At 40.6% G+C, this 72,089-nt stretch overlaps 2 protein-coding genes across 2 annotated transcripts in view; both read left to right on the plus strand.

Annotated features, from left to right (window-relative positions):
* The window catches only part of LOC134220008 (neutral alpha-glucosidase C-like), a 65,535-nt gene extending 62,327 nt beyond the window's left edge, over positions 1-3,208 (plus strand). Inside the window, exons 3-4 of the mRNA XM_062698929.1 lie at positions 1,229-2,850; positions 2,906-3,208. Coding sequence (XP_062554913.1) covers positions 1,229-2,850; positions 2,906-3,130 — 1,847 coding nt within the window. The 3' untranslated portion in view covers positions 3,131-3,208. The remainder of the gene's footprint in view (positions 1-1,228; positions 2,851-2,905) is intronic.
* A 16,368-nt stretch (positions 3,209-19,576) lies between these two features.
* On the plus strand, positions 19,577-60,421 carry LOC134223644 (histone-lysine N-methyltransferase ash1-like). Its single transcript, XM_062702831.1, is given in 16 exon segments — positions 19,577-19,977; positions 37,919-38,274; positions 51,047-51,467; positions 51,524-52,576; positions 52,578-52,634; positions 52,636-52,683; positions 52,685-52,961; positions 52,964-53,034; positions 53,036-56,546; positions 56,549-57,715; positions 57,718-57,822; positions 57,892-59,018; positions 59,087-59,245; positions 60,236-60,253; positions 60,255-60,309; positions 60,312-60,421. Coding segments are annotated over 15 exon segments (8,394 nt in total). The 5' UTR covers positions 19,577-19,977; positions 37,919-38,044; the 3' UTR covers positions 60,407-60,421.
* Positions 60,422-72,089: the final 11,668 nt, after the last annotated feature.

Genomic DNA, 72,089 nt, shown 5'->3' on the forward strand with positions numbered 1-72,089 from the left:
CCTTTCGGCCAAATGGCCCTTTTGGTCAAACGATCCTTTCGGCCTAATGATCCTTTCGGCCAAACGACCCTTTCGGCTGAATGACCCTTTTCGACCAAACGACCTTTCCGGCTAAATGAGCCTTTTGGCCAAATGACCCCTTTCGGCTAAATGATCCTTTAGGCCAAACGATCCTTTCGGCCAAACAACCCTTTTAGCCAAACGGCCCTTTCGGCCAAACAACCATTTCGGCCAAACAACCCTTTCGGCCAAACGACCCTTTCGCCCAAATGACAAAGTTCAATATCTGTGACCTGTGAGAGTTTTCGAAAAGTATACATCAAAATAGACTGCTCTATAATAAAAAGCCAAAATTCACAAAAACTAACATGGGACAATTATGCGTAGAAGGGCAGCGCAGCAAACGGTTATATTTTATAACATTCAAATACGAGACGAGTCAGCCTCGGGCTGAAAGTCTCGGTAATTAAGAATAAAATTAAAAAGCATTCAAGGGAAAATTCACATTTTCCACAATGGAAAATCTGGATTTGTGTTCGTTTTCTCCAGTTACAATGTTAATTCTTCTTCTTATTGGCATTACATCCCCACACCGGGACAGAGCCGCCTCGCAGCTTAGTGTTCATTCAGCACTTCCACAGTTATTAACTGCGAGGTTTCTAGGCAAGTTAACATTTTTGCATTCGTATATCATGAGGCCAACACGATGATACATACTTTTATGCCCAGGGAAATCGAGGCGATTCTAAAACCGAAAATTGCCTAGACCGGCACCGGGAATCAAACCCGTCTTACCGCACGGCTAAGGAGGGCCCCTACAATGTTAATACACAGGATTCTGCTTTTACACGATTTACATTTGCTCAATTTTCCAGTCAACCTAAATGTTCAACGCATATTAATTACCATGTGATTTTTCTTTGATTTATTCTAGATTTTTTAAAACATGTCGCGAAGATTTTGGAAGCAAATTGAAGTCACACGATCAAAAATACGAGCGAAAAAAAATCGTGTAAAAACAAAATCCTGTGTACATTTGTTAATTAGTTATCTTCATTGATTTCGAGGATGATTTATATGTTTACTTGACTTATCAAATTGTAATGTAAATAGGTAAAAAGTTGTATATATTCCAACGCTCGACTTCTTGAGTCATATTATTGTTTTATGTAATTTAACTTGATCTTGCAAATTTTAAAAATATATAATTTGTTACTTTCTTTCTCAGACATGAAAACCAATCAATTCAACGGTGTCGTTTTCAACACTCCCGGGCTCACCGAGGTGGAAATCGTACGTTCGCGCCTCATCGTTATTCGTGCCCAATTCCTCGGTCGCTTCGAACTAGAACTTCTACCCGGTCCCACCCCCACCGACCTGCATCGCCAACTCAAAACTCTCACTCAAAACCACTACCAGCCACCGTTCTGGTCCTACGGAGTTCACGTTTGCGATGAATCGCGTAACACCACTCTCGCCAGCGTTCGATCCAGCATCGAAACGATGCTCTCCGGTGGCATCATCTTCGATTCGCATTGCCTCAACGACGACCTGTTTTGGCTGTCAAGTTCGATGTCTATCACTTCGGAGCTTGAAGAAACGATGCAACTGTTATCTCGCAATAGCAAACGATTCGTACCGTCGGTTGTCATGGTGCTGGAGCCTACGGGTAGCTCCGCCTCTTCTACCGCCCGAATCAATGGACTACTGCTTCGAAGCGCTTATAACATCGCGTCCTATCGAGGAATCGTGCGAAACCGGACCACTGTCTACTTGGATTGGCGCACGGAGCGTCACGAATTGACTCTGTGGCTTAAACAGGTGTGGTCCAGCATTCAGAACTTGAATGCTTCGGGATACAGCTTGAAGGAGGGATCATTGCGGGACGATGGTAACAAGACCTACCCTAGTAGAAGCCAGCTAACGTATCTTCCGGAAGGGTTGAACAATTCTATACCCGATCTGATTCGGTGGGATACGAAGCTATCGGATAGTATGGAAACGGTGGTAAAGAGTCAGAACCAGATGGGACCGATGATGACACGAAGAGTTGAAGAAGTAGTCGAGGAGGGGAGGCTTTTGATTACGGGGGCGTATGACTTGAGAACTAAGGCAGCAATTGTGGCCCAGAATGTATCCGGGACGTGGATTTCATTAAGGAATGAGGTGAATCGTGCGATTGGGTTGTCAGTAGCTGGATTGAGTTTCATTGGGACTCCTATTTGCGGAAATGCAAGAGACAACGTTACGGAAGAGTTATGCATCAGGTGGTACCAATTTGGGTCACTGCTACCATTGTTCAAAGTGTCGGACGATAGGCTGCCGCATCGATTCAGCAAATTTGCTCAACGAATTATGATGTCTGCCATACGGAAGCGGTATGCTTTGATGGAGTATATGAATACGTTGATCGTGTTGAATGCCGCTTTTCTAAGGCCTATGTTCTATCACTACGAAGAGGCTAGAAACTACACGGCAGAGTTGTGGGAGCAGTTCATGTTGGGGGATGCTCTACTGGTAGCTCCCGTACTGTTGCCACAAATGACGCAGATCGATATTTATTTCCCAGAAACGTTTTATGAGCTATGGGCCGGAGACGAGCTACCTACGAACGATGTGCTTCAGTATGCCGTAGTGGAGTCCGATTTGCCGATGTTCGTTCGACCTGGGTACATAGTTGGATTACGGCTGATCTCGGACGAAATTTTGGGGGTCGACGAGGCTCGACTTCAACCGCTTTTCCTTATTGGAGCACTTGGGTGTAACGTTCGGAAGACGAAATGTGATGCTTCAGGAATGCTGATGTTCGAAGAAGGATTCAGCTTGGAATTCCGCGTTGCACTAGAACAAGTTAGTAATTTGTCTTAATTTTTTGATACCAAAACTTCAAACACCTTTCTTCCAGGAGCTCACTGTTCGGATTAGACTAATTGTGGAAACTGAATCGCTTAAAGACTTGGCTTGCTCATCTGAACAAAGGTCTTTTTCCGGAGAAGTATTATTTATTCAACTTTACGGGCATCCGAACCGAACTATACCCATATCTGAAAATCTTAATTTTGATCTATGTCAATTAACAGAAATAACACCCGAAACTGTGTACATCTTTCCAAATAATAATATAATATAAGGTATATCATAATAAACTTCCTACGAATTTGTTGCACAGCCGAAATTCAAAAAAATCAGTCGTTATTAAAACATCTATTCTCCGAAATCAACCCAAAACGCATTTCATTTCACGTTTCCTTTCAAAGAATCTGAACCCAGTGCCTCCATAATTCCTCCGAAATACGTTTGAAATGTATTGTATAATATGAGATATTATATCTCATCATTTTCGCCCGCTGTTGCATGAAACGGCATTCACTTTGGATATCTTCACTCATTCTTAAGATTTACATCCTCTCAATAAAGAAGATAGGTTAAGCATGTGTGTTAGTTGTTTGATAGACTGGTGCATTTAACTGAATGGCAGCACAATCAAAACCATTTTTATGCGGTCGAAATGGGATTGCACTAGGAAAATTTTTGTTAACTAGAATCGAAATAAACTTTCAAATTTGACTTTCAAAATTGATCGAAATGATAGTTATTCTGCATGAAGTCACAGATAAGTCATCCAGTTATCCAAGAAATGGCTTGAACTCAAGAACAAAGATTTGCAGTTCAGTTTTAAGTATGGTACATGCTCCTTGTGGTACAGAGAAAGGATACGTAGATGATCAATTTTCCGATTTCAAATATGGAACATGCGTTCACAGCATATGTTCTTGGTCATCCAATAAATCTCTGGAGTAAGGCCTTTCGATCTACACGCGTAACTGAAGATCAGTTTTCCGGTTTCAAATATCCCTAGTAGCACACTTGTCACATATGAGTCACTGTGACTGATATGCGACCAAATCCAGTCACATTGGAGTTGCTGCAACCAAATCGATCTGAACTGTGTTACTAGGGATGGTACATGCTCTCTGTAGTACAAAGAACAGAATGTGTTCTTAGCATATGTTCTTGGTCATCCAAGAAATCCCTGGAGTAAGGCCTTTTGATCTACAGGCGTAACTGGATATAAATTTTCCGGTTTCAAATATGGTACATGCTCTCTGTAGTGCAAAGAACAGAAAGCGTTCACAGCAGATGTTCTTGGTCATCCAAGAAATCCTTGGAGTAAGGCCTTTTGATCTACGCGCGTAACTGAAGATTAGTTTTTCGGTTTCGAATATTGTACATGCTCTCTGTAGTACAAAGAACAGAATGCGTTCATAGCATATGCTCTTGGTCATCCAAGAAATCCCTGGAGTAAGGCCTTTCGATCTACATGCGTAACTGAAGATCAGTTTTCCGGTTTCAAATATGGTACATGCTCTCTGTACACACTTAGTTTTTATTTCTGCAGCTCGGCAAAAATCCGCACAGCCGTGGCACATAGAATAGAATGCGTCCATTGCATAGGTTCATGGTCATCCAAGAAAACCCCGGAAAAGGCCTTAAGATCTACACGCGTAACCAGAGAACTTTCGGATTGCTCAACAAGTGGTACAAGCCCTTTGTGGTACGAAGAATAGAATGCGTCTATTGCATAGGTTCACGGTCATCCAAGAAAACTCTGGAATAGGCTTTAAAATCTACATACGTAACCAGAGATCTTCCGACTTGTCTGAAAAGTGGTACCACCCCTTCGAGGTACATAGAATAGAATGCGTCCATTGCATAGGTGCACGGTCATCCAAGAAAACTCTGAAATATGTTTTAAGATCTACACACGTAACCAGAAACCTTTCGACTTGTTTCAAAAGTGGTACAACCCCTTTATGGTACATATAATAGAATGGGTCCATTACATAGGTTCACGGTGATCCCAGAAAACTCTGGAATAGGCCTTAAGATCTACACGCGTAACCAGAATTCTTTCAGCTTGCTTCAAAAGTGGTACAATCCCTTTGTGGCACATAGAATAGAACATAAAATAAAATAGAATAGGATCCCCCGTCAGGAAATACGTCTATTGTTCGGTTTATTTACCACATGATGAACCATCCCCTACGGATGCTTTCAAACAAGTGGTCAGTTATTGCACGTCAAAAGGCCTTCCGCTAATTGTCGGTAGTGATGCTAATGCTCATCACATCATCTGGGGTAGCTCGGATATCAATCTGAGAGGCTCCAGCTTGATGGAATACTTAAGTAGTACCGAACTTGGTTTACTTAACATAGGCAATCGCCCAACCTTTATGGTATCTAATAGAGCAGAAGTATTAGACATAACTCTCTGCTCCAATAGAATCAGTCACGAGTTGACGAATTGGCATGTGTCAGATGAGGAATCCATATCTGACCATCGCTACATCTATTTTGATCAGTTGAATGTTTCTTCGCAGACCTTGCGTTTTAGAAATCCCCGTTCAACCAACTGGGATCTCTATACAGAGTTGCTCTCGACAAAATTTCATGGATATCTACCATCCATTGAAACTCCTACCGACTTGGATGATGCCGTTGATACTACAACGTTGCATATCGTGGAAGCTTTTGAAGAAGCTTGCCCTTGCGTTATGTGAAAACCTCAAGAGGAACCCCGTGGTGGAATTCCGATTTGGCTAAGCTCAGGAAGCAGTGTAGAAGGAGTTGGAACAGACGCCATTCAGCAGGGATGGATTCTTTCAAGTTGGCTCGCAAAGCTAACAAAAAGGCCCTACGATCTGCTGAACGATTCGGCTGGAAAACCTTTGTGCAAATGTTTCAAATTTGAGTGAAGCCACTCGATTGAACAAAATTCTTGCGAGATCCAAGGATTTCCAAGTTGGCGAAATTCGCAAGCCAAATGAGTGACTACACTTCTTCTGACGAAGAAGCGTTAGAGCACTTATTTGATACACACTTCCCTGGATGTGTAGATATTGCATCTTCGGATGTTCCTGATGTCTTTTCATGTAGTTATGGGTCTTGGGCTCAGGCTCGTAGAATCATAACTACTGAATCGATTCAATGGGCTCTTAATAGTTTTGCTCCTTACAAATCTCCAGGGGAAGATGGGATCTATCCTGTTCTTCTTCAGAAGGGTTTTGAGCATATCAAACATGTTTTGAAAAAACTTTTAGTATGCAGTTTTGCTACTGGGTATATTCCCATATCCTGGCGGGATGTCACTGTAAAGTTTATCCCAAAAGGAGGACGTGCTTCCTATGAAGAAGCAAAGAGTTTTAGACCCATCAGTCTGACCTCATTTCTTTTGAAATGCTTAGAACGCATTATCGATCATCACATTCGTGATGACTGTTTGGCAAACATGCCTCTTCATGTTAATCAACATGCTTACCAATCTGGAAAGTACACCGTGACTCTTCTACACAAGGTTGTCTACGACATCGAAAAAGCATTTGCTCAAAAGCAATCATGCTTGGGTGCGTTCTTAGATATTGAGGGTGCTTTTGACAACGTGTCTTTCGATGCAATATTGGAAGCCGCACGTTGTCATGGGCTACCTAATATTATTACCAAATGGATTCACCAGATGCTTAAAACTGACATCTCTACTCGACATTACGTCAAGCAGCGATTAGGAAATTAAGTGTCTGTGGCTGCCCTCAAGGGGGAGTATTATCTCCACTTTTGTGGAACCTCGTTGCAGATACGCTATTAAGATTACTCAATAATGGCGGTTTTCCTACCTATGGATTTGCCGACGACTATCTAATATTAATAGCCGGTTTGTGTATTACTACTTTATTCGACCTGATGCAAAATGCTCTTCAGGCAGTCGAAAGTTGGTGTCGCCAATATGGCCTTTCGGTTAATCCGAATAAAACATCTATTGTAATTTTCACGGAAAAACGTAACCGTAATGGTATTCGCCCATTACATCTTTTTGACTCTGAAATCAATGTAACGGATCAGGTAAAGTATGTGGGACTAATTCTTGATTCCAAGCTCTCCTGGACTCCTAACATTGAGTTCAGAGTCAAAAAGGCGTGTATGGCTTTCGGCCAATGCCGACGAACTTTTGGTAAAACTTGGGGTCTTAAACCTAAATATATCAAATGGATTTACACAACAGTTGTACGACCAATTTTGGCTTATGGATATCTTGTGTGGTGGCAAAAGGGTGAAGTGAGGACAATTCAGTCTAAATTAGGCCATCTTCAAAGGATGTGCCTAATGGCAATGACTGGTGCGTTCTCTTCGACTCCCACGGCTGCTCTCGAGGTTCTTCTCGACGTTGTCCCACTACACATACATCTCAAAACAAGAAGCACTTTCTTGTACTTACTGATTATGGGTTCTCGGTTTCATGGAAGAGAACCTGTAAACCGCAGTTCTATACACACTTCGTTGTTACAACTCATGGTTGATTGGGACAGAACAGTCCTTGCTCCAAGTGATCTCACACTGCTAGTAGTTTCCCTTATAGGACATTTTCAACACAATTCCCCTCGCGGGATGAGTGGACATCTGGCTATTTGGAGAGAAGTATGTCGGACAGCATTGTTTGTTATACTGACGGCTCCCTCTTCGAAGGTAGAGCGGGTGCAGGTGTCTACTCGCGTGAGCTAAGATTGGAACAGTCCCACTCACTGGGTAGACACTGCACTGTCTTTCAAGCGGAAATATTTGCCATTATGTGTGGAGTGCAATCCGCACTGCAGAAACACATAATGGGCAAAGTAATATACTTCTGTTCAGATAGTCAAGCAGCTATCAAAGTCCTCGCTTCGGCGAACTCAAGGTCGAAGTTAGTAATCGCATGTCGAACTCAAATAGAGGAACTGAATTCAGTTAATACATTGCACCTTATATGGGTACCTGGCCATTCTTCCATAGCTGGAAACGAATTGGCTGATGAGTTAGCTCGCACTGGAGCATCACAAGACTTTTTTGGTCCTGAGCCAGCTATTCCAATATCTAAGTGTTGGGTGAAGCGTTTGATTAGCTCTTGGGCTTCCACTCAGCACAAACAGTATTGGAGTAGTTTGGATTCATGTCGACAAACAAAATTGTATATCCGAGAGCCATCTCCGGTAGTAGCTAACTACTTAGCTAATCTGTCTAAACAGAATTGCAGTGTCTTAGTCAAGGCCTTGACAGGTCACTGCCGACTCAACTATCACATGGCAAATATTCAACGTGTTGAATCCTTTGTCTGTGATGGTTGTGAATCCGATTATGGAACTTCTTATCATCTGATATGTAACTGCCCAGTTTATGCGCAACTGCGTTTCCAAATATTTGGTAAACACTTACTAAGTGAAATTGACTACAGAAACCTGAACCTTCAAAGTATTCTGTTGTTCATAACCCGTTGTGGTAAGGAGCTATGAGCTTTTGTACGTGTTGTATACGTTGTATGCCCTCTTCAAGGGTACCTTCTTCCAAACTTCCCATTTTTCTCCCATCCATATTCCTTTCCTTTGTTCACTTCCTTTTCCGTCAGGTGCGTGATGAGAAAGGCTGTGAAGGCGATGGCACAAATCTCCCGAATTGAGGTGAACGTGCCCCTGGAGCCGACGTTCTGATACCTGATACCTGATGCGTCCATTGCATAGGTTCATGCTCATCCAAGAAAACCTTGAAAATGGCCTTAAGATCTACACGAGAGATCTTTCGAATTATTTCAAAACCTTAGCAGCACACATGTTCCACTTAGGTTACTGCAACTCGTAGGTGACCAGATTTAGTCACAAACAAGTTGCTGCAACCTATTTTGCTTGACTTGTGCTGTTTGGGAAGTGGCATATGCCCTTTGTGGTACACGGAATGGAACGCCTTCAATGCATATGTATATGATCATCCAAGAAAATCATGGAAAAGTCGATTTAGATCTACACGCGTAATCAGAGATCTTTTGGCTTTTTCAAAAACGGCTAATGCTCTTTGTGGTATATATAATAAACAGCGTCCATTGCCTAGATTGATGGTCATCCAAGAAAACCCTGGAAAAGGCCTGCACGCTTAACTAGAGATCGTGTGGCCTGTTTGAAAAATTAAACATGCCCTCTATAGTACGTAGAATGGAATGCGTTATTTCAAATTTTTATGGTCATCCAAGAAAACCCGGAAGTAAGACGTTAGGATCTACCTGCTTAACCAGAGATATATCAACCTGTTTTAAATTTGGTACTTGTCCTTTGTGGTCAATCGAATAAGATGCGTTCATGGCATATGCTAATGGCCATCCTAGAAATTTTTAGAGAAAAGCTTCTAGGCTTACATGATTAACTATAATAACATAATACCGTCGTGCGGGGCTTCTTTTGACTCCGGGGGCTACTTTGGATTTTTGATTTTTTGAAAAAATTAAACGGAAAAAATCCAAATTTGAAAGAAAGTTGCCATCCAACTATCAACAAGTCACCCGATTGATGATAATGGCAATTTTATAGTAATTTACTTAATAATTCTTGTTTTAAAATGTCCAAAGTACCCCCTGATTTGTCAAAAGAAGCCCCGCACGACGGTACATGATCTTCGCAATATTAGCCCGTTTTTTCCTTACGTTTTTGGCGTAAAGTAATCTCGTTCCAATTTATTCACGTTTTGCATTTCCAAGGAATAAACAGTTTCGTACGTGATATGAATGAAGTTTGTATACTTCCTGGAACCCATGACAACAAGAACTACTTGGAATGCGAATATATCAAAACGAGATTGCACACCTTGTCAATAGCTGCATAGCGCTAATGACAACAACTTGAACTACTTGGAATTCAAACATATACCAATAGCCTCCCGTTCGAGGGTTGATCTTCAGATCATAACTGTATCGAGTTCATACATAGTTCCTAGTACCATGGAAACAACTAAAGCTACTTGGAATGCATACATTCACTCAGATGAGGTTGCACAACTTGTTATTTTTTCGATTAATGGCTCCATCACGGAGGTTAATCAGCAGGCTCTGACTCTACAAAGTTCGTAGAGTACTTCGAACCAGTGGATTAAAATGTACTGTCTTGAACTGTAAATCTGTTGATGGTCACGTGTTGCATGTGTGATGGTCATGTAACACAAATTATTGTAGCATGACAGAAAAAAAAGTCATGAGCTACCGTGACATTTTTCTATGCGACATAATATGTGTTACAAATGAAACTAATGGAATATAATTTTGAAGGTGATGAATGCATCACCAATGGAGCTAAATATTTGAAAATACTACAGTTAATATAGATGAGCTCGCTTTTCGTGCTTTCTTTTCGCGGATTTTGGGATTTATAAGTTTAATTTCCTATTTTCCGGCCACCCGAAATGAACAATAATTACAATATTATGAAAACACGATTTGCATATACACAGCAAGTGAAAGATTTAAGAAAGATGAACGGTTTACGCAAAATTTATACAAAATGTTTTTTTCTTTCACGCGAGTAAAAACCACTAGAAATCGATTTCGTTGAACCGTTTCTTAAGTTTATTTTAAAATTCACGTTCACGGATTATCGATATTGATTTATTAGCTTTTTTCGGCGTGCGTCTTTTTCAAAATCAATTAGGACCATTTGAAAAAAATTCCAAGCAATATGACCATAACATGTGTCCTTGTGTTTATGCTGATATTTTTTCAAGAAGTATGCTGTTTGTGCTGACGACGTTCGTTCTCCCATTAAAAATTCTAAGCTAACATCTAGCGTTGACTACGACTTCAGTATATGTGCAATGAACTGAACTGCAATCAGGTTACGAATTATGCTTCTATCAATCATTCCGTGACCACGATCTATAGTGCCGTGATCCGGGGGAACATTGATAATTTTTTAATTGTTTTGTACATATTTCCTCCGTATATATATTTTTAAAACGAGTACTGCTACATGTACATATAACGTATTAGGCAATTGTTCTTGATTATTTGATAATTTTAAACTGGTTTTAAATTTTTTTATGGAGTTTTTTGACTCTTCAATTTGGGGTAACTTTGATCATCAAACGTTTCAATCATTTGTCTATGTATAAAGCAAGCGTCGGTAAACGCCTTAAGGTAGGCAATTATAGTTGGAATACATCGATTGTTTGGCCAAAGGCATCATCACCGCTAGTGGCATTAGGGGTAACTGGGGTAATATGCACCCCCAGTGCAAAACGACTTTTTGGCATATTCCGCTATATTCCAGGAATATTTTCAATAATGTTTACTACTGGATCGCTAGTTCGAGATCCGAACTACATGCGCTGTTGTAAATACTCTGGAAAAACTGCTGAAAATGTATTAGAAATGGCAAATGAGTCGTTTTGCCCCGAGGGTGCATATTACCCCAGTTTCCCCAACCTGGGTTTTCAACAATAAAAATCAAAATTTTGAAATAAAAAATGTGGTTCAACCTAGAAATTAAAATTACTTATCACACAATTATACGTACGAGCCTATTTTTTTGTTATTATATTGATTTTTAGTGCTTTTTTTTAATATGGGGGAAAAGACGGCTTTGGCAGGTTTTGTTTCAAATTTAGCCACAATATTGCCAAATTTGAGCATAATCAGTCATACCCCCCCCCCCACCCCTGCCAATAAAAGAACAAAACCTGCCAAAGCCGTCATTCCCCCTATCTAGAAATATCATTTTTTACTTAGATTAGATAATCAAAAACAGGTTAAAAATAAATCTGGCTCGAATAGTTGAAATATTAAATTATTTAAATGATTTTTAAGTCTGTAAACACGTTCTTTTTTCAGAGCAGAAATAGCTTAGAAATATATAAAAAGTGTCTCATCGTTTGACGATTTATTGTTTTGAGAAATCTTACTCGGGATATAAAATGAAGATACACTCAGTACGAAAGCGAATTCTCCGGGCTTTGAACCCCCTCCCCTATGAAAAATTGTTTCATTATAAATTATTTTTGTTCTTACCCCACCCGCCATAACCATTTACATTCCCAAATCCTTAGCCCTGTCCATCCTTAAACATTGTAAACTAACCTCGAGTCACCACGAGTACGCTGGCTTCTACCCCTCTCTTACTAACTGAAAAATTAAATGATATTGATTGTATATATCACAAAGAACCATGGCTCCGTAAAGTGTTATACACGCCTGAGCCTACCAAATAAACGAACTTGGAAAAAATAACCATTTACATAATAAGTGTGCAGCCAATGCAGTCAAACGAAACAAATTGTTTATTAATTTACTTTTTCTATAAGCATCATAGCTTTTATGACTGCTCAGAACATTCATTTTGCACTACCATCATAATAGATAGCGATACATTCACAGGCGGCACGAATATTGTCACATGATACGAACGACTTGCGGGTAATACATTCATTGCCATGAATGGCATGTGTCTACAACACTATAATTGTCACAAGAGAATATTGTGCAACATTCTGTCCGGTACAAACAATGTGACATGATAATAGCAGCAAAAATGTACTGTACGAATCACTGCTTCGAACCTATTATAATAACAAGCACAACACATGGAATACGAACAAATCGACCCGATTTTGTCATTCTCTGACTTTGTCTACCCTGATTTTGTCGACCCTCATTTTACCACGTTCTCAACCCGATTTTATCACCACAAGATTTTTTTTGTCGTTTCTATTGTTTTCAAATACAGTAATATCCCGATTTTGTCACCCCCCTGGTGAATTTTGTGGTGATAAAACAGGGTATGTGACAAAATTGGAAAAAAAGTTATTTCCAATTTTTTAATTCTTTCTACAAAAATGAATCATTTTATGCCTTGGAAAGGCAAAATGCGTGAACGGTAACCGTTATTTCTTGTCGAAATTGCTTACAGAATATTTCCCAGGTACTCAGAAATCGTTCGTAATAAACTACAGGCGGTGAAAGTTATTTCATGAAAATCAATGTTGTTTGTGGTATTATTTACGAAAATAAAAAGAATTGCAAAATTTTTTGGGGTGACAAAATCGGGTCGAAAACGTGATAAAATCGGGTTGAAAACGTGATAAAATCGGGGGTAGACAAAATCGGGGAGTGACAAAATCGGGTCGACACTGTAATACCGCAAACAACAACAATTTTCATAAAATAACTTTCACCGTCTGTGGTTTATTATGGATCATTACAGAGAATCTGTCAAGAATTTTGTAAGCCTCTTCGACAATAAATTACGGGTTCCTTTCACGTATTCTGCCTTTTTCTTTTTCATCCCCCCAAAATTTACTAGGATTGAAAAAATCGGGATATTAGTGTACCAAAAAGCGGTCACAAAAAGTGTTTAATGCTCAATAACTACGTCCATTGCGGAGCCCACGACAACAAAAAGAACATATAACATATACCAAGAAAGGGTTACCCAACTTATTAATTTTCAAATAAGCAGTTATTAAAAAGGTTGATCCACCGACCTTGATTCTATGGAGTTCGTAGACTACCTGGAGCCCACGACAACAACAAGAACTACTTGGAGTACAAACATATACGAAGAAGGGGTCACACAACTTGTTTATTCTCCAATAGCTGCCTCCATTACGGAGGTTGGTCTACAGACCTCGCTTATTCTGCAATAACTGCCTCCATTACGGAGATTGATCAACAGACCTTGACTCTATGGAGTTCGTAGACTACCTGGAGCCCACGACAACAACAAGAACTACTTGAAATACAAACATATATGAAGAAGGAGTCACACAACTTGTTTGTTCTCCAATAGCTGCCTCCATTACGGAGGTTGAACTACAGACCTTGACTCTATGGAGTTCGTAGACGACCTGGAGCCCACAACAACAACAACAACTACTTGGAATACAAACATGTACTAACTAGGGGTCACACAACTCGCTTATTCTTCAATAACTGCCTCCATTACGGAGATTGATCAACAGACCTTGACTCTATGGAGTTCGTAGACTGGAATACAAACATATACCAAGAAGGGGTCACACAACTTGTTTATTCTCCAATAGCTGCCTCCATTACGGAGGTTGAACTACAGACCTTGACTCTATGGAGGTCATAGACTACCTGGATCCCACGACAACAACAACAACTACTTGGAATACAAACATATACTAACTAGGGGTCACACAACTTGTTTATTTTTATATAACTGCCTCCATTACTGAGGTTGATCCACAGGCCTTGAATCTATGGAGTTCGTAGACTACCTGGCATCAGTGACAACATCAAGAACTACTTGGAATACAAACATATACCAAGAAGGGGTCACACAACTTGTTTATTCTTCAATATCTGCCTCCAATACGAAGGTTGATCAACAGACCTTGAATGTATGGAGTTCGTAGACTACCTACAACCCATGACAACAGGTAATACCACTTCGCATGTAAGCTTAAGTTCTGTTCCTAGAACATCCGCAGTACTTAGATCATCTAAAAACAACCTCCGAAACTAATCCAAATTTGCCTCATATAAATGCTTGAAACTTTTTTTACGCTCCTATAGGGCGTAAAAAGAGGGAGCGTTATTTCGAATTTGGAGCGTAAAAAGAGGGAGCGTTATTTGGAATTTTGAGCGTAAAAAGAGGGGCGCAAAAAGAGGGAGCGTAAAAGGAGGGAGCGCAAAAAGAGGTTTTACAGTAACCCCTTTCTTCCACTCCTCCGGTAGCTGTTCAGTTTCCCAGATTCTGACTATAAATTTGTGCAGGCAAGTGGCTAGCTTCTCCGGGCCCATCTTGATGAGCTCAGCTCCGATACCATCCTTACCAGCTGCTTCATTGGTCTTTAGATGGCATCTTTAACTTCCCTTAAAGGGGGCTGGTTGGCTTCCATCATCCACTGAACTGACGTAGTCATCTCCTCCGCTGCCTTGACTTTCACCTTTGAGATGACTACGACTACGACAAAACGACTTGGCGAGCGTATAGCGCATTCAAGGAAGAAGAAATGCGCCCTTAAACCTTGTATGGTGGCTTCAAATTGTTCATTCAGTGTTATATGTTTAGATGCAAAGTAAGTGATTTCAGTGCCTGGGCTGTAGAGTGGGGCAGCAGACACCAATACGAGAAGATATAGTTTCCAAAGCTCTGGAAAAGCTAGATGTACGACTGTGCAATGAAGGCTCCGTAAGCACATTTCGGAGAGACGGGAGGGAGTCTATTATTGATGTCACGTTCTGCAGTCCTTCGTTGATGACTAACATGAACTGGAGAGTTAGCGAAGAGTACACTCAGCGATCACCAAGCGATTCGCTTCGACAACACGGAGAAGAGTGACCGTTGAGCAGAAGTGGAAGACGAAAGCCTTCGACAAGGACCTCTTTGTTGAGGCACTTCGACCGGACAACAGTTTCGAGAACGTTGATGCGGCCGAACTGATAAGAAGGATGGTAACGGCTTGTGATGCCGCAATGCCGCGAAAACTGGAGCCTAGGAGCAATCGGCGTCCAGCCTACTGGTGGAACGAGAGGCTCAGTGCGCTACGCGCTGCTTGTCTCAGATCCAGGAGGGGGCACAGAGAGCGAGGATGGAGCCAGAGAGAGAGGAGCGCAAGGCGGCGTTCCGGGAAGCTAGAACCGCATTGAAAAGGCTATGCCGAGAAGCAGACGCCAATCCCTGGGGTGACGCGTACCGCGTTGTAATGGCGAAGATCAAAGGCCCGTCGACGTCAGCTGTGCCCAGTTATGCTGAAGGAAATCGTGGAGGGTCTCTCCCCGAAATACGATCCGACTACGTGGCTACCGATACCGTACGGCGAAAAAAGAAGCAATTTCCGAAGGTCGGCAAGTGTCCAATGACGAGCTGGCAGAAGCTGCGAAGCGCCTGAAAATGAACCAAACATGGTTTTGAAAGCTGCGATTTTGGTATATCCTGATATGTTCAGAACGGTACTTCAGAAGTGTCTAGACGAGGGTAATTTTGCAAATGTGGAAGTCCCAGAAACTGGTACTGCTGCCAAAACAAGGGAAACCGCCGGGAAATCCGGCTTTGTACAAGACTATATGCCTGATAGACACAGTTGGGAAACTTCTGGAGAGCATCATCCTCAACAGGCTGACGAAGTGTATGGAGGGTGAGCGTGGACTGTCAAACATGCAGTTTGGATTCCGCAAAGGAGTATCGATGGATGCAATTCGGACAGTGCTCGAAGAATCTATGACAAAAGGTCGAAAGACAAAAGGTCGAAGGGACAAAAGGTCGAAAGACAAAAGGTCGAAAGGACAAAAGGTCGAAAAGACAAATCGTCGAAAGGGACAGAGGGTCTAAAGGACAAATGGTCGAAAGGGACAAAAGGTCGACAGAGATAAAAGGTCGAAAAGTACAAAAGGTCGAAAGGGACAAAAGTTCGATCAAGAACAAGTTGATAACAAGTTGAGTGTATTCCAAAGGAATTTGTGAAATGCATTTAACTTCAAGCGGAAATAATACACTTATCTCATCAATCAAAGTTGAAGAATGAGAAATTTTAAAAGAAGGAGTAATTACTATTGTCACGGATGCTTTCAGAAGTACATATTTACATCGGTGCGGACACACCAATTCCCCGTTATCTCCGGAACGTGAGAATGTTGAAGAAACGCCGGAGCATATGGTGTTCGATTGTCCACGGCTTGCGGAAAATTCGTAGAGGAATGCCTGTCCCAAGGGCGGATAATATCACAGAGCAAATGTGTCACGAGGAAGTCGCGTGGAATTCGGTAAACAGAGTCGTGACGCAGATACTATCGAAACTGCAGCGTAGATCGAGGCGAGATCAGCGAATTAGAGCCGATTCTGGGGAGTATTCTGCGCAGTTAGCAGTGTTTGGCTTCGGGTCGTCGGGGTGCCGGTGAACCGGAAGTCTTCTAACAACCGGAATCGTCTGACCGACCTTGGCACTCGAACAGCCAACCTGCTGAAGAAAGAAGCAAAAAGCGCTTCGGGTACACGAAGGGCACCCGAAGACGAAGTTGGCGCAATGCGTTAAAGCGTCCCCTGCGATAGCCGCCGGTAGTTGGAGCACCACCAGTGCGGAAGTTTCCTTCATCGAAACTGGTGGACCACCCTCGACGCCAGGGGGAGTCAGGAGGATTCGAGTCAGGAAGTTTGTAGCATGACCGTCGAGGGATCGAGACTATGTTGCAGTGGATCAGCCAGCCAGAATTTCAGAAGAAGTGCATGAGCACCTCCCCCTCTCCGTGTTTGAATTTATAGACTGAGAAAGCCAAGTTAACCAAGTGAACAAGTGTCGACATTGTCAGAATTGAAAATTCATCCGTCATACCCATGCAAAATCGTGTTCCAAACGAGCAGGAGACCTGTCAAATGCGGCACATGTCGATACTCTTAATTACAGGACTCAAGCTGCTGACAAGCGTGGCATTTCCAATACTACGGAGGTCCAGTCTGGGTGTCAGCGTTGAGCGCAACCTGCAATGCCCGAAGGCAGGAGAGTACTCAGTACGTGCCTGAGAGTCATCTGTATCTCGCGAGGCGGCATGTGTAAATTATGCCATGATATCCCGCGGTATAATAAAAAAAAATTACTTTCACTTAAACTATTCACTATGTATTACACTTTTATTTAGTTTTGTTTAGAAAATTATTTTGAGCCTTTTAGTGGAATGTCTTCACTTGTCATAAGACGAATTTGTACAATCCCATTTAATTCGACCACTCAATTGTACCTTGAAAGATACGTATTTCGACCTCAACAGTAAGGTCGTCTTCAGTGTCTCGTACTTGAATCGACGAGACACTGAAGACCACCTTACTGCTGAGGTCGAAAGACGTATCTGTCAAGGTACAATAAGGTGGTGGAATTAAATTGGATTGTACAAACTCGTCTTATGACAAGTAGTTTTGTTTGGTTACAAATTGATAACACTTAAGATTTCTTCACTACTTGCACTGAATCGCGACTGAAGTCGCATTCCTATCGCTAGCCTTTTATAAACTATTATTTGCTAAGTATTCAAAAACCAATATAGTCGATGTTGATCGGCAACATTGTCCTCCTCAGGTGTTGCTACCACGAGTTCCTGCTGTCTCAGCGTTTCCGTGGTGTGCAAATCGCGTGTCGAATGTCCGTTACCATGTCGGTTGTGGGTTCGGTAATGTTGCTACAGATGAAACGGGTCCGATATTCCATAACTAGTACTCGCGGACATGCTTTCGCTGATCTATAGATTCTACTATCAGTAGTATTTTAAATTTTTAGGACAATCACAAAACTTAAAGCACTCGCGTTTTCAAGGGCACTCCATTCAAAACGGAACGGAATTACGCACAACTGTCATTTTTATTCATCCACGCATGCTGCGACGCAAAAAAGCTAATAAAAAAATGACAGTTGTGCGTTGCTTGGATGTTGTACCCTTGAAAACGCGAGTACATTTATGAAATCTGCTCGGATATGTGGGTGCGCCCCAAATGAATATTTTCTCCAAGTTTTAATCTTGCATTTTCCGAAAAGATGTGTAGGCAGTCAATCACCGTGCGTCTCCATAAATGGGGGTGCAAACGTTTGCTCTTATGAAAATATTTTTCGGAGAAGTAAGAACATGTCACTGAAGAAAAATAGAAATTAGCCAAATTACCTTTGACAAATAGTTTTTATACGAAGTAAAAGGCAAGTCAATTGAGAAAGACACTTCAATTGACTGTGAATTGAACGTCAAAACACAAATTGAAAAAAAAAATAGCATAATGTCCATAATAAATTTATTTTACGTTCAAATTACGTTAACTGAGTTGATTAAAAATTCATATGCCCTGTCAAAACAGCATTACAGCATTTTTTAAATCTATAAGAGTGATATTTCTTAGAGTGAGTTTTCTTTCTAGAGCTCATCACTATAGCATTATAGCAGTACATGTTACAATTAACTATATAATTATCGATAAATCAACAAACGATCGATACACCATGTCTACTTTATCGTTAACGAAGCATCATCGTAAGATGAAGATTCCAGAGGCATGGTGCTGCCCTTACTGAAATAAAGTTATTGTAAAATAGGTATATAAACGATGGGACATAATCTTTTTCACCTGTCATTTTGAGTGAAGTTATAAGATTATATATAGTCTTTAAGGTAAATGTCTAAACTTTAAGGAAAATGTTTCTAAATCACCAAAATGATTGTACAAATATCCTCTGATACACTCTGCTCTCACTTTAAACAAATAGTAATTACATAAAATGTCAGAGAAAATTTTGCAGATTGAATTGTTGCTTCCTTATTTGGGTGTCTAATGACCAACTAAACTGTTATACAAACAGTAGCGCCAACATCAAACGTCATTTCATGTGTCACTATCACATTCAAATCAAAAGAGAAGAGAAATGTCAAAACAAAATCGAACCCGCTTTCGAAAGCTTGGTCATCAGGTAAAAGCATGACGAGGGACGTGTATCCAAATATCGATGCATCCAAAACAAAACGCAGTGCTGTTCATCGCACACGCACACTGCTCCATCCACCCATGCAAAGCGCGTTCGTGTCACTAAACAGTCAAAATAAATGCTCAGTTGTATTGGTGCGAGTTTTCTCTGGCCAGCGAGCACAACTTTGACGATGGTCAACCTTCTTCCCCATCCCCCGACACTACAGCAGTGACGGAGGAATTTTCTGTCAACATTTACGCCTACTTCTCGCGCCCGAAAGTGACCAAAGTGATGCGTAAAGTGTAGCCGTAGATATTCCCGTCGGAAGCACATATAAAGTTGGGTGGATTCGTGCGTGATTCGACGGTGAAAAGTGAATTTTCTGGCACGATCAGTGGCCCCGTTCCATAGTCGAGTTGATTTGGTTACCGTCGGTGGCGGAGCGAAGAGTTTGTTGGTTGGATGTTTGACAGACGGAGTTGGTTGCGCCAGACGCCATTTTAGAATTTTTATTTTGCCTTGGAGTACGAGCGGGCAGTATTTTGCTCGAATAAAGTGAAAATTATCGTGCGTGGAAAGTTTTGAAATCCTGGCGAAAGGGGGTGTTATGTAAATTGCGAATTGAGTGCGATATCTCGGCAATGGGCCATGGGAAGTGAAGGTGATACATTTGGTGGATTTGTACTGGCAATGGATTGGTGGAGACAGTGACTGGCAAGGTGAAGAAGTGTGCTTATTGAGGTAAGAATAGTGAGTGCTTTCAAGTGACCTGGATTTTTGCTTTTTGAAATGGAATTTTTATTAGCAAGCTGTATCTGTGTACATACCAACAAGGTTCGCAATACAGTTAGAAGGAGAGTGAATTACGCTGTAGATCAAATAATCAAATTGATAAATATATTTTTGTTTATCCATTGTGTTAAATACTAGTGTTTTGTTATGGATGCATATCTCATTAAATTGAGGTTATGCCCTTAATTATCGTATCTGTCTGTCTCTCTGTCAATTTGTCTTCTGTCAGTCTGTGTGCTTGTTATCTGCTTCATGCAGTTTGTCAAGGTTGTATCTAAATGTTGCCATTTGGAACCCGTGTTGTTCATTTTTTATGACAGCTGCGAAGCTATGACCCCTTTTCTCGTTACTGAGAAAAAAAACATTCCACAGTGCAGGTCTGCTTTGACCAGACTAGCTCAGGAAAGCAAAGTAGTCCTCCTAAATTGGAAATGCCGTTCGAGATAATTTATGCACATTATCCGCATTTCAAAAAAAAAAAAGAGGACGTATAATTGGGAACAGTAATCAAACTATAATGAATGTTTTTGTGAAATAAGGGATCAGAACAACGAACAAAGTTCAAACTTGAACTTGTTAGTTTAGTAAAACATGCATGCAAAAATATTTTATTAACTTTTTGCATTCCTTTTCTACTTTTTCGTCGAACTTATTACAGTAGTGATACAGCTCGAACCCTTTCTACCTGACATGCAATGCATCGAAGCCACTTCGATTGCACTCGAATCGGTGTGCGTGTTCATAGCAAACCGAACTTCCGAAAGGTGAAAACCCATACGTCATCAATTATCGCAGTTGCGGCATTTTTCCCAGTTTTCGAGTTTTGGAAGCGCGCGCCTCGCTAACATCGTACTCAACCACGCGCACAGCCTGCTGATAGGGCGAATGGCTACCAAAACAACCGCCTGACATGACGGCGGAGGTGTGCGCCGCCGAGATAAAAACGGGTGGAAGGAATTTCGAAAACGCGCGCGCGATCTCGTTTGGTTCGAGCGTATTTTGAGATGCACTACTCCACGCCAGATTGCATTTTGTTTAGCTGAAGAATGGAGGACATAGAGAAGACAGCGTTTGGGCGAGCTCGAAGCATGAATGCATGCATGCAAGAGCGACGATCGAATAAAACGGATAGCAGGTTCGACGACCTTTTCGCGCTCATTTCGAATAGTGATAGGAACATACTGATCACTATTTACGCGGTTTGTTTCCATCAATCTATCGGTCTCCCGCAACTTTTTTAAACCATATGATTTTTATATGTTTTTTGAAAATTATTTTCGCGTAATAAACCGATTATAAACCGCGTAAAAAGCGACCCTAGTGTTCGTAGCTCTATACTGTTATATTTAATCTTTTCTTCAATTTCTAGTGGTTGGCGTATATACTAAAAGTTATACTTCGCCAGAACCGGGATCTCCAGTTAGCCTTACGAGCAGAGGCGTACGATTGCCAATCCGGAGATAACGAGCTCGATTCTTGGTCCGGCCTAGGATGTTTTCAGGTGGGAAATATTCTCGGTTCCCTGTGCATAATGTATCCATTGTACTTGCCACACATGACACATACTCATGCAATGGCGAGCATAGAAAAGCTATCAATGAATAACCAAGGAATTGCTAATATATATTTAATTGAAAAGCAGGACAAGTTCCAGTTAGAATGTAGGGCCATTGAAGAATAAGAATAAAAAGAAGAAGATATACCAATTGAAAAAACCCTATCCTTGCTTAGAGAATACTAGAAGGTTTCAAATAAGAAGCTCTCGGCTTGTATAAAAATCTTATTAGTTGAGTTTTGGGTCATTTTAGGGATTTTACAAGCTAATTTAACTATAAAAAGTAAACTTAAAGAATCTTTTATCGGCCTTACTTGAATCAAATAAAATCATGGCAAATGCATCTGAATTGTTCAAAAGGAAACGTATCAAATAATATCTACACATTTTTCTAGTGAGTTTTATAAAAGAAACGAATGTATGAAAATACAAGAGTGGGGTTTTGTTATAACTAGACTTATGTTAGACTTATTCTTCTTCTTCTTATTGGAATTACATATCCCTCTGGAACATTGCCACCTAGCTGATTAGTGTTCATTTAGCACTTCTACAGTTATTAACCGCGAGGTTTTTAAGCCAAGTTACAATTTTTGCTTTCGTATATCATGAGGCTAGCACGACAAAACTTTTATGCTCAGGGAAGTCGAGACAATTTCCAAACCGACAATTGCTTAGAACGGCACCGGGAATCGAACCCAGTCACCCTCAGCATGCTCTTGCTTTATAGCCGCGCATCTTACCGCTATGTTAGACATCCATCGCTAATAGAACATTTTGCAGAAGCAATATGACAACAATTTGCAAAACAGAATGTTTGATAATGAAATAATTTTGAAACCCTTCTACATCTAGTGGACGGAAAACTACTAACATGGATTTATTTCAAAAAATTTTCCAACGTTCCACTAGTTTTTTTTTCATCTAAAACCTTAGATTGGCTTCTGGCCACCGGAGATTGTCCGGGATCTCCGAGGGTATGTTAAAAATACATTTTTTCTACTGCTTGTCATTTAATGTTACGTTTACTTCCATCATTTTTTTACTTTTCCCAGAAACTAGAACTAATATGCCGTCAGGTATACGCAGAAATATGGCCATTTCCGTGAAAACGGTCCGGGATTGGCCATACACCCTGAACAGATGTCACTTTCGCAGAACACCTGACCTGGAACCTGTAACAAATAAGCCAGTGAGTTTTACAGTCCTTAAAATGTATCTTTAATATAGATTCTATATTCATCGTCTTGGAAAAACATGAAATTTGACACCCATATATACATGGTTCCAGATGGTTCCGCCCATTCTCGAAGGCCCCTGGAACCTGTTATAAGGGGGCAGTGGACACTATCAGCCTGGAAATGTTACTGTAGATTGTACGACAATTCCCCTAATGTAACAATTCCGCGAAAAATATTTCTTTTAAACAGTAAAATAAAAATCAGTTTTAACTTTATTTGTTTATTATGTAACATTAACGCTTTTATCTCATTTCTTGTGTGATCGACTGGATGTGCTCGAACAGGAGCGTTCAGTGATTCGCTTCTTGAAACAACTGCAGTTTTAAGTTTCTCCTGTTTCAACAAAAACTTGTCAGACTTTCGTCGTTCAATTTTGTCTTCTTGTAGATGACGAAGATAGTCAGCAGAAGTTGACCTCTTGGAACATTTTCACGACACGATAAAACTTTTGATCCTTTTTTCCCTCCATTATTCTGTTGATTTTGTTGTGGTATCCGTCGATTGCATTGGATGTTCTCGGACAATCATTTAAGGTCAAGTTATGCACTGACCAGAATTCTGGCATAAATCTTGGTTTCTTCCTTCTAATGGTTCCATCCGCATTTGTGAACTGTCAAAACTATATCCAGATTAAGACGAATGTTGTTTTCTTTAGAAATATTTTTCACCAAATGCAATGCTTTTCGGTATGTGTTTTCCGCCTTGTTGGGTAAAGACATGTGAACGAATGACAGAATTTTTTTCCCTATACATCCGTGAATGGTGAATACCTGTCTGAAGGTAGAAGAAGCAATCGTAAAGGTACCGTTCATTATGTACACGGGAGACAATCTCAACCGTTTGATGTTTGTGATTGTTGAGAAAATCATGATTCTTCCATTACTTATTTCAACATTTTTCAACAGGAATTGTTGATCGTCAAAGGTTGTGAAACATGATTCATCTAACACATCGTAGTCTTACGGATCATTTGGATACTCACGGTATCGTTGCCTCTCACAGGTTCTTCGCTGTGCTGTCTTGGACAATTGGATTTGGGCCTGTGATTATAAATAAAAATAAATATAATAAAAATTGGAAGTTATCCTACATGAAGGCAGTACAACGTAGTTTCAAGTGAAACTTACCTCAACTGGAGCTCTCGCGGCACAATAACGTATGATTTTTTCAGGGCGTTCTGAGCTTCCTTGAGCTTTTTGCTTCAATTTATTTTTGTACCGCTCGGTTTCAACGTTTAATGCACTAGGGAGATGATTATGTGACGCAGCTGATAGTAAATAATTTGCTCATCGACGCACTTGCGTTCTTGCGCGAGACTGGCATTTGAGTCAAGAGTTCTCATGATTGGCAGTCTAATGTTGCATGAAGAAGAAGAAGCAGAAAAGATGATATTCAAAAAAATCTGCACGGGGAAGCATACGTAGAAAATTTTGAAACTCTTTTCAAAAATTCTAGAAGCAATTTAATTAAAAACGGTTAGCAGTACGGGGTCGGAAATTCTTTTATTGTATAAAAACCACATCATTTCGATTTAAAATTTTATTTAGTGATATTGCACTTCATATATATAAGAAAGAAATTCGACCCCGCACTGCTAACCGTTTTTAATTAAATTGTTTCTAGAATGTTTCTAGAGTTTCAAAAAATTTTTTGTATGCTTCCCCGTGCAATTTTTTTCGAATATAATCTTTATGCTTCTTCTTCTTCATGCAACGTTTGCATACCCAGGAACATGATTCGAAAGTCTGTAGAAATGATAGTAGATTTCATTTTTTTTTCGCCATGAAATCATGATGGAACAACATACCTGTTTACAAATATATTATATTAACAATATGGTTCACTTCGAGCTTTTCCATACAACGAAATGGCGAACCATTTGCCGGTGATAACAACATCATCTAGCGAGCAAAGAGGAATCTAAACGTGTTTTCTTCTTGTTTATTCTAGCAAATCTTCCTGCCAATTTACAGTGACTGTCATACTGTCATAAGTTTTCATACAACAGTGCAGGGATGTCCATACTTTTTTGAATAAATCGATCATCAGCAGATCGATTTTTTTCTTTTACACTTATTACGATAATACAGAAAAATCAATTTTGATCCGACTGCTCCAATAGAAGCTGATCCGCATACAAGAAAATGCTTGCGGCGCGTTAGAAAATATTGATTCAATTTCTTTTGGGTCGAAAATAATTGCAAGCATTAGCTAGTTTTTCGCAAGATTTTTTATCCATAGTTGCCAGCATCCAGGTGCTAACATATATGCGTGGAAAGCAATGTTTAGTTTTTAGTAAACCACCAGAAAGTTTGCATCACATGCGGGTGTTCTCAACAGTTCTTACTTTTCTCGAAAAATGTATTTGATGTTAGTTAAGCAGGAAGGTATTCGCAACTTCACCTACCAAATATTTTTTGCTAAATTTGTTTCATTTTAATAATATAATCAATATATGTTATCGTAATATTGATTCCAGAACTAATATTTCTAGTGCCTTTCATTTAAATGCTTAAATTTCCTTTTGAGTTAGAATTTCAGTTTTATATCTATGGATGGGTTTGTATCCAAGCTTTCACCGAAGGCAAAATTAATAAAAATTAGTCGAGCTTTTCTCTGCATCCTCTGCAGTGATTTAACGGATTTGCAAGATTTTTCGCGATTAATTTATCACAGGCCTTCACAGCGGCTTCCCAATCATCAATTAGCAGTGAATCCAACAAGAATGTGACTAAAAATCTTGATCTTCTCCGGTATCTCCGGTATGTTATCGATCATTTAGTTATATGTTTTTGATCATTTAGTAGTTTGTCAATAACTCATTCCAGAGGCTAAATTTCAATATATGTTGTATGGTGGACTTCTAGAGCAAAGGTTTATCTACAACTCTGCCTAACAGTTCGTTCAATTAATTTCACTAATAACGGAGCTATACTGCCGTAATCTGAAAAAGTTACGTATACGCCATTTTCCAAAAATGGTGTTAACGAGTACTACTCGTCGATCTCTTTAACAGAAAAATGGAAAACATGCATGTTGTAAAATGGCTGTTACGTCACTTTTCCAGATTACGGCAGTATAGCTCTAGTAGCAGTAACTTATACCAAATGATTGAAATTTTGGATTGAAATTTTTTATCATTTCGTATAAGTTACTGCTACTAGCGCTATAACTCCGTTATAAGTTAAATTCAAACATCAACTTGTTAGTTGTAGAAAAACCTTCGCACTAGAAGACCACCATACAACACATTTTGAAATTCAGCCTCTGGAGTCCTAAGTTATTGACAAACTAATAAGTGATCAAACTTAGATTACTAAATGATCGATAACATCCTTGCCGGTATTCTGTGCTTTGAACATAAATTTTTCAAAACAAGATGAGTTTTCTTTTCGAACTCTGGCAGAACCAAAGAAATCTATTGATATTTCACAGAGTTATGGTCATTTGAATTTTGATAAAGTGTTATACCCCCCCCCCTTTTTGTTCAACTTTTGTATGGCTTAATAAAGTGCAGTTTTTTTGCAGATAAGATAGCCATATTGATAATGAGATCTGCTCCACAATATGGCATACCACAACAAAAGGATGTTATAGCTTATATTTTGACGTGGTGAACAAACTAGGCTGTTACAAATATTTAATTAACATTTTGTCCTACTGGTCTCCGAAAGGTCAAGGGGGGGGGGGATAATAAAAAATTAATATTAAAATGAAAACAAAATTAAACAACTCCTCAAAACCTCCTTAAACAAAAACCTCAAAGTTATCCGAATTTTATTTTATTGGCCCCTGAAAATATTATTTTTTGGCAAAAAAAAATCCGAGGGGGGGAGACAAAATAGTCCTTAAATATTTGTATCGGCCTTTAAAGAAATCATATGGACTCGGTGGCCAAACTTAGTTTCATTTACATATTGCATTATTTACTGCAATTAAAGCAATTTGGAGGGCTTTGCTTCTTAACTGTTCAAACTGATCGATTTTTTTGGAAAAAATGCTTTTTCAGGATTGGTCATGTTAGGCACTAAGGTGGCCAAAGCCGGTACACTTACCCTCTATAAAAATCAATTTGATTCATTAACGAATTCCACCCAGAAGTACTTGAATTATTTTCTACGTTCGTATATGTTTAAACCGTGTGATCAATTTGGTTGACTGCAAACTGAATAGCTAGTTTGCAGTCAACCAAATTCCGAATTTTCATATTGCGTTTTAAATCTAGCCTCGTTAGTTTCATGAACCCGTCTTTACTCAAAATTTTCAATCAGGTTTCACTGTCCTACTGTCAGCTGGATTACTGCCACATTCTAAATAAATTTGAGTGCGATTGCATTGGTTTTCACGGCTGTTGTATTTTGTGTTCATATCCTACCATGATTCAATCAGAAAAACAATCTTTGAAATGTGAGTTAAATAGTGACAAGGGATATTTCAAATAATTTTGTGAATAAACAGATGAACTTTTAACTATTAAAAACAGATGAATCTATTTAATTCAAAATGTGTCAGATTTGTAAATTTATTGAGTATTTTCAGAGCGTGATATCATTTTTTCTCAGTAAAAATAAATAATAAATAATTATTTTCTTAGCTTGTCACTAAATTAAACAAAATGTTCATCGGGAGTTGATAAACGTATGATAAGCCGTGCAGATAAAATGTCATTCGACTATCATGATTACACTACCTTTGTCAGTAGTTAGAAAATTATGTTTTCGACACGTGAAATGTCAGCAAGAAAATACAAAGACATGTCACAAGCTCGTAATCTGAACTAAATGCTCGCAAAATCCATATATGTAAATAGTAAAAATGCATGAGCTCCTGTACGATATAATATAAAAATGTCTTTTTCAAAAGTATAACCAGGGACAGAAAAAGTCATTTTAACTACACTCAAATAGTTGACATCCAACACACAGTCTAGTTGCCAGTATTTCACAAATTTGAATGTGTGAATGTGTGTACACGAACAGCAGGAAGCGTCGAAACTCGGTGTCAGCGTTGTTTTGTGCGGTGTCAAAATCAATCTTCAGTTTAGTACATTGATATTCAATTTGAAATTTCAAAATATGAATATCATTTCATACTGCAGTGCATGGATTTAACATTTTGAAGTCAGATTCTTAAAAGATATGAATCTGTTTAGTATATAAAGTAAAATAATCATCATTTATCGGTGCAAATCAACCGCAATTCCAAATATTCATTTTAACCCCGGTAGATATTCATTTTTTACGTTCGATTATCAATCGACTGTTAAGGATCGGGCGGATAATTTGGTATGGAAGTTTGACAGCATGCTGCGAGATATTCGTGCCTGCATTGTCGAGCGTCTGATCAAAACGTTTATCCAACTGATAGTAAAACGAAGATTTCCGTCCTTGAGTATAACCTTGTTTTTTTTCTGAGTCGATTCTTTGACTTTTTTATTGTCAAATTTCCCAAAGAATTGTATTATTTGATGCCTCTAAACATTTTTAAAATTAAAACAACAAAAAATTAAAAATATATGGAATTGGGTCAATGTAAGATGAAAACCGGTAAAAAAGTGTGAGAACAGAGAGCGAGTATAAAACGAGATGTGGATGCAGAATATAAAGTATTAACTTCAACAGCAACCTCTTAGCTTTCCAAATGTTCCACCGTGTATCGATATGAGGCACCGGCGGTTCAACGCGCAACATCTAATTTGTTATACATATTAGTAAAAAAATGTCTACCACAATTTTGCTACAACATTTGATTTTCCGTTAGTATTCGATTAACTTTAATCGATTATGTGCACAAAAAAACATAAGACATCCCTATTTTTTGTTGTGATGACCTGGGTGCTGCGGATAGAGCCACTTTTCTGCGCTCAAGCGAGTAGAGGGATATTTTGAAATTACTCCCATAAACAAAATTATTTTGCAGTTACTTGGCTGTCAAACATTTCCCGCTCTTCGAATTTCTTCTTCCACGCTGCAGGAGGGCGCACAAATGCGCTGGACTCTACATGACTTTACGATTGTTCACATACATTCATGCTCCAATCGGCTGCTGAATCTCGTGAAATTTCGTAACGAGTGCTTTTTAGTTGCATTCCTACTAATTTTCCACTCGAAATATAATGTGAGAATATTAGTTACAAAGAATACAAAACTCAAACAAAGTTTATTTTTATTTTTTTCCCCAAATAATAACAATACTTCTCAATATTAAATCAGAAACGAACATAACCACAATCTTCAATGTTTGGCTCCGGCACAATAAGTAGAAAATTTTGGCTTCAGTTTGACAACCAAATCGATTCTATCCGCACCACCCAGGTGATGACATTTTGAAGTGTGTGTTTACCGATCCTCATATTTTGGGTAGTTTCGTTTCAGCGTGTATCGATCCTTTTGGGCACGGATGGAGCCACATGCGGTGTCGCCAAAATTTCGTGAGAGTGAATCATATTGTTAATATAGTATATTTGCTGTTTATCTTTGTAATATAAGTATTCATCGTGTGCCAGCTTTTCCCCACCTTTTCCCCATTTCGCAAGGCTCGCTTAGTTGCTCACCTTCACCATCGGAACAGTCGCAAAATAAGGCAAAGACAAAGGTGCTGTTTGAACGAGATGGCGCCACAACATTTAAAGTAAAATGAATTTCCTTGTATGGACAAATCATCGGTTCTCATTAACTACGCAACGCATCAATGTGAAACCTAGGTCAAAAAGCAACAAACAATTTTTAGATTTTTTGTTCCCACGACTTGTTTTACAGTTCTAAACAATAAAAGAGATTTCATTGTACCTCCATACTAAATTCTAGCTGTATACTTTCAATTTCTTCAAGACTGTTCTCCACCTCGTGTGTGTGGAAGGAACATTGAAAGCTTACGATATCGAACAACAGATGTCACTAGTGTATATGCAATATTACATTGATACAAACACACAGCAACACCACCTGTCGCCTGATAATGGAAATCTTGCAATTCTACCGTCAGGTGTAGTGGCTGTTGCTAAAATATTTAGGAAGGGTTGAGTTGAACTGACATGGAAACTGGCATTTGATCTGCTAGTACACGCAAAAAACGTTCATGAAATAGTGAACTTAAAAGTTCACGGTTTATTTTTTCGTGAACAACAGCCACGGATTCGGGAACACAGTCACGTTTTCTGGAACGTTTTGAAAACCGTGACTGGTGTTCCCGAATCCATGAATTAAATCACAATATTAAGCGGTTTCTATTTCTATTCTTTTTTATTTCAGTAATAATTACTTTAAAAAACTGAATATTTATTAAAACATTATTTTTATTGTTCAGAGATTCTCATATGAATATATCATTTTGCTCGCACATCCTCCAAGAATCGTTCTTCCACCTAATCGTATATCCACTTTTAGAAGAAAAAAAATCCAATCCATTGGAAACAAAATTCGAAAAAGAAATCCCAAAGTGTGAGGCTGCGCTTTCATTGTAATGCTACCAGCCAAAGGAATAGCTGTAAGTTCTGCGGGGCGTAGCGTCCTTTCTAGCATTCCAGCACTATGCGCATTATCGAGAAACATATATCTGCTAGGAAAGTGTTGAAAATATATGATAATATAATGATATTTGTAATTATCTACAACGAAGTTACAGCTTAATTACTTACCACACAAAATGGTAGAAATATCCATTATTCTAGATATTTTTATGTTGAAATCTGATTTGCTTGCTCAGCCATTTTGAAGACAGATGAAGATTTGAAAAAATGGCGCTTTATCAAGCATCACGACAGACGACTTCTATTAACTGAGAAATCGGTTTGAAATTTAACGATGTTTGTAAGATAACTTACAGAACACTGTAAAAATGTTTCAAAATCAATGGGAACCGTGCTCGGTAATTAACATTTGTGACGTTTCAGTTTACAGAGAGATCGGTGAACATTATTACAGATATCAGTTATATTACAATTATTAACCGAGCTTACGGTATAAATTATTTTTTACAGAACAAAACCAGTAAAAAAATTTACCGAGCTGTAATTATGAATTTAAGTGTGTACACAACTTACACAAACCATACTTCTAGAGTGCTTTGAGAATAGGTCGTATGTGCAAAAGAGAGCCTCTCTTCGGTTACATTCTCTTTCGATTATTACAAAGCTATACACAAATTTATGTTGGATTTTTTGGCAGATATCTAAAGGCAATAACTTTGTCTAGCGTGCTAAAGTGAAAATGTAGCAGAAAATGCTAAACTTGCCGATCTATTAGCGAAAGAGAGCGTGAACAAAGAGAATCTCTCTTTTGCACATACGACCTATTCTCAAAGCAATCTAGACTTCCGCTCCGGCTTTAGTCGTTTAAGACCTTCAGTGTCAATGAAACAATGAGTTAACCGCACGAAAAAATCCACAAAAAATGAAAGAAAATTCAGGTGGTATTTAAAAAGCTGTGAAAGTTCGGGTTAACCGAGAAATTAATAAATTCCAACCGTGTAAATAAAAACCTGGGTGTTGGTGGCATGATTTCATAATTGACGAATCAACCACAGGGATTGAACTTATCATTTCATTATCATTTAGTATTCATCCAATAACCCATTCCATAGGCGGAATTTCGAAAAATGTTGTATGGCGGACTTCTAGCGCTGATTCCCCTCTACAACTTTGGGTACATTGCTCTATGTCTAATATTCACCGCGGAAAACGCTAGTATCATTTGATATACTAAATGATAATAACACTTATTCACCACTTGATTATCACCACAAAGAGCAAATTTATGCAATATTTGCTCTATGTTTCACTAAATAAAATCGGGACTGTTCGTTTTCTTTGACAGCAGCACACTTCGGAAAAGAGCGAGAGAATGTGTTTGTGAGCATATCAAACACACGCTAAAACAGATACCACGCACAATTAATGTGATTTGAGGTCAGTAAAACTAGGAACAAAATATCCGGCGTTGGCATTTATTTTTAAAAAGTGTTAAAATGCAAATGCTTCTATTCAGATTTTTACGCAGACCATGAATTTTATCCAAAGTGATAGCCACACCATAGTATTTTTGCCTACTTTTAGGGTATTATCTATGAAATGTAGTGCAAGAATGGGGTGGCTCCAGCAGTTGGATAGGACAGTGCTGCCCATTATCCAACATAAGACTCACGAGGTGGAATATATTGTTAATATACTATACTAGCAGAATCGACGTGCTTCGTTTCACCTAAAATTGATTAATTATATATTTTTTACATTTGCATTTTATTCAAAAGACGGTTTAGTATTCAAAATTTGCAAATTTGGATTCCATTTTTTAGATTAATTCTCGATTAAAGCAGAAATTTGTACTTCATTTGTATGGAAGTCCCCCTTCCAGAAGAGGAGGGGTCTAATACCATCATAAGAACCTTCGTCGTTCCCAAAAACCTCTACATACTAATGTTCATGCCGATCGGTTCAGTAGTTCCCGAGTCTATAAGGCCAGACAGACAAAAATTCATTTTTATGTGTTTAGATTTGGTTTTACGTAGTTTACGTTGAGCGGTCGTGTCTTGTTAACAATGTATGCAGCCGTCTCAACTGCCTGCACCCAGAACACCTTTTCAATCTTCGAGCATAGCCCGCGCCCGCTCTACCAGTGTGCAGTTCATTCGCTCACTGGTCCCATTTTGCTGGGGCGTATATGGGACCGTGAATTCCACCTGTATCCCCTTTCGGCGGCAGAACGCTGCAAAAGCTTTACTCTGATATTCACCGCCGTTATCGCACTTAACCCGGGAAATGCTCTTCCCAAACTTAGCAGTGGCCACCGACTCATAATATTCGAACCAACCGAGCACTTCATCCTTGGTTTTCATCGGGAAGATCATAACGAAATGGGTCCAATCATCCGTGAATGTCACAAAATAACGCTCGCCGTTACGACCGATCGGCTCAATGGGGCCACACACGTCGGAGTGAACGACCTCGAGAACACGCGATGACCGTTTGCTCTCGAAAACCGAAAAAGGTTGGCGCGTTTGTTTGCCAATGATGCATGGCTCACATACGATCACACTATCATCCGAACCACCGCACTGCATCGGTTGCAAACCATCGAGCATGTTCTTGTTCAGCAACTGTTCTAGCTGTCTCTTGTTTAGGTGCCCTAATCTACGGTGTAACAACTCGATACGTTTTGTAATACGACCGCAAGCTATCAACGATTCACTTTCGCATTCTTCGACTGTGTATAAGTTTAGTTCGTACAACTTTCCACGACGCGACCCAGTCGCAACCAGTTCGGAACCGTTCCAGATGTGTACTTTTCATTCACTAAATAGGGGGAAAGACGGCTTTGGCAGGTTTTGTTCTATTATTGGCAGGGGGGTTTTTGTCGATCAAATTTTATGAAATTTGGCCACAATATTCTGTGATATGCAAAGAATGTTTAGGCCAAATTTGAGCCTAGTCAGTCATAAAAAACCCCCCTGCCAATAATAGAACAAAACCTGCCAAAGCCGTCATTCCCCCTACTACCTTCATGCCTTTTCTTTCGACGTTCAACACGGAGAACAAGTTGAAACGCAGCGATGGTACGTAAAGTACATTGTTTACAGTGCAAGGGATACACTCACCGTTAACAACCGAGATTAACTGCACCGTCCCACTATGACGAACCACGATTGACTCTCCTTCTTTAGCCACCGCAATTTCAACAGGCGTTTTTAGTGGCTTCAACTCCACAAAAAGATCATCATCCTTGACCAAATGATCAGAACATCCCGAGTCCACAAACCACTGTACACGCCGTCATTCGGAAATTTCACTTCCATCAGTCAAAGCAATAAACGACTCAGGTCTATCGTTCGCCTGATTCGCACTCGATCGCTGCTTACTATGTTTGCTTCCTTTGTCTCGCTGCTGATTCCGTTGGCAGTCGGAAAGTTTGTGCCCTTGTTCGTGACATCCAAAGCATTTAAATTTCTTCTTTTTCTTCTGTTGATTCCTCGAACCGGAAAAGGCCGCACCATCCGATTTTTGAGTAACCAACTCGACGCTTGTTCCTAGCTGCTTTATCTCCTCGTCCAACTTAACAAATTCCAAGGACAATCCTCCTCCGGCATTGTTTCAAGTGCTGTCGAGACGGCGGAATAAGCCGGCCCCAGCGTGAATAGAAGCTGACAAACAACATCTAAATCATCAAGAACAGCTCCTGTTCCACGATATTCTCTTACAAGGCAATCGAATTTCAAGAAGTGGTCCTTCATTGCGCCGGATTCGAAACGCAATGCCATCATTTGACGTTTCAAATGCATCCTGCTGGCGATGCTTTTGCGTTCGAAAACGTGCTTCAAAGCATCCCAAATCTCCTTGGGCGTACCTTTCTCCTGTATATACTCCAATTGCGAATCGTGGACACGGAACACCTACAAGGATTTACATTTCCTCTCCTTCTTTAATCTGGCTTCACGTTTGGTCTTCTTGTCTCTCTCGACATCCGCAGAATCGCCCGCTAGCTCAACCAGCTCAGCAACATCTTCCACCTTCGTTTCGACGCATTCTAGAAGCTCTTTTTCTTACAGCAGCACCCGCATCCGAAACTTCCACGCGATGAAGTTTGTGCCATCAAACAAGGTTAACAGAAACCGTTCGTGTTTTTCGTCATCCACCATCTCGGCACTTTTTCCACTACCAATACGCGACGCGCAACAACTGGGACCGGTAACATAAAGTGTTATTATGGTCGGGACAACGGACACGACAATAAAACCCGGAACATTTACGGAGCAAAAACAAAAACGTGTTCTTTATTTACTGTTGAGTGTTCAGATACAAAGTTGAAAGCTCGATACGTTTGACAGTTACAGAGTTCATAGTCGTACTCGAGAAATATACTATCGGTGGGGGCACAAATCAGGGTTTGCAGACTTAACAAAAATTAATGGATATGTATACAGTTCACTCAAAGATCGAAAGTTCATCTTGAAAACAGGTGGCTAGTGAAATTTTAGCCAGATTTCGTTCCTCAAACACGATAAAAATGTTTGAAAACCATGCTTGTCTTCATACTTATTTCCGGCGGTATAGAGAAAGATACAAAATAGAAAAATGGAAAAACCACGAGCTTCTGCGTATTACCTCCACTTCATGTAATCACTTTGTCTTTCGACTCGGTAACAAAACACTGGAGAAGTTTTTAAGTAGTGTATTGAAATATTTTGGCTTTTTCAGTCTGATATATTCAAACGGGTTTATATTTGCATTGCCCGACATTTCGGCCCGTTTATTGGGTCTTTTTCAAGGGAAAACACCCAATAAACGGGCCGAAACGTCGGGCAATGCAAATATAAACCCGTTTGAATATATCAGACTGAAAAAGCCAAAATAATTCAATAAACACCCCAGTCGAACTGTAATCAGTTTTTAAGTAGAAAACGAAATATGTATCTGTTGATACATACAATGAGGTCAGTTGTCTTTTATATAATAATCAAAAAAATTAGTCGAGAAAAATCATGAAGATAGAGCAGTCCCATGATACGTTTTGTTCTACAAACGGAAATGTCCCTTCTAACAGGCTTCACTACTCCGTGAGTTTCCGAAGGGTTTTGGGGTATTCCGAAAGTGGTCAATTAGGTTTTTCCACTTTAATTTAGAGACTAAATAGAAAGTCAAGTACGAAACACTGAAGACGACCTCACATTTGAGGTCAAAATACGTATCTGCAATGTTATCTTTAGTGGAAGGAAAACTTAGTGGAAGGAAAGTACTAAACTCGAATTAGACAGTTGACTAAATAGAAATTTATTTGAGAAAAATCATGAAGAATGATCTCTCACATGACATGTTTTGGGCTAAGAACTAAAATCTTTCCTCCTATAACTTCCCTGGGGACCTTCGGGGGCATCCTATAGACGCTCACCAGCACTTCAAAAATTCTGCAAAATCACTAATAGAACCTATATAGTGTAGCTTTGTTATTAGGAAATACTTGAGGAGAGTTCCATAGAATGAAAATTGACCCTTGTCTCAAAATTTCATATTGATCGGTTGAAAATGAGCAGAGTTATATTTTTTTTTCAATTTTATAAATTGCCTTCCTGAAGAGCTTGGCCTTCTGGGTGTTAAACACCAAGAAACAACTCAATGGTTTCCAGTCCCAACAAAAAAACTACCAGGCCATAATCTTTCTAATACGTAACATCCCAAAAAGTAACGACTGCCTGTTGTCTAGCCTTCAGGTTCTCACCCAAATTGAATCCTTTCAGAGACTTTCGTCGCATTATCTCCCAACTTAATGGCAACAACCTTTATAAGTGATAAAAAAGCAGGCAAAACAAAAATTGAGAAAGTCACAGCGTAAGTAAAACACCAGCATTTAGTCGGCTTCATCACGTGGCAGGTAAAAGTCTGCAAAATAATGAAATATGGGTCCGCCAGGTAAGAGCAAGAATTAGATGCTTGATTAATGACCGGCTATTGTGCGTCCCTTCTCAACAAGTGGAAGTTTCTGTCTTCCCTAAGAAAATGAACCAGCCAGAAATCTTATAAGAATCAGCTACTTGTTGGATGTTGTGTATACGCTTTAATAAGTTTTTCCAAAGCCAAAGGATGCTCTCGGAGCTCACTTGTCAGCGTTGCTTGAATGTGTGATAATTTATAGCACCGAATAGGGCGACGTCATAAATCAAAGCGGAGCTTTGGTTTAATGCTTTGGCTTCTCTATTAGAATGAATAGGTCGGGTGTGAACCTCTTTTCGGTTGAAATCCTTTCGAATTCAAGGATGTTGAAACCTGGGTTGAAACCGATAACAATTTGTTGTGTCATGGAACATGGGTTTATACATTCAGGGCAGCTTTAACGATAAGAATAGCTAAGGGTGATTGCACGTGTCGTTTCAAATTCTGATGAAGATGTATTTGAAAACCAATCACCTCATTACGCGAATGTTTTGAGCCACTATACAGCAGTAACTGCCTGAATTACGCTGACGTTGATTAAATTTAGATTCTCAACCGAAATGGAGAGAATCTAACTGGACAGCACTTCTTAAATCCGTCTCAATAATTTATAATTTAGTCCTGTTATCTATAAACATTATTCAGAATACATCCAAACTTGGAACTCATGAAGACCAAGCCGGTAAATTTACCTCGAATGGATTTGAATTATAAATAGCCATCTCATTAAAACGTTCAAATGCATCAAAGAGAGAACCTAATTTAGTCAGTTATTTAAACTTACACAAAGAAAATAACTTTATTTTATTTTTTACTTTCAAACACCGGCTTGCTCAGACGAAAAGCCCTAACTTTTTTCATAAACGTTAATATCGCTTCGTTGCAAATGGCATGTAACGTAGTTACCAACAAGATGGTGTGAAAGCCAGACCATCAGCAAAAATTAAGCCCATTCGCCTTCCATGCCTAATATGAAACAGCGCAACGAACAAAAAACTCAAGATTCAGCTGTTTGATGTCAGCCCGATAAAAATGCACCTTTTGCTTAGGCCATCGCTGTCTGTCTGCCTTCCTACCTGTTGGTTTTGCAAGTAGGGGTTGCTCCTACGCGAATACAACTTCCTTTATGCAGGATTATAAACGCTGTGTTTCCTTTTCAGTTGCCTACTCTCATGTTAAATTTCGTTTGCATTTCATCCTTCTCGTATAACTAAATGCATTAAGAGGCTATAGCTTCGTCTGTGATGAAAAGTTAGGAAGGCATGCGGCATGCAAACCTACGATTTTATTTTATTGGTTGAAACGTTCTTAATATTTTGAGGATTCTCAAAATGTCCACAACAAGATTGGCTTGATAAAAGATTAGAATAAGAATTGCTTATGATTCACCGATAGTATAACTTATCATAGGAATCAAAGCGCCATATCATATCAATTATGTTTTCAATATTTTGAGTTTAATATTATAGGACTATCATATCAATAAGTGATTATGTGAGATATATACATTTTAATTTTGTTTATGCTGAATTGCAATTCACTCCCGAGGATAACTGCATTTTCGCGTTTCGTTTTTTATCTTCTCCCTATTCCTCAACTACATTCGAACTCCACATACGTTGCAAAAAAAACAAAAAAAAACTTATTTCCCCCTTTTTTCATTTTCCACTTCATTTCCAGAACAATTTGAATATCGCACAATCCCATTACCGGTGTGCGTAGAAGGGGGTCGGATCAAAGGCGGTCCCGTCGATAGACCCCAATCGAACAGCAGCACACCCCGGCAACTAACAACCGGGCAGGAGGATGACGACGGTAAAAAGCACGCCGCCGGTGGAATCGAAACCACCCGGCAAGTCACCGCTGTCGTCGTCGTCGTCTTCGACCTCATCGTCGGACTCGGACGATGGGTCTGACTCGTCGTCCGATTCCGATTCGTCGTCGGCGGCATCGACGAGCAAGACCAGCAGCAAGCAGAGCACCGACAAAAAGGACCCGCCGCAACAACACCAGCAGCAGCAGTTCAGTGTTATGAGGTAGGTTGACTTCAGGGAGGAGTACCTATCGTTTTCTGTACAGTAGTTGTTATGTCTTCAATCAATATCATAGATGCATATTCAATTACTGATAAATGCATGATGATGCATTTATATATTTTCCATTTCATATCGCTTTATTAAAATCTTGTATGCAACAGGGATTTTACTGATCACTGCATCTAATCAGCCGGTACAAGATTCACAATTTTCTATACACCCCTCAATGTTATGGCTACAAAGTATTTTCTGTTAAAAAATCAATATAGGTGGTTTGTTAATCGGTAGGAACAGAATCTTGCAGCAGCAATTATAGTTAGCAGCATACGGCTAGAAAAATAACATCTTCGGAAAATGTGTTGTAATCTGTACATTTGGTCAAGTCTCCAGGTTTAATAGCCAATTGATCCATGGTGATATATATAGTTCTGCTCTTTTCGCCTTTGGGGTTGAATTTATGAGTTTAGATAGTCATAATAAAAATTCATAGTAGTACAGGTATACCTCGATTATATGGACTTTTTCGATGCAATCGAATTTTCCATATAATCGAAGCAAACACAAATTCTCAAAATGTTTTTTAAACTACTAAAATAGTTTTAATACAATGAAATAAAATATCCATCTATTGAGTAACAGTCTAATCCGCATGTTTGGGTCCATTTTATGATGATTCAGAAAGTTTAGTTTTTTTACAAGATCGTAACCGTTTTTTTAGTCGCCAGTTTGCACACCGTTCTAAGTTCACGTTATTAATTATGACTTTTTTTAACCAGTTAACCAGTAGGCTCAGTCGTGTGTGACACTTTGCGGAGCCACAATTCTCAAGAATGATATTTTTACAATGCATATCATCTTATCTTAACAGTTAGTTAGGATGGATATATACCATAATAGTCATAGCGATTAAAGGTTAAAAATTACTTAATAAAGGGCGGAACGGGTAGAAATTTGACTTTAGTTTATTTCAGCTGCTCATCCGGGCGTTTGACGTTGAAAACGGTTTTGCGTGGCGTCGCGCTAGATTTTGGTTGGTCAGGGAACATCTTTCGGATGACCAGAGCTTCGTGGTACACGGTACAGAGAGACAGAAGTAATAAAGACTTCATAAGCATAATGTGGATACAAAATTAAACTTGTTGAAAAATGCTTAATACAGTGCCTATCTGTTTTAGCAAACAAATTAAATGTTCGCTTAAAAAAAAACTGTTTTGTGGAAGCACAGGCATTTATCCTTAATCGTATTGATCGCAGAAAATTGCGGAGATTTTTTTCCCATTGTCTCCTATTGGAAATTGGCCGGATCGAACTACGGGCTCTAATGTTATGGCCTAAATACATTATGCAAAAAAAAAGCCTATAAACTATCACTCTTTTCTGACATTCATCTTAAACCGATCCGCTTGCAACAAGTTGCGGTTGATGAGGATTCTTACAATGCATTGAAATGCATGTAAAGAAGGAGTCTCATTCACCTATCAGTGCCATTTTGCCTTCAAAGTGGATATCAAGGTTTATGTTTGTACGTATGTAAAAACAGGATCGTATTTTCGGGTCTTGAAACTCTAAAACATTCTTGGTACATAATATCAAAACCGGGTTTTTGCAAGTTTCAATTTCGAACTAAACTTTTTCGAGAGTTTGCGGGTTATTTTTTTGAAAAGCTTTTAATATTGGCAACCAATTTCTTACTGATCAACGGAATGAAGAACTGGATATCGTAACCAGAAATTCCGGTATAATGATTGGAAAATCTAACTGAGCATATTCTTCATTATATTGTCTCCTTTCTATCAATGTAAATTCATCAAAATAAAATCATTAAATTGAATTAATTCTTGATGTCTGCACCATTTTCAATCTTTTTTAAACAGCAATTCATTTAAGAACTGCTAACTTACGTTCCCGATATTCAATTTCTCTGCCTGCCATTAAGCATCAGTATAATCCGCAAGCAAGCTAAACGAACATAAATACCAGGATATTCGATAACATTTTTTGAAAGTCTTCTTGTAGATTTTCGCGACCTGACAGTGAGGAAAAAACAGTAATCTCTCTCCAGGCCCTTTTTCTGTCAAAATGATTTTTCGGCGAAAATATGCGAGAGTGAGCATCTTCTGCTCGTGAGAATGAGTGAGCATTACGATTGCTGGTAGCAGTCATTAAAAAAAACTCTTCAAGTTTCCAAGATATACTGCTAAAAAAAATCAGTCTCACGGCGTCAGATTTGCTGGATGATAATGCGTGATCCGTCCTTCTACACTCAATTCCACGCACCAAAAGCAGAAGAAGGTTGGAAATAAAGATCTACAGCTAAATACGGCAATCTCATCTCATCACTTGCTTCTCATACTGTCAGACTGACAAGCCCGTTCACGTTTTCATATAGCACAGATCACCTAAAATACGTGTTATCACCCCCTCCACCGATTTGTAAGGACGTGGCCGAGGCTTTTGTTGATGAATGAATTACACAATTGCAATGTGAAAGTGGTGAATCAATCTTAGCAGCGGACCATAAGATTTAGTGTGCGCTTTCATATAGCTTCGAAAACATGCCATACTGGGCCTTATTTGCCCCAGTGCACCTTAATAAATATATAATCAATGTAAAATATGACGTAGAATCAACTACCAAAAACACTATAGACAATCAGCTTAGAAAGGACATTTAACGTAGAACGAAATTCATGAATCATCCCCTGAATATGGAGCTAATCAGTGCCGAAACGTAGGGACGAACATAAAATAATCGTTTTGACCGAGTTCTTGGACTACACAGCCGAATATACCAACATAATTACAGATATTGCAGTCGAACACTCATCTCCATATGTATTCCAGCAGTCCTCAAGAGGGGCCCCAACGAGCTCACCCTCTTCCGGCAAAGCTACCTCGAGATGCTGCGCGTATGCAGTGGCGACATCAGGTTGCTTCAGTTGCTCTAGGTCGTACCGCGGCGGTCGTCTGTATCGAATATTGTTGGTGACGGCATGTTTTTGGCGCAGTTCAACTGGTGGTGGATAGTGGGCAGAGTCAGAGTTAAACTAATTTACCCAATATTTAACACATAACCTAATCTTGGTTCGAACCAAATCAATAAAGCTGTTTAAGATCAGTGTCGACTGTCGAATCTTTATTCCATTATCATGGAATGCAACACATATTCTTTTCTGAACGTATCAAGTTTTTTGGGAATCTAGACTTTTTAAGTGAGGGCTGACCGTCGATGAACATCAGTTTAAATGTTGAAGTTATCCATGGATGTCTGTTAGGCGAACAGTGTACTTCAGGGTCGATCGAAAATGAAAAACGGTTTGTGCTATGGCTGCAAAAATAGAAATGGTAATACAAGTTAGCCCCCCCTAGAATTTGTCATTAGTTGGCGTAACTATATAAAGTCAAAAAATATTGGACCTGAACAGTTAGAAATAAACATGTAAATTTCAGCCAACTATAATACACATAAATGGAACGCGATAATTATCGTAAGATTAGGCGTTATTATACATTCTGGCATTTTCTGAGCCATGTAATTTTACATGTCATTTAATTCATTCGGATACATTGTTAAGGGAGAAATATTTAAAAGACTAAGAGATTTGTTTCTGGATAACATAAATGATGCTGATGCTAAAACATAAATAAAAATTATTTTCATGAGGTTCGGTGTGTTTATCAACATTAATGCACACTTTGAATGCAGTGAACTCTTCCTTACTCGATATTGAAGACACCAATGAGTTGGGGAGGAAGAGAGATAGAGAAAACATTTTTTAAGACAGGGTGGTGCCACCTGGTTGCGGTCACTACCAATAATTGACGACAAAACATAATAAAATGTTTTTTTTTCTTGTTGAAATATGAAAGCGACCAATAAACGTGTTCGTTGGCGATATATTTGTATATTCAATTTTAGTTATTTAGCTACTACTTTGCATTCAACTACTTATTTTACAAATGTATATGACACATCATAACACTTAATTTACTAAATGATTTGTTCAGTAGACATATATTTAAAAAAATATTGAAACGCGGATATGGAAATGCTATTATCATGTTCCAAACTTAGAGAAACATGTTCATGATAGAGTTAGAGGCGTAAGTATAGATTTGATAGTTCCGTTAGGATACGGCAGGCATGAAGAATGTTTTATAGAAGTCGATTTGAAAGCAAACGGAGGGCAATATTTGTGATGGCATAAATCGCACGACCTTCCTTCTGCCAAACTCCCGTATGAAGGAGTTTATAAGCAATGAGTGTAGATCAATCACGTCAATATCTCATTTTGCTATCTTATCAACATTTTATATTATTGAGTTCTGTTTGTCTACTGGGGTAACAATTACAGAAATTTTGAACTCCTACGAGAACTTACAAGAATTTCTCACGAAATATTGTAGTCCCTATTAAAAACCGAAGTATCACCCGAACATCTCCGCACAGAGAGGCAAACACTCTCGCCTAAAATCAGAAGCTCCAAGTTTTGTATCATGTTCACAGCTAAAAGCAAGTAATCACACTTGTTCTATGGATTAGATGGTGTCATTAAAATAATTATATGAGATAAGAATGAATTCAAGGGATGATTAACTTAAAAGACCTAATTCATCGCAACCGCAGGTGGGGGGAATGCAAATGCTTGTCCAGGTTGTGGCAGAGCACCACCGAACGACGGGTACGTGGCAGGAGCGGCCTGTGTATTTCTCTCCACTTAGGACGTTTTCACCGCTGCTCTATTTTTTTGGTCTAATTTTATGACAGTTTTAAAAATATAGACCGCCAAAAATAGAGCAAATTTTTGTCATTTTCACCGGTGATGTTTTAAATTTGATGTTTTTGTTTTGACGCGGTCTAAAAAAAACAAACTAGAAACAAATTGAAGTGAATAGCTTTTTACGGGTCCGTCTTGGAATTCCTTGGATTCTTTTGGAGTTCCGCCAGAAAACGAAGTTCTTTCAGCTAATCATCATTTATTACCTTCAGCACATTTTTGTGGAGTTCCTCCTGCATTTTATATTCGCAAATCCTTCCGGATCTCCCCCAAAAAATCTTCCGGTAATCCATACCTCTTGGAGTTCCGCCAGAAAACCTTCATGAAGTTTCTTTAGAAAAGCATCTTGCAGTTTTTCAGGTCATTCTCCTGGAGTTCCTCCAGCCAATCCTGCTTGAGTTCCGGTAGCAAATCCTCATGGAGTATTTACCATCAGCAAATCTTCTTGGTATTCCTCTAGAAATACTTTAAGAGTTCCTCCTGCAGTTACTTCGGGATTTCTTCCAGTGAATCTTCCTTGAGTTTCTATAACAAATCCTTCTTGAATTCCATTAGCAAACCATTCAGTAGTTTCTTCAAATTCTCCTGGAGTTCCTTTAGCAAATCTTCCTGCTGTTCCATTAGAAAATCCTCCTGTAGTTCCTTTAACAAATCTTCCTGGAGTTCCTCCAGCGAATCCTCTAGAAGTTCGTTCAGAAATCCTCCTGGAGTTCCTCCTGCAGTTACTACAGGATTTCTCCAATAAATCTTACTTGAGTTTCTCCAGCAAATCCTTGTGGTATTTCTGCAGCAAATCCTCCTGGAATTTCTCCAACAAATCCTCCTTTGGATTTGGTGAAGAAACTCCAGGAGGGTTTGAAGCAATTGCTTCTTAAGTTCTTACAGCAAATACTCCAGAAGTTCCAACAAGAACTCATCTTGGAGTTCGTTCAGCAAATCCTTTTGGAGTTCCCTCAGTAAACCCTTTTGGAGATCCTTAAGCAAATATTCCTTGAGTTCCTCTAGAAAACCCTACTGCAAAGCATTAAGTTTCTCCACTTAATCGTCCTGGATATCCTTTAGCAAACACTTCTGGAGTTCCCTCAGTAAACCCCTTTGGAAATCCTTAAGCAAATACTCCTGGAGTCCCTCCAGCATATTCTCCTCAAGTTTTTCCAGCAAATCCTCCTAGAATTCTTTCAGCAAGCTCTCTAGGAGATCCTTTAGAACTGCCTTTCGGAATTAGTCCACTAAATATGGCTGGAGTTCCTTTAACAAATCCTCCTGAAGTTCCCTCAACAAATCCCCGTACAGTTCTTCCAGCAAATTCCCCTAGAGTTCCAACAGTACCTACACAAAATCCTTCAGAAGTTCGTCCAGTAAATACTCCTGGTATTTCTCCACTAAATCCTCCTGAAGTCTTTTCAACAAACCAAACCAAGCGAATCCTCCTAGAGTTCCTCCAGTAAACCCTCCTACAAAGCATGAAGTTTCTAATCCTCTTGGGAGTTCCACCACCAAATCCTCCTGGAGATCCTTAGGTGAATATTCCTGAAGTTCCTTCAGCAAACCCTCCTAAAGTTCCTCCAGTAAACCCTCCTGAAAAGCATGAAGTTTCTTCACATAATCCTCCTGGGGTTCCTCCACCATTTCCTCCTGGAGTTCCTCTATCAAATTTTCTTGGAGTCCACTTAAGCAAATACTACTGAAGCTCCACCAGCAAATCCCCCAGGAATTCCTCTGCTAAACCCTCCTGAAGTTCTTTTGCCAAGTTCTTTCAGCAACCCTCCTGGAGTTTCTCCACCTCATCCTCCTGGACTTTCTCTACATAGCCCTCCTGCAGTTCCTCCACCAAATCCTCTGGGATTTCCTCCACCAATTCCTCCTGGAGTTCTTCCAGCTTATTTTCCTGAAGTTTTAACAGAAAATCTTCCTGAAATTTCTTCCTCCTGTAACTTCTCCAGCAAAGTCTCCTGGAGATTCTTTAGCAAATCGTCTTGAAATTACTCCACTGAATCTTCCTAGAATACCTCCGCCCAACTCTGCCTTCGGAATCTTTAAAGAATTCCTGTTGGATTCCTTAAAAAAAATCCTGTTGTAATATCGAAAAGATATCCGTCGAAATTCCTAAAGGATTTCCGTCGGAATCCCTAAAGTATTTACGTCGGAATCCCGAAAGGTTTCCAGTCGAAATCAATAAAGCATTCCTGATGATATCTCTAAAGAATTCCAGCCGGACTCCCATCGGAATCCTCAAAGGATTCATGTCTGCATCCCAACAGGATTCCCGTCGGAATCCCTGAACGGTTCTCGTCGGAATCCCTGAGGAATAAAAGTCGCCATTTGAAAAAGATTCCCATCGGAATCTCTCTTCGGAATCCTTCGCAACAGCCAATGGATTCCCGTTGGAATCTCGTCTAGCTGCTAGACAGTGGAGTCCTCACACCCTCACAGAGTGGGAGGAGCTGCTAAAGCTGGGTGGTAGCACGTAGTAGTGTCTATGGGATGGTTCCTTCTCTATATTGAGCAGAATGATTGGTTCAGTGTACTATATTTGGTTTTACGTTGTTTACGTCGAGCGGTTGTGTCTTGAATACAACCCCTAGCTTTTTTTACACTTATTTCAAAGAAATGGGATTTGGTTTATCATAGAAATGATCTGGTCAGCCTACAACATGCTCAACTTGCATTGGCTGCAAACATAAGATACACTCGACTAAAATGACTCAAATCAATTTTTACATCATCGTCCAATTTTCTTTTCACATCCCGTGACCCAAGTATGCAATTTGAATTACCTTGAAGAAGTGGTTTTGACCGTCTTTTTGAAGATTGATATCAGTGTTGTAAAATTTCATTGGCATTATTTTGTATAATTTTCCCAGCACTAAGAATACCATTCGGCCGAAAGCCAGTAGGCTGAAAGTTTGGCCGAATATAGGGATATAGGTGGTTCGGTTGTGGACACCCCCACGTATCTTTCGACAGAAAGCAGATGCTGTTATTCTGACATCTGTCATTCATTTGCTATCGAAACACGATGTTTTGTGCCAAAGCCAAAGCCGTCTTTTCCCCTACATAAAAATTAACACTAAAATTTTGTTTGACCTTTTTCAAAGTGTCTTTATGAAAATGGTCTGATTGAATTGAAAAGTGAGTTCTAATTCGTATTCATACGGTAAATTAAGTCTATTATGTGGTTCAATAACGATTGCCATTAACATTTTCTGCTCGACATCACTTCCCTGAAACGCTGCTAAATTCGGTTGTGGGCCCCTTTGTTGATTCGGTTATGGGCACCCTCTTTTTATTGACAAATCGTTCAATATCACTGAGTTTATCAGCAAACATATCAACAAACTTATTTTTATGCTGTTTTTATGCATTTTCTTCGAATTATTCTGTCATAATCTATTGTAATAATAAGCTTTATTATTTGTTTGCTTTTTGGGCGCATCTAACCATTGTATATGCGCTTTTTAGAACTAAGCGTTGACCGATCTACATACAACAAGATGCATTTGACGGGGAATTCAGTCTTATTGTTTGTCATTTAAAATTGGACCTTTTAGACATTGCTTTCCGAAGTTGTTGACAAATTATCGTTAATTTTCATAGAAACCCCTATTTGAGAAGAAAAACGCGAAATTATTTTTTGTTTTTCCTGCGATGTATATAAAAGAATGCAATATATGTAAATTGATGGAAAAGGTTAAATCCAATTTCATACAGTGCCATTTCTGACCTTTCTTAAGTGATTGTTTTTGTTACCTTCTTCAATGCACGAGAAAGGCATCATCACTGATTATGGCTGATAATTCTAGGTTTTATATTGTTTTATGACAATTAAAACCAGGGACAGAAAAAGTCAGTTCAACTACACTCAAACAGCTGACATTGAACACGCAATCAAGTAGCTAGTCCTTCCCGAATTTGAATGTGCGAATGAATAGGACGGCATGCGCACGAACAGCAGCAAGCGTCGACTCTCGGTGTCAGCGTTGTTTTGTGCGGTGTCAAAATGAATCTTCAGCTTGGCACATTGATATTCAATTTGAAATCTCAAAATATGAATATCATTTCATACTGCGGTGCATTGATTCAACATTTTGAAGTCAGATTTCTAAAATATATGCATTTGTTTAGTATATAAACTAAAATAATCATCATTTATCGGTGCAAATTAACCGCAATTCAAAATATTCATTTCAGCCCCGGTAGATATTCATTTTTTGCGCTCGATTATCAATCGGCTATTGAAGATCGGGCGGTAAATTTGGTATGGAAGTTTGACAGCATGCTGCGAGATGTTCGTGCCTGCATCGCCGAGCGTCTGATCAAAACAAACACGAATCTATGATGAAGCTGCCTACTGAGCATCGATGCAACTGATAGTAAAACGAAGATTTCCGTCCTTGATTAAAACTAATAAAATACTCTTTTTCTCTGAAACTGGGTGGATTTCATTTGTTATTCTTCATTATTAGCCGGATTTTTAAGGTTGCTTACAACCAAATCACAAAACCAAAATGTCCAAAAATATCGAATTTGCGAAATTGACAATAAAATGTTTCAAATAGATGAAATCAAACCAATTTCTTCTCTAGCAGTAAGGTTGTACGTCTAGTTTTCCATTAGTATAAAAATGTAGACATAATACCAACTGGAACCAAAGTTATGGACAATATTAAAAAGGGTGCCCACAACCGAGCCTCCTGCCCTACCATTTAGCCGAAAGTCAATTGACTAAAAGGGTCATACAGCCGAATCAGTGGCGTAGCCAGAAAATTGGTCTGGGAGGGTTTCCTGAGCATTTTTTGTCGAAAAAAAAATCCTTCTAAAAATTTTGTCTCTGGAGGGGGGGGGGGTTGTTATGTCCAAATCATTTCTCCCTTCTCAATGCTAAAAGTTAGAGGTCTCACTTCTCACTGCGATAATGAGAGTTACGAAATGGGAAGTGAGACGTCTTACTTCTTACTCCTTATTTCTTCTAAACTATCATCGTAAGAAGTGAGAAGTGGGACGCCTTCCTTGTCAGTCATCATTACTAATTTCTTACTTCTCACTGCAAATAGTGAGAAGTTCGGAAGAGAAATACAAATTGTAAAATGAGAAGTGAGTAATGATGGGTGAAATGTGAGGCATACCACATCTTACAGCACACTCTTTATTTCTCACTTCTCACTGTGAAAAGTGAGTAGTGTAAAGTGAAACGTCTCACTTCTCACTTCTCACTTTTCACAGTGAGAAGTGAGAATTCTCACTTCACACTCCTTTTCTCCACACTCCAGCTCCTTTTTAGCTCATCATTTTCCACCGAGAGAAGTGAGAAATGAATGAAAAAAAGACGTCTCACTTCTCACTTCCCATTTTTCACTCTTCCCTTCTCACTGTAAAAGGTGAAACCTTTTACCTTTTAGACCTTTTAGACACCTTGCTGCTCACCCATTATTTCTTCCTTCTCATTTCTCACTTTCCGCTATTAGAAATAAGAAATAAATTAGGATGATTGAAAAGTGAGAAGTGAGAAGTCAAATGAGCTATTCGGCCATATGACCCGTTTAGCCAAATGAATTTCGGCTTAATGGATTGTTCGACCTAGTGGCATTTGGCCATTAGATTGGCGATTTTGATTGGCGATGAATATGGAAAATTACTTATATGTATAGTCTTATATAAAAGCTTTCAAATAATATCTGAGGAAATGCTAATAGAATACTGAGTTGACAGCAGGGCAAGAAGTGCGAACATAAAGCCATAGAAGAAGAAGAAGATGGAAAAAGTGATGAATCGGAACCATTTCACTGGAATTGAACATTGTTAAAACTAACATGAAGCTTTTGAATACATAAAGGTTTCATATTGGCTTTTGCGATTAAACAATTTCGTTTTTCATCACAAACAATGAATATAAAATGCTTCTATATATCTGCTTTTTTTTTTCAAGACAAAATTTTCAAAACGACTTATCTGCTTTTGTAGACAAAACTTCCAACGACGATTTGACGAATCTGATAGCTCTCCCGCAAACCAACACCATCAATAGGTAGCGGAATCCTTCACCTACCTATTGATGGTGTTGGTTTGCGGGAGAGCTTACTGTGATTCGTCAAATCGTCGTTGGAAGTTTTGTTTACAAAAGCAGATAAGTCGTTTTGAAAATTTTGTCTTGATTTCATAGAACTCCGGTCCAAATTATTTCGCTATTTTTAGAATAACAACATTTTACAATATTCGAATATGAGTAAGAACATGCGACCACTTTAAAACAGTAAGTTAAAAACAAAAAGTTCACATTTTGCAGGCTGATTTTATAATGGTCTTGGTTGAAAACTTTTGATGTTAGTAATTTCTGCCTAGAGTTCCAGTGCTCCCTTGTTAGGGTTTGTGACTCCAATTAGGCCGATACAATTATTTAAAATCTATTTTTTCTCCCCTCCCCTCGGATTTTTTTCCCAAAAAATAATATTTTGTGCAAACAAATCCGAGGAGTTTTTTTTTAATTTTTTTCATTTCAATATTTATTTTTTATCATACCCCCCCCCCCTCCCTCTTGACCTTTCGGAGACCAGTAGGACAAAAAGTTAATTAAATATTTGTAACAGCCTTAGGATAGAATAAATAGTTACCATAGTAAAAACGGCAAATATTTGACATCTTTTAGCTTTACGTGGTTCAACCAGTAATGTTAAAGATGGTTTAGTTGATTCCTCATATTCTAATCATCTTCTTGTTTTATGTGTTTTAATAATACTATTACTATATATATTAATAGTATTAGGTCAAAACAAATTATCTTTTCTTTGTTTGTCTCCACCGCCTTTGATTTTTGCGGCTTTATTACATTAATAAAGGGAACAAGGATGTTAACGATCATTCAGTAATTTGCCTTCGATCATTTAGTACTTTGTCAATAACACATTCCAGAAGCTGAATTTCAAATTATTTGTTTGGTGGACTTCTAAGTGCGAAGGTTTTTCTACAACTCTGCCTAATGGTTCGTTGTTTGAATTCCATTAGTAACGGAGTTATAGCTATAGTTTCAGTAACTTAGACTAAAATGATAACAAAATTCCAATCATTTAGTTTAAGTTACTGCAACTAGCGCTCTAACTCCGTTATTAGTTGAATTCTAATAACGAACCATTAGGCAAAGTTGTAGAAAAATCTTTGCACTAGAAGTCCACCATACTACATATTTTGAAATTCAGCTTCTGGAATGTGTTATTGACAAACTACTAAATGATCGAACGCAAATTACTGAATGATCGTTAACATCCTTGGGGGGGAATTCATAGTTTTATTCAAAAATAATAAAATATTGAGCTTTCTCAGAAATTCTCAGATGAGTTTTGCGATTTTATCAATTTATTCATTTGTTATTTATTTCCCGTCCCTTTCGTTGTCAATAGACAAACAGAATAAAAGAAGGAACTCATTATTGTTCCGGCCTTATTGTTTCTCCAAATTTATCACGATAACAGGAAATCATCGAAAAATTCAAGCCTTTTTAAAATGTGGGTAATTATGATACATATTATTGAACATCAGATTTAATTCCTATCTTATTGCATCTATTTGTGTTCTCGAAAGACTCTCAATAGAATTAGGAACAGCTATTCATTGGGATCTAATTTTCATAATTTTGTAGGAGCATATTTTACCTATAAGTTAACTTCATAAATTTGCTTATCCTCTCACTCCGGTTCAGTTTCTGGACTTATCTACTTTACTAAAGAATGTGGATCACTAAAATCACTTTATTTCGCTGACACAATTTAAAAATCGCCAAACGCATTTATTTTTAATCAATCGGCAGGGTGTCATAAGCCACAAACCCCAACACCAATTATGTATTACTTCCACCGCAATACTTAATTGACCACCACGCTCGACGTGTGGAATTAATAATCAACTGTCGATGATCACCCTCAATTAAATTCCATACATAATTACTGCCACAACAAAGCACTGATGAGGCATACATATATGTCCCCAAAATTATCACATTTCAGCTCGGATAGCGCCGGTTTGCGAATGAAAATTGCCATCCCGCGGAGCAATCAATCCAACTCCACAGCCACCCCCTCCCCATCAGGAGGTCGGCCAAGTTCATCCGCCAGTGACGTGCTGAACCGGGTTGCATCGGTCCCCACCAACCCTACCGCAGTTCCTGGAAGCCCAGCTCCAACATCGACGCCTGTCAGCGAGGGTACCAAGTCCGTGCAGCAAACTGAGACCCCGTCGCCATTGAAAACCAAAACTAGGAAGAATAGCAAAAGCGAATCTAGCTCGGAGACATCGTCGTACTTCTCGAACATGAGTGACACCGATAGTGACAGCACTAGTTCGGACAACCAAAACAGCGGAGGCAAGCCGGGCAACAGCTCATCCGGAAGTGGACAAAAGAAGCAGAAGTTCATAAAACGGAAAAAGGTGAGTACGATGCAGTTGATGGAGCCTAGCGGCTACTATAGGTTTGTGTATTACAGAACAATCAAAGCGTTTCAACGAGTAGCAGCAGCGATGGAAGTGACGATTCCAGCGATTCAGACTCCAGCAGCGATGAGCACGCAAACGACAGCAAAGACCAGAGTCAGGAATCGCGAACGCCAGCCGGCACAAATTCAACGCCGTTTGCTACATCTACTCCGGCAAAGTCTCCCCCATCAGCAGCAACGCCTGTTCCGCGAATGGCATCATCTGGTGCGAACCCGGATGCGGACGTGGGTTCATCTTCAGACAACGAGCTGCCTGCATTGGTCAATGCAGCAATCATGAGGGTCGCAGAGAGTGGATCGGACAATGACAGTGTTCGCGGGACACCGTCGGCCATTCCACAGTACACCTCCAGTCTGCTACAGGAGTTCGTTGCCAAAACGGCGATGCTAGGCAGTGATGGGCACTCTACTGAAAGATCCTCTACGAACCAGTCGGGCTCTCACCACAAAATCAAGTCTGAATCTCCTTTACCAAACTCTGGTGCTCAATCGGTAGCATCGGGTAGCAGTTCTGTTAACGGTGTCACCTCAAAACCCGATTCAGCGGCAGTTATCTTGCCGATTAAGCGACGCGGTCGGCCTCCTAAAGCAGCTGCCAATCCGGTTGCTGCAGCTGCTGCCGCTACCAAAGCGAATACTCCTACGGTTAGTGAATCTCCTGATTCGGGTATCCTGTCGACACATAGTTCAACGGGCTCTCCCAAAACAGAGAAAAAATCTGCGCCATCCGCAGCACAAAAGCGACGGCCCGAACCAGAGCCGAGTAGTAGCGGAATGAGCAGCAAACCTCCAGCAACTGCACCACTCACCAAGTACACTCTCTCCAGTCTGGATCGTAATACGTATGCTACGGAGAGGGTATTGTATCCTCCGCGTGGCAAGAAGAAAACTGGGCGACCAGCAAAGGAAAAACTAATACCACCACCTCCCGTCGAAGATAACTTGGATCCACTCTGGAAGGAAATCGACATTAGCAAGAAGTTTCATGAACCTCGGCTAAGCGGCTACAAAAGCGACGGTGGACACTCTACCATCTGTTGCAGCAAAACGATTGGCCCCACAGAGCGGCTACATTAGTGACTACGGTGGAGGAAGCAGTCATCCGGCGAAATCGTCTTTCAGGGTACAAATCCGACTGTAGCACAAAGTCCTCGAAAGAGTTGTGGCTATAAAAGTGATTATAGTGTCAAAGCGAAGAGCTGCGGCTACCGGAGTGATTGCAGTACAAGGCACCGGAAACAGGTTCGACGGAAACGACGAAAGAAGTTAGCGCCGAATAACAATAACCTGAACAACAAGAATTTCAACCAGAGCAGTAAATCTTCGAGTGTTAGTGAACAAGACATTCTACAGCTGGCGGGACTTACTCTCGGAAGTACCAGCGAGGATAGCAGCAGCAGTCAGGAGTCGTTGTCTTCGATTAATACTACAACCCTTTTAGTAAAGCACCAAAAATCTCCCAGGACAAAATAACTACCAATAAAAGTAGCATTCCATCTCTCCCTTACTCCAACTAACCGTGTTAATGCTTTGCTTCCAATTAATAACTTTCGCGGAATATTCTCGTCGATCAGCAAGTTCGGTAATCTCGATACTTTTGGATCGAGTATTGGTCCCAAGAATACATTTGCCACTTTCCTGAGAAATAACCGCAACAAAGACAATGGCAAGACTCCAGTTAGGAAACTGCCACTCTCTAAAGCAAACGTGATCAAGAACTCCGAAGAATGTAGCAAGCGATTCCAGCGATCAACCAGCCAAGACCTCCTCACCAGAATCACCAACGCAGACGTTCCGAAGCCATCGCCGGCTAAATCAGTTTGCTCGAAGCGCAGTAGACGAAAGAGTTGCCACAGCGATAAACTGGATACCGTTTCGGTGAAAAGCTGCGGAACGATTCGACAACGACGGCTCAGCACGATGAGTCGATGCAGCAGCAGATCAGCCGGGTCGAGGCATCCTTGGAAGAAGAAAAAACGGAAGCGGCTGCGGTCCAACTCTGTGGCAGGAAAGTCCTCTGCCGACGTTAAACTGGGAGTGGAGATTGAGCGGTTGAGCGAATCGTTTGGCAATCAATGTCGAATCAACTTCAAAGACGGAGTTTTGGGCATCGGAGCTGCTGCATTGGCAGGTGCTGCGGCGAAAAATCAACAGAAGGGACGGTCGATGAAGAAACGGAAGGCTTCGGAGCATGTTGAATCACCGTCAACGGCTGCTGTTGGCACCAAGCGAAGAAACAAGAAATCAGTTCCAACACAAAGTCCAGACGATCATAAACTACCGTTGAAGAAGCGCCACTACTTGATGAGCGAGCAAACAACTAAGGGAAGTGACAGCGGCGCAGAGAGAGAAGACACAAGAAGTCACACTGTGATCAATCCTTGTGCTACTGTGAGTGGACGGGTGGCAACTGCAACTGCTGCTTCAACATCCTCAACGTCAACTTCTGTGAGAGATCCAACCAAGGCTGTAACTCCGAAGAAGCGACATCTTCTTAAGTCACCGGACCCTGTAGTGCCTGAAGAGATTGTTCAAATCAAGTCCAGCGATTCGCCTTTGACCGTTGATCAAAAAACCGCAGACAGTGCAGCGGCAGAATCTTCTGTTACGCACAAAAAACACGACGCCATCACCCGCAAGAAGAACCGTTTGGAAGGATTGGTATCAAAAATTCAACCAACTGCAACGGTTACTGCAATTCTTGCAGATAATAACATTCTGGCGGCTGCAAGCCACCGCGCTACGCCGCCATCTCGTCCATCTGTGATCCATTCGTCAGCTTCCACTACAACTACTACAGCATCGGCTACGGCGTCGTCTTCTAACGTAAATGCACCTCCACCTGGCGTCTTCGAACCGACCGTTGATTTAGAACTTTCGATACCTGCATCAATCCCTTCCCTGATAGCCAAAGTTGAACTGCTCGATTCTCCACGACTCAAGGACAACATCGCAAAGATGGAAGGTGACGATACTGGAAAAAAGAATTCCGAAAAGGTTATCGAGAAATTGCTCACGAAGACAGGAGCACATTTGTTGCTGAAAAAGAAGCGGAAGAAACCTAACCGGACCGGTTTTCCAACCGTCAAGCGGAAGAAGAAGAGGCTTATTGAAGATAAACCTTCCGAAGAGGAAAACAAACCTGAAGTGGGTCCTGAGCTATTTGACTCATCTAATCTGACGAAGCACGTTCCATCGGAAGCTGAGAAAGCGGCAACAAAATCCGGTTCTCAAAAAGAACTATCAAAGAACTGCGATCGCGTACCGAAAGAGGGCGAGCCGACTGACAGTTTCATTGAGCGGAATACGAGGCCTCGATTATCCGTAGTTAGTTTGGAACGACTTCAAGGTAAGATTCCGATGGGTGGTAGAGAGGTTGTCAGTCCCACAACTCCTCCGGCTACTGGAGCAGGGAGGGGAAGGAAAGCAGCTGCTGTGTCGGTACCTGCGGTAGTTGCACCGACGACTGCCCTAGTGCAACCTGTCCCTATAGCAAATATCGCGGCTCCTGTTGTAGAATTGCCATCTACTCCGGCTGCTGTGGAACGAAGACATTTGCGAGAAAAATCTAGAGACAAGAGTGAATTCGAGAAGAAGGAAGAACCGAAACCGAAGGAGAAAAAATCTCGACAAGAACCGATAGTACAGGTGAAAATCAGTAGAAAAGAGGTAATGGAGAAAATCGTCAAAAGCAAAGAGAAACCCCCAGAGCCAATACTGCCACCGGATGTACCCAAGCAGATTGAGAAGCCTATCAAGAGTATATTGGATAAGGAGAACAAGAAGCAAACGGTCGTGCCGGCTAAAAAGAGTAAATCCACGGTTGAAGATATTCCACCTCAAATCCTGCCACCTGCTCTACCCATACGTCGTACTCGTAGCAATTCAATCGCTTTAGATCCGGTCGAGCTTTTAAAGAAAAACTTAACTCAAGAAAAAGAAATTGTGCTCAAGAATGCCGTCATCAAATTGCAGCCCTGTACGATTAGCAATGAGGATTCCGATTCTTTGGACTCGATGCCATTACTGAAACGACTCCATTCCCTGATCGTGCCATCCCGACAGCAGCAGTCCACCACGCCTGACGTTCCCCCCATCTCGTCACCCAAGACTCCAACCCGCCCAAGAGGTCGTCCGCCAACGGCATCACCCACGCCTGCTGCTGAAACTCCTCCAATCCCTGTAACGCCAACTCTCTCAGAACAGTTGAGCAAATTACGTCGATCTCGGATGAGTGTCGTCGATACATCGAAGCGCCCTGTAGAGTCAGAACCCTCCGAAACTCCTCGAATCAAGGAAACTCGTTCGGCTGCTGCCAGGAAATCCTTTTCAAAGGAACCACCCGTTGTTGAGCTACCGACACCACTTCTGTATGACATTCCACCGGTAAAGATCATAATTTCCAAAAAAGATCAGAAGGCGGTGGCTTCTGCGGTCGCAGTGGAAAGAAAGCTTTCAAAGGAGAAGAGTCCCGTACCTTCATTCATAGAAGAAATGGCTAAGGATAGGCCCAAGTGTCGCAGCTCAAGTCGAATTGATGCCGTGGTGGATAAAATTCGTAAAGAGCAGCAGAAAACCGTAGAAGCGGGAGCTAATGCTGTTCCTCCCGAGCCTTTGCCTGCTCCACCGGTGAAAATGAAGCGCGGAAAAAGTGATGAGCTCAAGGTCGAAATGGAGAAACCGGCGAAGAAACAGAAGAAGCTGGATGAGGTCCCAATGTCTCAAGAAGTTGTTGTTCCACTGGTTCCGGTGGATGTTCAGCAGTACGAGATGCGAGAATCTGTTACGCAGTTTGCCAACATCAAGCCTGCTTTATCAACGGAAGATTTAGAGCACGATCCACTGCCGGCAGAGGAGGGACCTCCAGATTACTTCCGGGATGAAACTCCCTCACCGCCGGTGGATGGCAAGAACAAGAAAGTCCCACGCAAGAAGTATATTACAGCAGGTCTGTTTTCTGATTGTTATAAGGACGATGGAAAGACATCCGGTCGCAATGGACCGAAAGTTCAACCGAGTCTCTGTTGCCTCCGCCGGCATACTGTGAACGATTCCTGCGACGAACCCAGCGGGACTTCCAACTACCGTATGACTTGTGGTGGCTGCAGGAGAACGGCAAGCTCACGTCTAGACACGCAATCGCTAGCTGGAACTATCGAAAGATCCGTACTAATGTGTACTACGACGTGAAGCCCAATCCGTCCACAGATCATCCGCAGTGTAACTGCAAGCCGGATAGCGGCTGCCAGGATGATTGCCTCAATCGGATGGTGTACGTGGAATGCAGTCCCGAAAACTGCCCTTGTGGGGAACGGTGCAAGAACACAAAGATCCAGCGACATGAGTACGCTCCGAGCTTGGAACGATTTATGACAGAGCAGAAAGGATGGGGGATTCGGTCTAAGGAGGGTGTGAACAAAGGGTTGTTCATTATGGAATACCTGGGCGAAGTCGTGACAGAGAAGGAGTTTAAGGAGCGCATGCGAACTATCTATTTGAACGACACTCATCACTATTGCCTGAATCTCACTGGCGGGCTGGTGATTGACGGACATCGGATGGGAAGCGATTGTAGATTTGTCAACCATTCTTGCGCACCAAACTGCGAAATGCAAAAGTGGTCCGTGAATGGTTTATTCCGAATGGCACTGTTCGCATCTCGAAATATTCCACCTTATGAAGAGCTGACGTATGATTACAATTTTTCGCTGTTCAATCCATCTGAAGGTCAGCCATGTATGTGTGGTACAGAACAGTGCCGCGGTGTAATAGGAGGTAAGTCTCAGCGTGTAAAGCCCCTCCCGGTCGCTTTGGAGGCAAAGAAACAAGAATCTACAGTCGTAGCAACAAATGCGACAACTGCTCCTACAGAAAACAGTCCACGAAGCGCAGCACGCTCAAGGAAGAGACAGGCTAAGAAGAATGCTCCGCTAACTCAACTCAATGGTCAACCTTTGCCAAACTTTGTACCGCCATCGACGAAGGAGCGTGCATTAATCGTTGAACATCATTGCTTCTTGATGCGCAACCTCAACAAGATACGAAAGCTGAAGGATCGCTCACCGGAGCATTCATTGCAAACAGGAAACCCTGCTCTGGGAGGAGTCGGCGGCGGTCAAGCTGGTCCGGGTGGAAAACCTTCACTTGCGTCACAGATATCGGCGCCACGATGTCCGAGAAACATTCGACGCGCGGGTTGGCATTTGTCGAGGATGATCCGGAGCTGGAAAAGGTCGCCCGAATAGCCGTGGCCTTGAAGGAGATCTGCATCGAAATTGCTAGCTTAAAAGGTATGTTTTACAACAAATTTTAGTTACATGTGAACAATTTTAATTTGTTTTTGTTTTTCACAATTTCAGATGAACGAAGTCAACTTTTCCTGAATCGTTTGGCCCTTCCATCGAAGAAGAAGGTTCCGTTGTACTATGAGAGAATTCCCCGCCCGATTGACCTGGCGCAAATCCAGGCCAATATTGAACAAGGATCTTATAAGCAACCGAAAGCTTTCGAAGAAGATCTTTTAATCATGTTGAGTAATGCGGTGAAATATTTCGGCATCGGATCACCGGAAGGCGTGGCTTCGGAGAAGTTGAAAGAACATTATTACATCTGCAAGCAGCGACAGGTAGACAGATTGATCGCATACGTTGGTGAGCAGAACGAGTTGCTGAGAGGGTTCATCCCGAAGACGGAACCAGAGCCGGTGGAGCAGATCAAGGGGCGTGGAAAGTTCAAGAAACAGGAACAGGCAGAAGATATCATTCGGTGCATTTGTGGACTGTTCAAAGACGAAGGACTGATGATTCAATGTTCCAAATGCTTGGTTTGGCAACATATAGAATGCACGAAAGCGGATCCAGCAGTTGAAAACTACATGTGCGAAAAGTGCGAGCCAAGGAAGGTGAACTACGAGATTCCGTTGAACGAATTTACCGACGAAGGCTTTCAGTACTACATATCGTTAATGCGTGGCAACCTTCAAATTCGTCAGACAGATACAGTTTATGTATTGAGAGATATTCCGATGTCTCCGGATCCGAAGAACCCGAATGCGCCTCAACGGAAGCACACGTATGAAACCATCGGAAAGGTTGACTACGCCGAGTGTGATATATTCCGAGTGGAGAGCTTGTGGAAAGATAAGGAAGGTCGACGATTCGTCTATGGTCATCATTATTTGAGGCCACACGAGACGTATCACGAGCCAACGAGGCGATTCTATCCGAATGAAGTAATGCGCGTTCCGTTGTTCGAGGTGATTCCAATAGAGCTGGTGATGGAACGCTGCTGGGTTCTGGATCCGACGACTTTCTGCAAAGGTCGTCCGGTTGATAGTTCGGAGCCACACGTTTACATCTGTGAACTGAGGGTAGACAAAAGTGCACGACTGTTCTCCAAAATTCCCCGCCATGCTCACCCGGTGTGCATGAAATCGTATGCATTCCACAAATTCGAGCAGAAACTGAAGATCTCCAAGACCTTTGCGGTTGGTATTAATAAAATTGCGACAATTTCTGGTTTTTCCAGATTGAATAATTTTTTGCTTATTTTCAGCCTCACGATCTGGGATCACTGGCACATCTGCTCGCTGCTAAAGACAACCGCAAAAAGGCTAAAAAGGATGACTCGGCGTCCTCTGCATCCGCGACGCCCACCAGCACAGGAGCCAAGAAGATGACGCCAATCATCCAACTACTGCCGCCTCCTCCGAAGGTAAGTCGAATTCGTTGGGGCTCATCAGCTTTTCGCTCATCAATCGCAACGCTGTCAACCGCACGCTTATGTCACGCACACACACGCACACACTAGGGATCACTCGGACATAGAAATGGACACATGGTTTGCACTTTTTGGGACTTACATTACTCAGGAAACGTTTTTTGTGCTTCTACTGGAATTTTTCAAAACTCCAGCTTCGTCTTTGCTTTTTTTCGAAAGCTTCTACAACCAAATTGAAAATTACTCGGGTGTCTTCAGAAAGCCACGGGAGCATATTGATAGCATACCAAATCTAGTTTCGCAAGCTGCTGGTGGTAGGCTTCATAATTTTCTTTCGAAAGATTTCTAACATACGGTAGAAACCATCCACTTTTGCATGAAGCATTCAAAGGTTGTTTAATGTTTGTTCAATATATGCGGCTTCTCATGGAGACTCAAATATAACTTAAATAATCTTCTGCTGTAAGTCTCCGAGAACTTTCAAATGCCTAGCTCGTGGTAAATGCTTTAAGCTTTTGGTCTTAGATCTTCCACTCCTTCTATTTGCTGTTCTCTCGCAGTGCAATACTTTTTAACTTTTTTCCAATAGGTATTTTTGGAAGAGTTGTTTAAATTTAATTTTTACAAATAGACTTCTCACGCACATCAAAATCATTGCATATCATCAAGCTTCAATAATTGGCTTAGTACTCATCCAGTTATCATCGACCGTCACCGTCTCCAGTTACCATTGTGATAACCGTGTTTTGGTGCTCAATGTTCTCTCTCCTTTTTTCCTGTATTTGTATGTGTGAAATCGAACTGTGTTGTGTACATATACAAAGCCTGACAGCCACAGCACCGATGGAGCTCTAGTACTACCTTCAACAGAGAGGTAATTGAATGTCTCGAACCCATGTGAAATCTACCCCACCCTCAAGTACTCATCAGATGTCCTAATTTCCATGACTAACCGATTCTTTCCTCCTAATTTCACCTACATAGACCCTCGCCGAAAAGCGCAAACCGCTTGGAACTGGTGTTGAGTCGCCTGATGACCAAACTGAACTCCAATCCGGCAGCCTTCCGGTGGTTGACATCAGCTATCTCCTTACCGGCCGTGGAGCCCGACTACGACGCACCATTGCCAACGCCACACCCGTCCCGGCCATTTGAGAGTGGGTCAAGAAGCGCAAAAGCGCCGGAAATGGAAACGCTTCACGACTGAAGCCCGCGATTACAAGCTGAGCAATTGTCATCATTATCATCATCATCATCATTGTCATCATCAATTGTACATAGCTGCCTACTTGAGCATCGAACAGTGGAGATGCTTTACATTCATTTAAAGGTTATGTTTGTATAGATCATTCTTGGAACATACTAAGTTATTTTATTTATTTATGTGACCCATAATCGTGGAGGTGAAAATTTTGTTGCCGGACAAATAAAACCGAATTGTTTTTGTTTCCCATTGCTTATGTTCATCACTGGATTGTTTCACTAGTTAAAGTCGTTGAGTTGATACACCCGCATTAAGTGATTTTGTTAATCAAAGTATAAGTAGTTGATAATACAATAAAATAAACAGATTGACAGCAGCACTTTTCTCAACCAGGTTTTGTTGTAATCCGTTTTCAAGTATTAACACAATTGCACCCAAATTAGGCAATTCACACTTAATATGATACTTTTAAGAGAAATAAAAGCAAATACACTGAAGATAATCAAAAGGTTTAACGAGAGAATTTATATGACAATATACAGTTTAGTTTTGAAAAGTCTTCAAAAAAACAGAATATGTGACTGACAATAGGGTTTAGGTAAAAATCGGATGAAATTATTATATTTGGAACAGAAAGTAGATCGGAATTCCGTACGGCGGTAGACATAGGTGAAAAACTACAATATTTTTTTTTACTTCTAGAACGCTATAATAGGGTTTTAAAACGGCAATGAAGAACTGTACTAAATTCAGCAACTCTTTGAGAATTTAACGCGTATGCAACTTAAACCTTCCCCTTTAAATTGAAACACAATAAAAGAGATATATGTATGCATGACACGTTGCAGAAAACGCGGAATCACATAAGATTGTCGAATAGTAGCCAACCTTGAAATACAATATAGAAATGAAAATAATACAGAAATTTAATTGAACATATCTCTGTGTAAACATTTATGTCCAGAAACTTACCTTCAGTCATTTTCTTACTTATAAACTATATTTCTACTATATTACTCATTTTACTTAAAATTGCTGCTTTGTATTGTCTCTGTAACCTGTGTAAGTCAATTGGTTTAAACTCCAGAATGATTTGGAGCACTTAGGAATATACATGGTTTGGACTTATCTAGATTCATAAATTTTATGCACATAGCCTCTAAGAGCCTGCATGGGCATCTCAGGTTGCTATTGGTTTCGTACCAAGCGTAATTGACTTGGCAGACCAAGGTTCTAAAAACCAGAATAGTCTGGAGAACCTAGAAGATCTGTAGAAATATTGTCTGCATCTTTCAGGATTCAGCTCATCCTACTTAGGTACCTCTGGTTGGCTACAGTGCGTCGATAATAACATATGCCTGGCGTGTATTGTGTAGGAGCTCCATAATCATCGTGGTCTTGAGCGATGTTCCTTCAGTTTCCCTGAACGTTCAGGGTCCCCAGGTCCGATTCCATCACGCTCTGAAATAGCCAGCGTGTGTCGTGCCCTTCCTACCGAAGTCGCTGGCCCCTACTCTCGCCCGGTTCTCTGTTGAATATTGTTTTTCGGGCTTATTCTTTTCTTCCGAAATTTGCATTAAGTGGATCAGCCCACTGAAGTCTGCCGGTATTTTCCTTACGATAAGGCACAATATTTTCTTCTTCTTTGTGTACTTTTGATGTTACAGCTCATGATTCATGCGTTTCTCATTGTAGCGTACCACAGAGAGCATGTACCACTTTTAAAAATAATCCCGAGGGATCTCTCGTTACGCGATGTAGATCTTAAGGCCTCATTCCAGGGTTTGCTTTGGATGACCATGAACCTATGCAATGGACAGACATTCGGTTCTTCTGTGGTGCACAAAGGGCATGTACTTGCTTTTAGAAACAATTCGAAAAATCTCTGCTTTTACTGGAATTTGCAGATCTTACAAGGCCTTTTTCTCCAGGATTTTCTTGGATAATCATGAACCTATGCAATGGATGACATTCTATTCTTTATACCAGCAAAGGGCTTATACCATTTTAGAGGCTCAAGCAAACCGGAAGATCCCTTGAAGTTGCGCGTGAAGTTCTTATGGCCTTTTCCAGGGTTTTCTTGGATGACCATTTACTTACTTACTTATGGATCCTGTACACCTCCGGTGGTGCAAAGGGCCGACCTGAAAGATTCTCCATCCTGAGCGGGATGTCCAGCTATCACTTTAACCAGTTCCAGTTTCCAGTTTAGATTGCGGATATTCTAACTTTATTGAGGGCTTCGCCGCCATGAGCATCTCGGGTCTGCCTTCACTGCGATGTCATGCTGGGTCTCCAGTCTAATAGCTTGTTTACAGATTTCCGTTTCCGCCCTACGTGAAGTGTGGGCCGACTCCAGCCCCCACTTCCTGATCCCCTGAATTTCATGTTGCTATCGGCCTCTGATGACAAATTGGACAATGCGAGCTCGTTGTTTGAGATCTGAAAACATATGGGGCCACCAGAGCCCGAATTATATATACCGCGGCATTTGTTGATCAACACCTATGCAGCCATTGAGTATTCTCCACTGATACAGCGCACCATGTTTCGCTTCAGGCGTATACCAGCACAGATTTCACGATTCAGGTTGAAAAATTCATATTTTGCGTGCGTTCACTTATCTGCTTATTCTTCCAGATATTTCTTAAACTCGCAAAGGCAGCCTCCTTGCTTTCTTGGATCCGGTGCGCTTATGTCGACTTTGGTACCGCCAACGACGCCATTTGCTACCAAAGATATTGGAAGCTTTCAACATTCTCCACTGGTTGCCGGGCTACTGTGAAACTGGAAGGGGTCACCGTGTTCACATCCAACGATTTGCGTTTAGTTGGACGTTGGTGAGTAAACCCTGATGAAGAGGGAGCGCTCGGCAGGGCTTTCCATTGAGCTTACTCTTCAATGCCAGAGCGTTGTTGAGCGAGTGAGTGCAACGTCATCAGTTCCATGGGTTATAGGCTGCCATAACAGCTTCCAAGTGGTTTGGTTCTAACGATCAATCACACGCTTCCGGTGAATCTCATCGATTAGCGATGAGGAAACAGTAACGGTGATAGAATACATCTGCTTACCTCACACCAGCTACGACCTGGATAGGGTCAGACAGGACCCCATTGTGCAGCACTCTACACGAGAAGGCCTTCTTTTTTTTTATATTTAACGTTTGTTTGTCGACAAATTAGTTAAAAATTAATTACAGCGGCTTGGTAGTCACATGGGCTACTGCTTCTGCCCTCATTCGGCAGGAGGTCGTGGGTTCCATCCCAGGTCCGTCTCCATTTTCTATCTTTCTCTTTATTTCTCATGTTCTAGCAATCGCTAGAACTGAAATGGACTTTCATACCGTTTCCATTACTTATTCCTATACTCTTTCAACTTGAGTATTCTAACAGTAATCTTGCATAGAATTTGGAAATGAACTCATGGAGTTTCCCTGTTTCACCCATCCAATTAGAAATTCCATCAGTTACCTTCTCCTATCTATCACATTGGCAGCTCGTTAACCAAGACGGTGACCTCTGCCTCTCCAACTCTAACCCAGAAATTCAACAAATTCCTGCATGAACTTGCTGCTGGCAAGTGCAGAGGTATGTTCATTCGGCTTGCAGTGGGCGAGTGATTGCATCCATCATTTCCTCCCTTCCTACATTGACTTTTTTTTTTGCAGTATCTCTGACGTGGCAGGCGCCGGTATGACTTAACAAATGAGATCACCAGTAGCTTCAGTACATATCAAGATGTGTGCTAGTCCCAAGCAAACATCTGTTGGTTCCTGTGCAAGAACAGCTGATCTGGTCAAGTAATGTGAGCAATTAGCAACCACGAGCAGTCAATCAAGCTCAAGCTCAAGCTCAAATTGAGCGTTAAAAAATTATTTACATACATTGGTTAAACTACGACTTCTAAGTTGAAATTTGAGTTCATTAACATCAACCGCCTAGCTCCATTGCACTTCTCAAGGTTGAATGCGATGTATTCAATTAAAATTTTGAGGAATTCTTCGTCGTGTCGGTGTAGTGATCTCGATCAAGGGAAGGCTCGCAGAAGATCAGCATACTGGAAGGGCGTGCGCTGACCACTAATCAAACTCATGAAGAGTTTGTTTGGTAGAAGTCCGTAACGCATTACGGACTCTGGAGCATTAAAATAATTTGTGTTGGAAGCGTTTCTATGGGCATGCCACAGTGAATGCATTGTTCTCTGTCCGTCCGCCCTCATGATAAGAACAGAAGCCGTCGATTCTTGTGGCATCTTCTTGATTAACTCCATGCATATATATATAAATCACTACGCTTTTGGGGTGATAGATTAAGGTCAGCGGATACCTTCCTCCACACACGTTTCCAGTTGGTGTTATTGTTTGCTGTTTCCACTTTCGGTTTGTCATGTATCTCTTACGTGTAGAGACGATAGATGGCATCTGCCGTAGGATGCTAAGCGAATTTGAAAAGGAAAGTTGATTGCTAAACCACTTAAGAATTTGTTTCCAGGTGCAGGAGATCTGCAGTGGTATTCGCTGGAGTAGGATTGCTCTATGGCTGAGGTAGAAGCTGTAAAACGGCAAATAAGCAATGTGTTCCCGAAGATAGGAGTTTAGTAGAAGGGCGCGGCATTTGAATATCGGAAGATGCAGATTTATTCCACCGTCTTCCTTTTTGCGACGCGCCTAGTTGTCAGTTGGGACAGTCGCACTCATATTCCACGAAATAAGAGTAGTTCCGCCTGTTGGCTGTCACTTAGCTACGTGTGCTGCCGTTGGAGCTTATAGATTAAGCAGCAATGTACCAAATTCTGGATAGCAGAAATGTGGTTGCAGTATTGCTTTCTGGTGCAGTGATAAGACTACGCATGGAGTGTAAACCAAATTTGGTGGATCGAATTTTGCTACGAGAGAGTCCCAGTTCAAATTCTTCAGTATTACGAATTGAAATTGGAAAAAGAAGACACTCGGAGCATTTTTATTTTGTTTTAGCCATCGAATCCACGGTATAAGCCAGGAGCATTTTAGGTTTCCACCTTAACATCGATAGCGGTCGTTTTGGATTCATTCAAACCAACGCCTGATATCCGTCCGGAAAAGTCATTGAAACAAATCTCCTGCATTGTGTTGCCAGCTTGTTGCCGTCGGTGATGATTGCACTGATGTCGTCCGCATATGGCGACGATTAGTTCAGCACTCACACACTTGTTCTAACCGCTTTAGGAAGCGAGTGCCAGGTAGAACAATGAAGAGGGTGGCGATAGAGGGTCCCCCTTTGGCGCACCGAGCGTTGGATAGGAAAAAGGGAGAGAAAGGTGTCCGTTGATCAGCAATCGGGAGTGACGAAGCTGCTGCTTTTCGTGCGAACAAATCGCACAATCCCTGGGTTGAAGCGCAAGAGCTTCCTCATGGTATGGAATAAAAAAATTGATCCACACGATCAAACGCACTATCGAGATCAAAAGAGACCAGTTTTGCATTTCGTCTGTTTTTGCTTTTAACTGCGCTACTCTGTCCTTCAGAGCAAGCGTGGCTTGAAAGATATTGTGTGCCGAATTGGAATTGTGACTGATGTAGGTGAAACCATTTTCTCTCGATCGTAGCACGGGCCACACATCAAGCAGCCGTAGTTGCAGAACGGTTGGCTTTGAGAGCGGGGCTGGAATTTGTTCCCGGTTGCATCCGTATTGCCGAATAACGCATTGAAGTCATCCGCCCACTGATAATGTGATCGGTTTGATGGGCGTAGAGTAATATGCAATGGTATTGTTGAAAAAGCAGTTCTCGTGCGGCACGGTGAACCGTGTCTGAAGGTGCATATACATTTCCAAAGCGCGGTGTTGTAGATTCGTAGAAACGATTACTCTAGACCAACATTTAAGAAAAGGGCAGGGTAACAGCCAAAATTCATTCCTTCTGATTCTTCATCCACATATAAAGCTATATACGTAGACGAAGAATCAGAAGCTGAATAAATTCTTGGCTGTTACGCCCTTTTCTACATGTTGTTAGTCTAAAATTGGGGTCTTCCGTAGAGGCTTCTCTCCACATAAGAGAATATTTTGATGTGCTCTTTGAGAGCAATGGCAGTTCCCTCTTCCTTGTTTGGTCCACGTTGCAAATAACATTGTATCCAGAAGCGAGCGTTAGCCGGTGCCGTTTTCCACTTCTTGCAGCCTGAGGCTGGCTCTGTTCCTCCGATGGTTGTGTCTCTCTCCCGGAGGCTCCGGGCTGTTGTTGACGCTTCTTTCATTGGTGACGGATTGTCTTTTCCAGGGAGGTGAGTGCTGGCTACGAGTTCGTCGGTTGCGTATGCGAGTGTTGCAGATGCTAGAGAATTATCGGTATCAAAGTTACCGTCAGTCTTGTCGCCAATCGAGAGTAGGAAGCGAAGAGCAGTGTGGATAGTAACTTGAGGTGCTGTCGCTTTTCTGATAAAATGCCAGTAGGGATAGCCGGAGGAGCTTTCATCGCCTTTTTTTGCTGTATTCATGAAGTCGAAGCTGCATTGTACCGCACAAACAATGACAGTTCTTTATGGGTTTTTACAGGAGCAAACAGAGAGGGGAGCATGGCGGCTATGTTTCACTCAAGCTCTGACAGATAGCAATGGATTTCCAGGCAGTGGAAGAGCAGAACTTGCTTTGACTTCGCGAATTGCTGGAACAGTTTTTGTCCCCTGAGATCGTTGTTTCCCTTGCATCTGGGCGACGCTGACGTGTTTTGATGTTCGTTTCGCTCCGGTGCGCGGTGGTGGATGGAGGTTCGGCTTTGCCGATTGTTTCGCCATAGCTTGCTGTTTCGCAACGCTTGCGTATGATTCATCGGCACTGAGGAAAAAGCGCCAGCAGGAAGATCGAGACCGTGAAGAGACGAAGCAACTGTACCCAATACGCTGGCAACGCACGAAAAGTTCTATGCGAGGCCAAGTTGAACCGTTCTGGCACGGGCTATGTGCCATACAGCCCGATATGTGTAAGGACATAAACAGGAATCTTCTTACATACGCGTGGGGTGATTCAAAGGTGGCGGCAGCACTACGAAGAGCACCTGAATGGTGATGTGGCAGACAACGGTAGCGGTATGGTAATGAATCTTGGAGGACGAGCGCATGACATGCGACTGCCGGCTCCGAATCTCCAAGAAATCCAGGAGAGATCGGTCGACTTAAAACAACAAAAGCCCCTGAAGTTGACTCATCTACCAGGAGGAGAAGCTTTTTAAACACGGTGGTGATGCACTGGCTAGAGCGCCGTAACTGGGTGATTTCAAGGTTTGGGAGGATGAGTTCTGCAGCAGGAGTGGATGGAAGGTGTCGTGTGTCCGAAATTCCACAAAAGGGCGATAAGCTGGATTGCAGCAAGTTGTTTGTATTGGCCGGAAATTCTCTAAAAATCGCCAATGGTGGGTTCAAGCGAAGATTGAAGTTGGATTTCAAACAGGAAGCTTAAGCGCCATCTCGTTAGAGGACTTCCCGCCTAGAAGCACATTGCACATTGCTTCTGTCCATCAAATTATTTCATTTAATACGTGACACGAGAATGCACTATTTGAACACTCACCAAGCCAATTCATAAATATGTCATGTAACTATTGTTCTAATGCTGGTTTCCATTATAGCACCAAATGAGTGTCTTTAATGGATTTTGCAATTCCTGATATCATAAACCTGGTTTACAGTTGTCATTTGAGTGATAAAACGGCCTATTTCCATACCAACAGAATAGGTGCTTTAATGACCATTATGCAACTCAAATGGGTTGTAATTCATTATAACCTCATTTGGTGCTATAATAAAAAACCATACATTGGGACAGTAGTTACATGACTACATTTAGCTGAATTAGTTTGGGTGAGTGTTTAAATAGTGTACTCCTGCGCCTCGTAATAAATGAAATGGTTTGTTGGACATAACATCACAATTTTCCAAAGGCAATTGCATCCATCTCCATAGCTTTTCAAGCAATGCAATTTGGCACGATAAGATGGAATCTTATTGTTCTCTGCGCAACATAATTTATAGGTATGAATGATCATGTGGAGTAAATTCGATTGTACAATTTTGGTAAAGATTTATCATTATAGCCCTTTTTCGTCATTGCATAGCGGTGCAACTCGTTGCAAAACTCGATTTTTCAGCACTGTAGTATTTATCCAACTCGGCAAGCCTCTTGGATAAACGTACAACTCGTGCTGAAAAATCATCTTTTGCAACTAGTTGCATAAACTACTATTATGCAACCCATTTGAGTTGCATAATGTTCATTAAAGCACCCATGTCATTGGTATGGAAAAGTAGGCCGTTTCATCACTCAAATGCCAACTGTAAACCAGGTATTACGATCAGGAATCGCAAAAAAAAATCATTGTAACTGAAATTTAATTTGGGTTGAAGCTTCAAATCGCTCAGAGGTTTTTTAATGGGCCCCTTCAACTCACAGAACCGTTTGTGCATGGATAACATGCTATTCCGCGTGTCTTGGAATCAGTCATTAATACAAGTTCTTTTCCAAATTCAGAACGGACAAATTTTTGCAGCAAAGTATGTCCGGAAGAGAACTACTACGTCACGTACCTTTTCACAGTTTCTTGTACTTCCAGAAAATTTGTAATTTAATAGATGGCTAAGAGCATGAAGCAACAAGTATGATTAATTAGATGATGATCGATTTTGGCGGTAGCGTGAACGTCGTAAAATATGCTTCTTTGCAAAGATTCATTCATGCGCACATGCAATTGTTGGAAGTGGAGCCTAGGTGACCATACTGTCTGTAACCGCATATTTGTCCCATATTTGCTGGATTTCTATTTTTATGAATATGTGATTATAGACAGTTATGGTGATAAATGCAGGCGAAACTAATCGAGATTTTAAACGGACAGCAACATTTGAAATACCGAAAAATCCGGTATTTTCATCTCATCACCATATTTTCGGTACTCACGCACGTGATACCGAGTATTACCGATAGCACACATATTGCGTTGTTGCCGCAATTATATGTGATCGATTTCGTCACTTTTGAGATGCTGCAACCAAATCTGGCAAAGTGTGCTACTTGGGAACTGATCGGACAGTTCAGCCAGGGTGATTCTTCTTCTGCCATGCCCGCAGTATCCTGAGCCCTGTAAGGTGGATCCTTGTCCGCTTGGTGCCAAGAACTTGTCGAACAATTCACGTTGCAACGCGTTGTTACGGATGCTGCTCACCGGAATTGTAGGGTAAAATGTCCTCGTGACCAGTCCCGAATAGCGTACAAACTTCGACTTCCCTGGGTGCCCAAAGGGCCACGGTCTCTGTTCCTGGTTGTCGGGCAGTCCCGCTGGTTAATCTAACCGATAGAAAGTGTACATCTTCTTTTGCGCTTCCTTTGCTGTATTCAGGTGCAGGTGAATCTTCATTAGTCGACTGAAGGTTGTCCTCCTAAATGCTCTTGTTTTGCGCAGGAAAATCGCGCTCGTCACCTGCTAGCCAAGGAAAAGTATTACCGCTCGATAGCCAAACACACTAAAATCACAGTTAGAGCTGTGTGCGCCGCCGCACCGCGACCGCCGACGATTTTAGGCGCGCTGCAACTCTTTTGATCGTGCCGCCGGTGAATTTTAGGAGCGGTGAGATATTTTGGTCTTGGGGCTCATATTCTCCTTCGATTTGTTAGAAGAAAAATCTCTAAAACCCTTACATATATGTTTGAAAATTTGCTGCGCCGCTGAAATAACATGTACATCAAGCCTCTTTGACGTATTACTTTTTATTACTTTTACATATTACTTTTTTTTTCATTTAATGCATGGATCTTTGGATTCTTTTAAATATGTTACATTATTATAGCAATCCAAAGACCAGGGGCAAGACACACTGTTTATTAGCTGAACTTTTGTGATGAATATGTTATTGCCAAATGTTTCAGGTCTTTCAAAATTTCCTGGAGCTTAGGTTCTAATCCACATGTAAACTAATATATTTTGGCCTTGTGGTATGGTACATGCTTCCAACTGATAATATATCAATATTCCTAGAAATATTTCCGAAATCTCGGAGTTGGAATCTCGGCAAAAGTTTTGCCGAGATCTAAAAAATAATTTAAGTGTGTATGTTTCATTTAAGAATTCCCTAAAGTATAGGCCTTATCGTCTATACGCATAACGAAACATCTATTAGTTCTTTTTTTAGAAATGAAACATGCTCTTTGGGATCATGTGAATCAAATTGGTTTTGAATTGAATGCATGTTTCATTCCAAGGAATCGAAGTCCAAGAATGGAAGTACAGGCCCTCAAGTCAATACACGTAACGAAAAATCTATCAGCTCCTTCAAGATATGGAACATGTTCTTCATTTGAATCAAATTTTATTTTAATTAAGCTTTCGTGCCAAAAATTTTCATTCGCTTAATCAATCCTTCAATTTTTCAACTTTCTTTCTTTTTTTTCTTCTCAACTTCTAACTATTTTAAAAATTAAAACAAAAATCGAAAGAATGTTGAACCAACATCAGTTCAATTCTTCAAGCCGGTTCATACAAGCAGCACTTTTTTATCTTTTGGTTCCGGTTTTTAAAATTTATTTATTTATTCTTACCCCTAAACAGGCTTAAAATAGCCCCTATGATGTTGGGTTAAAAAATGAGTTCTATGGAAACGTTAACCTTAAATAAGGGGCATCCACAAAGTACGTCACGCGCTTAGGGGGATTCGAAGCGTGACAATGCAGACAAAAAATAGAAAATAATACATGAAGATGACGGTCAATTGAATTCCTGTTCCATTCCAAGCCACTCAAGTTGTTTTTTTAATTGGGGACAGGTGTTCAAGTCAATACGCAAACGAAAGATCTATTTGTTTCTTTCAGAAATGAACATGCGGTAGTGATCTTCTTATTAGCATTACAATCTCACTGGGACATTACTGACTCACAGCTTAGTACACATCATGAGGCACTTTCACAGTGGAACTTTGAGGTTTCTAAGCCAAGTTACCTTTTGCATTCAGGAGGCAAAGATATACTTTCATGCCAAGGAAGTTGAGAAACTTCAACCAGAAAGATTCCTAGACCAGACTGGAAATCGAACCCAGCCATTTCAGCTTGGTCTTCTTTGTAGCTACGCATCTTATCGCATGGCTAAGGAAGACATCGAGACCTTAAAAACTAAACTACAAGAATTCTTGAATGAACTAAATGGAAACATTATTGAACACTCATACTATTCAATTGACCTTTCGTCAAATATTGTATCTCGTTTTTGTCTCAGTCGATTCTGGAAAGGTCAGCTTTCCAAAGAACCTTTTTTTGAAGCTCTAACTATTAAATACGATCATAAAAACAGTGCTGTAGTGTGAACCGGTCTGAAAAATCATCCAATGTTCCAATCCCAAAAAAAGCACTTTTCGATTTTTGTTTTGATTTTTTAAATACTTCGAGGCGTCAAAAATATGGGTCTTGAGAAAGTTGACTTAAAAGCCAAAAATCGATTGAGCGAATAAAATTTTTGACGGAAAGGTCAATTCAAAAGAACACAATCAGCAAAACGATTTAGAAAAGCAAGCAACTCTCGGATGTCAATACCAGGGAATTCTTCTATGAACTGGGATGCAATAAATATCCATTTCTATGCTATGTAGGTAGTAATGAGACCTTTCAAATTATTCGTGAAAA

Source organism: Armigeres subalbatus, chromosome 3, assembly GCF_024139115.2.
Source record: "Armigeres subalbatus isolate Guangzhou_Male chromosome 3, GZ_Asu_2, whole genome shotgun sequence".
Lineage (NCBI taxonomy): Eukaryota > Metazoa > Arthropoda > Insecta > Diptera > Culicidae > Armigeres > Armigeres subalbatus.